A 72,089-nucleotide genomic window follows, 5' to 3' on the forward strand; every position below is an offset into this window, starting at 1 on the left:
CAGGGAAAGCTCATTCCTTCTGCACACACGGAGTGTATTTATAAAACTTGTCGAGATTTCAGCTGAGCAGAGTGAGTTATTCCATTTGAGCACAAAGTCACCAAAGATCTCAGTAATCAAGATCAATTATATTCAAACGCAATATTGTAAAAATATCCATATTAATGCAAAAAAATCTGTGATGAACTAAATGTCAAAATTTTAAATACAGACGGATTCCATGGTTCACCTTTGTTTACACACCAAGGTTTGTGGAGGTCAGAAAATGTGTGCATGCAGGCCAGGCAGTGTTTCGCAGTGAGGAGTCCTCATCCTGTCACTTGTACTGAAATACATAGTATGAACTGGTGATGGATAGAGGGGTGGACAGATGGGTTACAAAGCAAAGAAAGCAAAATGCTAGGTGGTGGCTCTATGGCTGTTAACAATTCTTTCCATTGCCCTGTTCACATTTTCTCTATTTGAAAATCATCATTATAAAATTTTGGAAGAAGCAGTCAGTAATATTTTTAAGAGTTTAAATGCCTTTCAAATATCACCCTCTCCTCAGTCCCCGCTACCACTGCCCTGGTCAGACCTTCACCACCTCCGTGGGCATCCCTGGCCCAAGCACTATCATCTTTTACCCAAATGCCTGGGAAGGCCCACACCCCACCTCCCACTTCCACTCTTGCCCCCTCCCAGTCAATCTAAAGACCCTCTAGTGGGTTCCCAAGATACTTAATAAATGTCAGACTCCTGCATTGGTCCTGAGGTTCCTGCCCACCCCCAGCCTCTTCTCCTTTCACTACCTGACCTCACTCACCACCTTCCAGCCACATGGGTCTCCTGTCATTCATCAAAGCCAAGCCCTTTCCTACCACAGGACATTTGCACTTGTTGTGCTGCCAACTGGGAGGTTCTTCTGGCTGTTCATGACACAACCACTAATTCTTCATGTCTCTGTTTAACATGCCAACTCCTCAGAGAGGCCTTCCTTTACCCTCCGGGTAACCAGATCCCCCTATTACTTTGGATCTCTGCACCACATTTGTTTCCTTCTTGGCACTTAAACTATGTGATTGCTGGATTCCTCTGCCTTCCTGTTGGATGTTTCTCTACTCACTATGATGTGAGCTTCTCCAGGGCAGGAATCCCAAACTGTCTAGGTTACCTCCATATCCATAACACAATGACAGTGCCTGGTACACAGGGGTTGAACAGTTACTGGTGGAATTAATCAAAGACTTGGAATGTTACGGGACATATGCATGATAGTCCAAGTGGCTCTAGTCTCCTTTCACAGGCTCTATTGCTTCTGAGAGTAGCTGATCCCCAGCATGGCCTGTTCTCCTGCAAGGGCATTTCCTCTCTTCTCTCTGAAGAAGTGGGCTGTTCAGCTTCCTCCAGTTCTCATGTCTTTGCAAGAAATAGATAATTGTCTGCTGATTCAGCACCTATCACTCCTACAGGAGGGCAGCCTAATAGAAGGTGAAAAATTTGGAGCATTTAGGCACAGAGCCACCAGGCCCATAGCCGATCTAACCTTCCTATGTGGAAAGCCACTCCAGTAACCCTCCCTGGGAATGCAGGAATAATTCAGCATAAACAAAGCACGTCTTGGCCAGCATGTCCTACACAGTAGGCACTATTCAGAATGTCTTCTGTATTTCATTTATTGAATCCCCAAATCATTCTGTGAGGTACATATTAATGGTGTATTTATTTTACAGATGAGGAAACTAAATCCCGGAGGGGTGAAGGAACTCCCCTTGTCCCAGAACTGATCTATTTGGAGTGTGATTGAACCCAGGTCATTGAACTCCAGAGTTGCTCCAGACCCCGTGGCTATCTTTATCAAGATGTTCTCTGGGGAATATTTGCAATTTTTTGTGTACAGAAATACACACACAAGTTTGTGTCCTCTATTCACTTTCAATTGTTGCCAAAAAACCTGTTGAAATTAAGTCCATGGCCTTTAGACTCCTTGATCATGGGCTGTCCTTTCCTGAACCTATTCTAGATTCTCATTCAGACTTCTTTTCCTTGCCCAGGTAAATCTAGACCTGGTCTGTTCAAATTGTGGCCACTAGCTATTGAGCACTTCAAATGTATCCACTCCAGATGGACATTTGCTACAAAGTGTTATATGAACTTCCTGGTACAGTTAAGTTACCAGAGAGCCATAGATGGTATGGGAGAGACTAGCTTGTCATCTTAGGAAGAGCCAGCTCATGGAAAAGAGATTAAAAAAAAAAAAAAACCGGGAGGAAGTGCAGGTTAGGAAAACAGTATGATTCACAAGTCACATAAGCAAAACAAGCGAAAAAGAGGGAAGGCAGGGGAAGGAAAATTCCCTGGAGAGCACGAGAGGGGTGGAGCATCAGAGAAAGGAATTTGCCATACATTCAACAAGCTTCTCTCAACTACCTGCTCTTCTTACTCAACTGTGCCTTGAGAACTTTCAGCTAGAATAAACATAAGAAACATAGTCTTTGCTTTAAACTCAAAATCGATTTAAAATATTAATTAACTTAAAAAATGTCATTGTCCAGATTTATTCATCAAAAGTGCTTATGCTTTAACTCAGCTGGGGCAAAGACAATATATGTAACCTAAATATTTGTACCACACCATAATATGATGAAATAAAAAAAAGTGCTTATGAACACTTTTTTTTTTTAAAGAAGTGCTTGTTCTTTGAATTCTCTGTTTTGGCATTTGAGTATAATACAGTCAACCATTTCTACTCTCAAAGAGATTACATTATGGGGGGTAGAGGCAGATGATAAACAAACTGGAAAATATACAGTGGTCAGAAGAGCAATGATGAAACTAAACCAAGGGAAAGTGATTGAAAGTGATGGAGAGCACTTCAGGTTAGTTAGTCTAGATAAAGGCCTTTCTGAGTAGGACATGTTGTACTGAATATTGAATGATAAGAAGGCGCTAGAAGAGTGTATAGCAAAGGATCAATGAAGCAGTCCTGGCCTGTACAAACTCTGCACATTCCTGAAAAAGAACTTGCCCGTGACCGCCTCCAGGAAGATAACCTTTAAGCCCTTGGAACATCCTGCCAGATAGTTTCTTGATAACAATATGATTTACAGTGGATGTCTTGGGTCACACTGTATAACTATAAGCTCTGTAGGGGCAGAAAACTGAATAAATAAGGTCAGTCACAGGTGTGCCGTATGCCTACCTGACTGACCCCTACGTGAAACATGGACGTCAAGGTTCAGCTGAGCTTTTCTGGTTGGCAACACATGTACATGTTGTCACACATTATTCCCTGGAGAATTAAGTGCTGTCATAAAACTCCAGTATGAGAGGGAAAACAGAAAGCTTATATCCTACATGCCATTTACCTTTGCTGACTTTAATGTGTATCCTTTTCCTCTAATAATCCATAACCATGGATATAACAGCTTTCCTGAGTTCTGTAAGTCCTTCTAGAGTATCCTTGAACCTGAGGGTAACACTGGGGACACTTGACACACAGAGAAACTGAGGGAGAACATTCTAGGCTAAGTGAATAGCTTGTGCAAAAATGTCAAGATGGGATGCAAATGAGATTTAGACCAAACACAAGCAAGGGGTCTGCACAAGGTCACACATGGATGAGTAGGAAGAATTGACCTGCAGGGTAAGTGTGGTGAGCCCCAAATGTGGGTTTTATTTGAAGCAACCTGAAATGATAGAAATCAGACAGGTTTAAGAGCCACACAGGCATGATCTCAAATCCTGACTCCAACCTTATTTGCTATGTGATTGTCTTGAGCCTGTGTAACCTGTTTGAACCTCAGCATCTTCATCTGACAAAGGATTTGGTGCACACTTCATGATTTGTGTGAAAAGTAACATATATGGTGAATGTAAAATCCCTGGTACATAACAGGGCTCTTAGTTTGAGTTTCCCCCAAAAGCAGACTCTGTGATTAAGATTTGGATATCTATATATTGATATTTGGGAGTGAATTCCAGGAAGCATTTTGAGAGGACGGGGCTGTGACTCAAGGAAGGTAGGAAAGTGTATGTTAATGAGCAGGTCACTGCTGCAGGCAGCTGGAGCCCTCCCACTGGGGATCTTCTCATTGACTGTGTGGAATATACCTTGGAATTGGGTTGAGGGGCAGGGAAGCTGGGCTGTTCTCCCACCAATTTTCACTCTTTATTTGTGAAGGATTGCTGTTTCGGCATTAACTATGTGGCTCTTTCTGCCTGTCCCTCAGTGAGCCAAGTGCATGCCAGCGGACAGAGAGTGTCCTCAATCACTGAGACATCAGAAACCATCTTCAGGGATGTGTGTAGGGCACCACAAGCATGTGCTGCAATACATGCATAGCTGAATGTTAAATTTCTTCTTCCATGTCTCTTTTGCCTGGAGTATATAATCTCAATTCTCTCAGGAGAATTAACTTATACATAAGGCACTGGAAATCTTGATAGAGGTAAGACTTTTTTATTTCTCCACCAGCAAGCACCATGCCTGGAAAAAGAGCTTAGGAATAGGAACTTCTCCAGTGGGATGACAGTTAAGGTCTTCCCAGGCACAGCCTTTCCCTCCTGCCCTGCAGCTGTGATGCTGCATTTATCACCTGTTCTAGAGCCTTTTCTAAGCCACTCTTAATAGCTCTCAGGTCTCTCTGTGGAGTCCAACACACTCCTGGGGGCAAAAGCCCTGCAAGGAGAAAACATGCAGGATTGTTGAGTTCAGGCACGGGGGGGATGACTGACAGAGCTGGAAGGAGCAGGTGGAAGCTAGATTGAGCTCTACAAGGTCAGCTGAGCGTATGACTTGACCTTCTGCATCAGCTCTTATAAAGCAGGGTCACCGTCAGAGGTGGAAAATGGATATCAGAAGAAAGTGATGCCAAATGGACAAGGCCCAGACCTGATTAGCCTCTCCCAGAACACCTTTGTAAATGGAGAGTAAACATTCATTGAAAGAATGCCGTCAAGAGTCACAGAGGGTCTCTGAGCCACAGTGTCACATAAGGAAGGGGATGCTGTTGAAGGCAGGCTAAGAATGAAAGATGGGAATAGGCAGATCAGACCAGACATGAGGTTAGGAAAAAACGAAAAGACAACTGGAACAGTATTGTTGTAATGAAGTAATCACAGGAGTTCAAACTCCACGGCTCCACTGCAAATCTGTCATTCACTCACTTGACCACAGGCAAGACCCTTTCACTCTCAGCTTACTCATCTGGCCCTTGGAAATACACATTCTTATGTCCAGGACCTCAGTTGAAAATTTTCCACATTTCTGACCTTGAAGAGAGATAAAATGCAAACGTGGTAGTTGTGATCAACAACCTGCTAGACTATGTTGCAATTCAAATAAAACGACGAATGATGGCACATAGCTGACATTTCCTCTACAGTATCATCTTGCTGGTATAATACTGTTAAATATTAAACAATGCCATCAACTGAGCATATGAATCTTAGGAAGTTCAGATTATGATCAGACTACATTTGGCAGGTGGAGAATGTGAATTCAGCTTAGCCCAGGAACACACTATTAGGGTCTACTCTTGTGGCTGCCAGTAAATGTCAAGATTTCTTTGACAGCTCAACTCTCTCAGAATATATACATCAAAGTAGAACCTGAAAGGCAGATACTTGCATGGCTAGAAATTACATTTGTCAAACAAAAGACCAGTAGATGCTGTCTGGAACATAATAGATTCATAACGATTAAATTATCAGGGGAAAATTTCATCAATAAATTTTATAGCTGGTGAAGTTACTTTAGCAATAGCAAAAGCTAGAATTTTTGAAATATTTTTAGACAGGAAGCAGGGGCTGTATAGCATTCGATTATTATTATGGTACTCTGATGGGGAGAAGTGGGGGATTCTTCTCTTTTGTTTCTTGCTAGACAGTGAGTGGAAATAATATGAAAATATAGAGTTCTTAGGTAAAAAAAAATACATGCAGAAGCCCAAATAACCTGTATATTGCAATTTTGGGTTTTAGCTCCAGTCTTATTCTTTCATAGCATGTAAAAGGCAAAGTACAAAAATAATGATAAGTCCATGTTAATGGGTACATAATATATAAAGATGTAATTTGTGACATCAATAATATAAAGAGTGGACTTCTGGCCAGATGGCTGACCAGAGACACCAGCTGCCAGAGCATCTCAGTTGGAAGAAGTTTTAGATGAGGGAGAAAAAATGAACACACAGACAGACATAGGTCAAACATAGTCTCAAAGAAGGATGCCAGAACCTTCAGGAGACTTCACAGAAAAAAGTTTCAGTGCAGAACAAGAAGAAGCAAGATATCAGCAAAGATGAACCCCTGAGAGGCTTGGAGTCCTCGCAAGAAGGGTGGGTGGAGAGGTTTCTTTCTCCCTCCTTTGTACCTCTGAAAGATGGTGGGCTCTTTAGCTGCGGAGAGACTTTCTGCACATGCCAACCCATTGGGTTATGCCACCAGAGAGCTGGGCACTGCTTGTGGACAGGGCACCAGGACCTCAGCCCCACCGGGGCACTTCCCGCCTCCACAGACCAAGCAGGCACAGCAGGTGCCATACTGCTTCTCCTTCCACCATGTACCTTCATCCTCCCCAGGGGGCTTCAGCTCCTGAGGTTTCCTGCTGCTTGTTCTCACAGAGACATTTCCCAACTCCAGCCCAGACTGCAAGAGCTGCAGGTGGTCAGTGCATTCCAGGTGATCTGTGTGACTCCAAAGCCTGGATATTCTGGGCAGCCTGCCTCCTGGAGAGAGGGTTGGAGATGATCAGCATGCTAGCGTTCATCCATTCAGACTCTCTTTCTCCCCTTCCCTTCCCCCACCAGCTGTTCCTGAGACAGATATTTGAGCTACCATTCCAAGGCTTCCACAGAGATTGGAGCCCAGACCTTTCCTCGTAGAGTCCTGTAGCAGATCAAGGAGTGCTCAGACTGTGATCTCCCTACTTGCCAACCCTCTCTTATGCTCTTTCCTGGCAGCTTCATCAAGCAGGTAATGACCCAAGGTGGAGGGACATTGATCCTGTTCAGGCATCCCGTGGGTGACTTGGGTTCATAACACTTCTCCCTGCTATGTTCAGGATTTGACTTTCTTGATCACAGGAGGTGAGGAAGTCCACATGGGCAGATCAAAGGGAGAGTGCAGTGTGGATCCTAGATGTGGTGTGCTCTCGGGGCACCCCTTCCCCCATGGGAGGGCCGTACTCTCAGCTCAGGCTGAGATCCTGGGTGGGGAACCTCCCAGACTACCACAGAGTTGGCGGAAAGCTCACCTGGCTTGGGCTCCTGCCTGCCAGTAGATTCCAGAGACAGACTGTGGAGCAAAGGAGGGGGAAGAGGAGTGAGGCCCACTGCAGAGTTATCAGATTGTGAATCTTAGATAGACCTCTCTCCATAAGCCGTCTTTATGGTTGGGTGTGGCCCCTTCAGCCACTCCCTGGCAGCTCTGCTCAGAAGTTGGGAGCAGACATTTCACCCCTGCCAATACAGCTACCTTGCCAACTTTTGTGGAGCCTGAGGGCAGGCTCATCCAAGCTATCCCGATACAGCTATGCACCCCACCTGCCTCTACTGTGGCAGAGAATAAAGACTCACCTGGAAGTTCCAGGGCCCCACCCACCACTTAGAGATTTTAAGTGCTTCTCCTGAGGAACTAGGGCCAATCACAGGACCCAAAAACGTCATTGCAGCTTGTTCCTTACATAAAGCTGCACCTACTGACAGAGAGGTCAATTTGCATGTCCTGTATAGCATTTCCTGACTCAATATTACAGGATGTGTGGGGGTCCATGGAGTGGCCATTTGGGTGAGCACCTACCCCTCCCAGAGAAAGACTGTGATACTGATAATAGTGTAACAAACTGAGCCCTGGCCTTAGCATACAAGCATTTAGCCCTCTACCCTGTTAACAACTCTCCTGGTTAGGAGAGCCCATCATGACCCTCCTACCAGCTCCTCCCCCTAGTGGCTGCAAAAGCAACATCTGAGCCCTGCTGAGGCTTTGCAAAGGCTTGCAGGCCCACCCAACATAGCCACAGACTGCCTTGCTTCTCCCAGCTCCTTCAAGGTCATGGAGACCAAGAAACTCCCTGGGAGCTACAGGGTCCCTCCTAATGCTTGGAGCACTTAAGTACTCGATCTGGGAGACCAGAGTCTACTACAGACACAAAAGATCATCTCAGCAACTGGCTGTATCATATCATCAACCAATGACAGGGACCACAGTGAAATTTCCAATCATAGCATCTTCCAACTCAAGCAAAGAGGATGTGGCTGAATTACTCCCACAAGTACTACCCACCATTATCAAGAGTAAGCTGGGGGGCCTAACTCACTACACACTATTGGGAAGAGGTGAAGATACCAGTTCAGTTATAACCACAGTGGTATGCCAAACCTGCTAGAACATCCCTTAGACAACTTAGGACTAACACTGCTCTCCCTGGCACACTCAGGGATCAATCCTGGGGAACCAGAGGCAGGCCCTTGAGCCAGGCCTAGCAGCTGAGGTCTTGACTGAGAAGCGCTATGAGAAGGAACCAGCAAATGACTCTGGAAACATAAAAAATCAGAGAAAAAGGACATCCTCAAAACATAATGATAACTCCTTATAAATGAATACCATATAAAATGAAGATAAAATGAAAGATGAAGAATTTTCAATATGGATTGTAAGGAAGCTCAATGACATACAAGAGAAAATAGAAAGCAAACACAAAAAAACCACAAAAACAATGCAGGAAATGAATAAAAAATTATTCAGGAAATGAAATTGTTTAAAAACATCAAGCAGAACTTCAGGAGATGAAAAATTCATTCAACGGAATACAAAACACTGTGGAAAGTCTTAAGACTAGGCTAGATCAGGCAGAATAAAGAATCTCAAAGCTTGGCCGGGCACAGTGGCTCACGCCTGTAATCCTAGCACTCTGGGAGGCTGAGGCAGGTGGATTGCTCGAGGTCAGGAGTTTGAGACCAGCCTGAGCAAGAGCGAGATCCCATCTCCACTAAAAATAGAAAGACATTATCTGACCTACTAAAAATATATATAGAAAAAATTAGCCAGGCATGGTGGCACATGCCTGTCATCCCAGCTACTCAGGAGGCTGAGGCAGGAAGATCGCTTGAGCCCAGGAGTTTGAGGTTGCTGTGAGCTAGGCTGACGCCACAGCACTCACTCTAGCCTGGGCAACAAAGTGAGACTATGTCTCAAAAAAAAAAAAAAAGAATCTCACAGCTTGAAGACAACACCTTTGAATTAAAAAGTCAGTCAATTAGAAACAACTGAGAAACAAGAGGAACAAGCCTACAAATATGGGGGTATGTAAAGAGGCCTACATGAGAATCATAGGCATCCGTGAGGGTGAAGAAGAAAATACACAAGGGTTGGAAAACCTATTTGAGGGAATAACTGAGGAAAATTTTACTGGCCTTGCCAGACATTTAGACATCCAGGTTCAACAAGATCCTGTGTGATTCATCATGAAGGAGTAATCACCCCAAACTTAGTCATTAGACTGACCAAAGTAAACACAAAAGAATATCCCTACAAGCCTTAAGGTAAAAGCAGCAGGTTACTTAGAAAGGAAAACACATCAAACTCACTGCAGACTTCTCAACTGAGACCTTCCTTACAAGGCAGAAGTGATTGGGGCCCCATTCTCATCTTCTCAAACAGAATAATCCCAGACCGAAATTTTGTGTCCTGTGAAAGTAAGCTTCTCATATGAGGGAGAAATAAAGACTTTCTCAGGGGTCGGGCACGGTGGGTCACGCCTGTAATCCTAGCACTCTGGGAGGCCGAGGCGGGAGGATCACTCGAGGTCAGGAGTTCAAGACCAGCCTGAGCAAGAGTGAGACCCCATCTCTACTAAAAATAGAAAGAAATAATCTGAACAGTTAAAAATATATATAGAAAAAAATTAGCCAGGCATGGTGGCACATGTCTGCAGTCCCAGCTACTTGGGAGGCTGAGGCAGAAGGATTGCTTAAGCCCAGGAGTTTGAGGTTGTTGTGGGCTTGACGCCACGGCACTCTAGCCCAGGAAACAGAGCGAGACTGTATCTCAAAAAAAAAAAAAAAAAAAAAAAAAGAAAAGAAAAGAAAAGAAAAGAAAAGAAAAAAGACTTTCTCAGACAAGGAAACTCTGAGGGAATTTTTCAAGACCAGACCTACCCTGCAGGAAGAACTCAGACCTGCATTATACATGGATCAGAACAATAGATACTTACCAGTGTAAAACCACTGAAAAGCAAAAGGTCAGAGCCCAGATACAGCAATAGCTCAAGAGGTAAGACAAAATAATAAATTTCTACTTAAGAGGATGAATAGAAATCCACCTCACTTATCAGTTCTCTCAATGAATGTGAATGGCTTGAACTCTCCACTGAAGAGACATAATCTGGCTATTTGTTAAGAGTTCTTATCAGAAAAGTGTGCTGGATTTTTGTCAAATGATTTTTCTGCTTCTGTTGAGGGAATCATCTGGTCTTTGTTCTTACTTTTATTTATATGGTGAATTACATTTATAGATTTGCATCCTTGCATCTCTGGGATGAAGCCCACCCGATCACGAATTATGTTTTTCATGATCAGTTGAATTTCATTTGCTAAGCTTTTTATTGAGAATATTTGTATCTATATTCATAAGGGATATTGGTCTGTTCTTTTCTTTTTTCATTGTGTCCTTTCTGGGCTTTGGTATCAAGGTGATTCTGGCTTCGTAGAATGAGTTGGGGAGGATTCCATCCTTCTCAACATTGTGGAATAATTTCTGCAGTATAGGTATGAATTCTTTATAGGTTTTGTAAAATTCTGGTGTGAATCCCAACTGGTCTGGGAGTTTTTATTTTATTGAAAAGATTTTTTTATCGCTGTTTCAATTTTCATGCTTGATATTGGCCTGTTCAGAAATTCTATTTCTTTCTGATTGAGCCTAGGGAGGTCGTGTGTTTCCAAGAATTTGTCCATTTCCTCTGTGTTTCAAGTATTGGGTATAGAGATTTTTATACTATTCAAGGATTATGTTTTGTATTTCCATGATGTAAGTTTTGACCTCTTCGTTTTCATTTTTAATTGAGCTTATTAGAATACTTTCTTTTCTATTTCTGGTCAATCTTGAAGAGGGCTGTCAATTTTGTTTATCTTTTTGTAGAACCAACTTTTTCTTTTATTCATATTGTGTATAGTTCTTTTATTCTGGGTTTCATTTAGTTCTGCTCTGATCTTGGTATTTCTTTTCTCTGCTGAGTTTAGGATTGATTTGCCCTTCCTTTTCCAGTAACTTGAGCTGGTTCATTAGTTTGTTGATTTGTGATCTTTCTGTCTTTTGGACATTAGCATTTGATGCTATTAGTTTTCCTCTCAGGAATGCTTTTTCTGTATCCCATAGATTTTGATAACTCATTATCATTTAGTTTGAAGAATCTTTTGATTTCCCTCTGGATCTCCTTCTTGACCCAATAGACATTCAGCAATAGACTGTTTAATTGCTATGCCTTTGTACAGAGGTGAGTGTTTCTGTTGGAATTGATCTCTAATTTTATTCCACTGTGGTCTGAGAAAATACATGGTATAATTTCTATCTTTTTAAATTTGTTGAGATCTGTTTTGTTGCCTAGGATGTTGTCAATTTAAGAGAAGTTTCCATGAGCTGATGAAAAAGAACGTATATTCAGTGTTATTTGGATGGAATATTCTGTAGATGTCTTTTAGACCAATTTGATCTAGAGTTCTATTTAAGTTGATTGTTTCTTTGCTTATTTTCTGCTTGGAGGATCTGTCCAGTTCTGTCAGTGGGGTGTTGAAATCCCTAGCTATTATGGCATTGCTGTTTATCATGTTGTTTAGGTCTATCATGATTTGCTGCTTTATGTATCTGGGGCCTCTTGTTTTGGGTGCATACCTATTTAGGATTGTTAAGTCTTCTTGTTAAATTTTTCCCTCCACCACTACATAGTGACCATCTTTGTCTTTCTTTTGTTGCTTTAAAGTTTTTGTTACCTGATATAAGAAAGGCTACCCCAACATTCTCTTGGTTTCCATTTTCCTGGAAATTTATTTTCCATCCCTTCATGTTGAGTCTGAATGCATCCTTGTGGTAAGGTGCATTTCCTGGAGACAGCAGATAGTTAGCCTGTGTTATCTTATCCATTCAGCAAGCCTTTGTCTCTTCTGTGGGCAATTTAAGCCATTCACATTTATTGAGAGATTTGATGCTTGGGGTAGATTTCTGATGATACTGTTCGGTAGACTCTGATTGTTTTGTATTACCTTTCAAGCCATTGTGGAGTCAGGGTTCTGAACTTTAACTTTTTTGTCATTTGACACTGGTGGGTGTCTATTGTGCTGGTCACTGTATAATGTGGGTGTGAGCGCTTTCTGCAGGGCATGTCTGGTCTTCGGAAATTCCATCAGTGATTGCTTCTCTAGGAAAGTCTTTATTTCTCCTTCATATGAGAAGCTTAGTTTTGTAGGGTAAAGAATTCTAGGTTGGCCATTTTTCTGTTTTAGAAGACTGAGGATGGGTCCCCAGTCCCTTCTGGCTTGTAAAGTTTCAGTTGAAAAAATCTGCAGGCAGTCTGATAGGTTTTCCTTTGTAAGGTGCCTGCTGTTTTTGCCTTATTGCTCAAAGGAGTGCCTTTTTCACCTTTATTTGGCCAGCCTAGTAACTCTGTGATGTGATGCTTGCCTTATCATATTGAGTCACCTGGGAATCATGTGTGGTTCATGTGTCTGGATATCCAGATTTCTGGATAGGCCTGGGAAATTTTACTCAATTATTCCTAGAAATAGGTTTTCCAGCCCTTGTGCATTTTCTTCTTCACACTCAGGGATGCCTATGATTCTAACATGCGATCTCTATACACAATCCCACATTTCTTGTATGCTTTGTTCATATCTCTTCCTACCATGTTCTTTTCCTTCATCTGATTGTTTACCACATAGGTGTTGTCTTCAAGCTCTGAGATTCTTTCCTCTGTGTGATCCATTCTATTCTTAAGGCTGTCTAATGTCTTTTTTAGTTTCTATTTTTTTTTTTTATAGAAACCTTAAGTCACTTTTTTTTTTTTAAATTTCAGCTCATCATGGGGGTACAAAAGGTCAGGTTATATACATTATCCATGTCCTGCCCACCCCCCTGAGTCAGAGCCTCAAGCATATCCATTCTCCAGACAGTGCGCCTGGAACTCACCATGTAGTCATACCTCCATCCCCTCACCTCACCCCCCCACCTCCCCGAGTCAGCACCTTCAAGCATGACCATTCCCCAGACGGTTGAATGCCTCTTTCATTTCCAGTTTTGTTTGTTTTTTTTTTTTGTAATGCTTCAATTTCTTTAGAGAGTTTTTCCTTCATTTCCTGCATTGTTCTCCTGGCTTCTTTGTGTTGGGCTTCTATTTTCTCTTGAATACCATTGAGTTTTCTTTCAACCATATTCAGAATTCTTCATCTGTCCTTTTAACCATTTCATTTAAGTTAACTGAGGAGCTAATGATTTCCCTTGGGGGTGACTTTTCTCTCTGAATTTTCATATTTCCTGAGTTCTTCCACTGATTCTTTCTCATATGGCTTCTTGGTCAAGAACTGGGTGTGTTATGGCTGGTTTATTACCGTATCTCCAAGTCCGCAGGGGTCATTCCTTTACAATCCTGGGGAGAGGAATGTGGGTCCCATATTGCTTTAGGGGTGTTTTAGCAAGATTCCAGAACCTCTTGGGTTACCTCTGAACTGTTTTCTTCACCTCTTCCCAATGGAGTGGAATGAATTTGGTCCCCCAGCTTAAGCTCCAAGCTGGTGGATTATACTTGTGGGTATGAATCCACTGCTCCCTATTAACTTGAGATGGAAGGCAATATGTTTAACTATGGGGTTGTACCCTCTGTCATTGATTGTAGTTTGTTGGAGGAGCCAGTTTACGAGATAATCTGTTGTCCCCATGGTAGGCTCTTGTTTTGTAGGTGGGATATATGAATGCCCTAAGCTTTTGGAGGGCCTTGTAGCTCCCAGGGTTTGCTTGGACCCTGCTCCCCACTGAGGTGGTGGTAGGAGCAAGATAGATCACAGCTGGAGTGTGAAAGCCTGGGTGTGTGAGCTTCTATGGTTGCTTATCTGGCTGCTGGGGGAGCTGCTAACATGGATTTCAGGGCTAACTCTCCAACTTGGAAGGCTACTCCTGATGGGAGAATCAACTGGTGCAATTACTGAGGTCTCTAGCCAAGTTTTTCTTCCCTTGCGCATACCTGGGCACTTTCCCCTCTGATAGGTCGACTTGTGTTTCCTCTCCACCCAATATTGCCTCTTGAGCTTTCCCACAGTTTCTGTGTCTGGCCTGCTAGCATGCATCTATACATGTCAGTGGTGGATAGGGGAATCTCCAATTGTGCACCCCTTTTCTGGCACTAGACATGAAGGCAAGGAGGGTAGGCCTGTCTATCCCCAGAAGTCTCCACAAGGGGGATGCTCGCACCAGAGGAGGGGGGATGGAGCTCATTCACAGATCCCACTCTGTTGAGCTCCTCCACACCCTCCCACTGAGCACAAGCTCTCACTTGCCATTTGACCCTGGAACTGGGATCTCTCTTCCACACTGTCCCACCCCTCCATCTGCACTGTAAGCAGGTGAACATGCCACATGCCTGTGGGCAGAAGGATCACAGACTGATGTTGCCCCGCCGGCTGGGGATGGAGACACAACCTCAGCAGTCAAAGCAGGTCACTCGACACAGAGAACTCTACTGGCTGCTATGAAATGGGTCTGTGGAATTCCTGCAAGGCTTTTCTGTTGGGAGTCACCCATCTGCCCTCCTCTGCAAACCCCAGTCACAGCAGAATGGCCACCCTGCTCTCCATGCCACTCCGGTGACTATACTGACTGAAGCAGGCTCAGCTGGGAGTGCACTCTTCTTTTGGTGAGCCAAGCCCCTCAGCATAAGGCACTTTCCTGGTTGCTGTGGGGTGGGTGTGGCCCTGCAGCCATGAGTTCTTGAGCCAAGACCAATTGAGCAACTGACAATTTTTTATTCAGTGTTTATTGTGCTTAGACATTTGGAAGTTGAAGATGGACTACAAGAGTTATAAGAAAACATGCTTCCTGCCTTCCAGATACATCAGGGTAGGTGGGATTAAGACATTAAATCAGCCCTTCTACGCGATCACGCTGAGCTAGCGCCCGGGCCTGGAATCGGCCGCAGACTCCTCAGCCGCGTCCTCCGCCTCCTGACCATGGACCCCCGCAAAGTGAGCGAGCTTCGGGCCTTCGTAAAAATGTGTAAGCAGGATCCGAGCATTCTGCACACTGAGGAAATGCGCTTCCTGAGGGAGTGGGTGGAGAGCATGGGGGGTAAAGTACCACCTGTTTCTCAGAAAGCTAAATCAGAAGAAAATACTAAGGAAGCAAAAACAGATAGAAGGCGGAGGAAAACATACAGACAGAGGAACCATCAAGTGAGGAAAGTGATCTAGAAATTGATAATGAAGGTGTGATTGAACCAGACACTGATGCCCCGCAAGAAATGGGAGATGAAAATGTAGAGATAACTGAGGAAATGATGGATCAGGCAAATGATAAGAAAGTTGCAGCCATTGAAGCCCTAAATGATGGTGAACTACAGAAAGCCATTGACTTGTTCACAGATGCCATCAAGCTGAATCCTCGGTTGGCCATTTTGTATGCCAAGAGAGCCAGTGTCTTCATCAAATTACAGAAGCCAAATGCTGCCATCCGAGGTTGTGATAGAGCCATTGAAATAAATCCTGATTCAGCTCAGCCTTACAAATGGAGAGGGAAAGCACACAGACTTCTGGGCCATTGGGAAGAAGCAGCCCATGATCTTGCCCTTGCCTGTAAACTGGATTATGATGAAGATGTTAGTGCAATGCTGAAAGAAGTTCAACCTAGGGCCCAGAAAATTGCAGAACATCGGAGAAAGTATGAGCGAAAACGCGAAGAGCGAGAGATCAAAGAAAGAATAGAAAGGGTTAAGAAGGCTCGAGAAGAGCATGAGAGAGCCCAGAGGGAGGAAGAAGCCAGACGACAATCAGGAGCTCAGTATGGCTCTTTTCCAGGTGGCTTTCCTGGGGGAATGCCTGGTAATTTTCCTGGAGGAATGCCTGGAATGGGAGGAGGCATGCCTGGAATGGCAGGAATGCCTGGACTCAATGAAATTCTTAGTGATCCAGAGGTTCTTGCAGCCATGCAGGATCCAGAAGTTATGGTGGCCTTTCAGGATGTGGCCCAGAACCCGGCAAATATGTCAAAATACCAGAGCAACCCAAAGGTTATGAATCTCATCAGTAAATTGTCATCCAAATTTGGAGGTCAAGCGTGATGCCCTTCCGACAAATAAAGCCCATGCTGAAGGAAAAGCAACCTATATCACCTAATGGATGTCGCAATAATACAAACCAGTGTACCTCTGACCTTCTCATCAAGAGAGCTGGGGTGCTTTGAAGATAATCCCTACCCCTCTGTCCCAAATGCAGCTGAAGCATTTTGCAGTGGTTTGCCATTAGGGTATTCATTCAGATAATGTTTTCCAGCTAGAAATTACAATCTTCTAGATACTTTTTAAACCTTAAAAATATTTGAAACTAATTAAAAGGACATGTTAATTCCTACATTTTTCTTACTGATCATTTTGGATTTTTTCCTTTGAATTAGTGGGCAAGAAAGATACTTACATCGGAGATTAATTATTGCTCTAGTTTGAGTAAAATAAAGGTTTATTGGTGGGGGCAAATATAATTCATTTAAATAGATAAAGTTTGAGTTGGATATATGGTTACTGAGGCATTTTAATTTGTCTTTTTAAATGCTTTATTTTTTAAAAAAATGATTTATTTCAATAAAACTATTGGGACCACCAGTATTTCAGTAGGACCTGGGTAGGGACTGGAAGTACTTGGCAGGGCAGCAGCAGTCTTGCTGTTTTATATAACATGCACCCTTGTGCAGGTTGCATTTAAATCTTACACTGTGGTGAAGGGATGATTTTTTTTTTTGTAATGCTGCAGTAGAGTTGGATTACTTAGCTCTGTTGTTGTCCAATATATCAAATAAATGCTTCATATTATTTCCACAAAAAAAAAAAATAAGACATTAAATCAAACCTAATACTATAATAGTAAGTTCCCTCTGTAAGTGGTACAAAAATTTGTGCGTCAAAACATAAAATTAAACTATGAATAACATTCTAAGCAATGGGCAAAGTCAGAATGGCTTAACTGTCACCTATGTTATAGGCCCAGGGATCAGTGATTATGATGACAAACAATTCTTAGTTGATGTTTCTCAATCACTCAGCTCTATAGATTCTTCCTTAATGTGCATGAAGGCATCAGATAATAACTGTGTAAAGAAATTTTTATGGTTTTGCTCAGCATAATACTTATTATAGTATATTACAAATAGAACAGGTGGCACAAATGCAACGATTATAGCCACCATAATAATTATTACTTTCATCATAGAATTCTTGATAAAATTGTTAAGAAATATTTATTTTCTTATCAGAGCTGAGATGGAGTCAATGGTACTAACTTGGGGTGGGTGGATATTGTCCTATGAAGACCAGGGAATTGGAACTCATATATGTAGCTTTGATTTAGTCACCTCCTTTATATCGCACAATACACACTCTTCCAAAGACGCTGAGAGAGTGTAATGAATATACAGAATTCCTAGTCATTCATCAAGTGCCCTAAGTTAAGTTCTTCTTCATTTCTGCATTTTATTTACAATGTAAATTGGGGTCTCTGATGTTCTTACATGTTTCTAGAAGAACAAAGCAGAAATCCTTAGGGAAAGTCAGGCTCCACTTATGATCCCATCTCTTGACTCAACCTTTAGAACAATAGGTTTTTCTGGTTGAAGAAGTCCCTTTCGGCTTAATTTCACAGGGATCTGCAACAGTTAAGCAAACATACTGAAAGCAATGAGTGAAGGAAATGAAGAAAAGATAGAAGCAAAGTAGAAAACATACATTAAGGAAAATAATACTTTGCAAATTTATAAAACCCACTTTTAGCATAATGTATCTTGGATTCTGTATACTTACTCTATAAGCTGTGTGGAAGACTGGATAGTGAAAGCAGTCTTTCACCCATCATTTAATATAATATTTATTGAGCGCCTATTTTGTGCCAAATCTGAGACAAATTCCTGTTGGCTTGAGTTTTTTCAAGTTAAATTTTATGTAAAATGAATGAGGCTTGAAAATTTATTCCAAATTCTTTGGCATTACAGCAAACGATTTTTGAACACCTACATAAAGGTCATTTTGTGTATGTTGACTTTTGCAGTGTTCTCCTGAGCAGGTATTATACACTTTAATCTCATGGGCAGTCTTTGAATTCTAATCGATCCAGTAGCCCCTCTCAGCTGAAACTATGCAGTATAATGATGGGAAGCTGCCTTTAGAAAGGTTATGTTTTTGTTTTCTAATATCTACTCCAGTTTTTTCAAATGTAATGCAAAAGCGGAACTTCTCAAGTTCTACAGTGTTTTGATTAATACTTTGGGCATAATTCTCACAGAGTCGCTCCTTCCATAATGGGGAAGCCACCAACAGAGTAACCTTCTGATCTTAGTTAACTGCAGGGCTAACAAATTGTCATGGGGATTGAGAAATACCAGCTTGAGGATGGCTGGGAGCCTGCCTGACAGCATTTTCCCCAACCCAGGCATGCCAGCAGCCAGCTTTCTCTCAGACCTGAGCTGCCTATCTGTACACATTTATTGACAGCTACACAGCTGCCTTAAAGCAACAAAGAAGATGGAACTATTTCCATCTTCCTCCTCTCCCATGCTAAAAGCCTACATTAAGGGAGGAGTTCCATACGGAACGCATAAGTCTGGAAGTAAGACTTATACTGCCTTGGTTCTAATGAATTAATGACAATGGTTCTTGAAGGTCTTCAGATGAAATACCCAAATATTTCCATAACTGCAACACCTTATTATTTTTAATTTCAAATCGAATAAACATATTTTCTTTGCAAAAGACAGATGTCCACACAGAGACACAAATGTCATTTGTTAAATTTTAAAATTAAAAAGCTTAAAGTTTCTATCCATGAGATCCAAGTAAACTGCAGATCACTTCTTAAACATTTACTGAATACTTCCAATGGATGATGTCTTCATCAAGATACCATTCTTACTTTATGAAAGCAATATAATGAGGTGATACAGTTAAGGGAGGGCACTAGTATTCTTAGACACAGAGAAAATATAGAGAACAAAACTGGATGGTTAATGACAAGGTACAAAATTAGGTGGTGATAATATCCTGCAGTAACCCAAAATAGAGCAGTGAGTGGACCATGAACTAGGTAGGGAAGATTTTTTGCAGGGACTTGGAGTTTCAACTAATAATTGAAAGATGAGTAGAGAAAGAGGAAGAGAGTGAGAAGAATGTTAACTGGCTGAAAAGGAGCCAACCTGGAATGGAGCAGGGCACATAAAGGGTGAATTCAAACATTCAGGATGGCCCTAGTCTGTGGGACTCTTCATATCTGGCAGAAGTGCCTTAAATCAGTGATTTTCCAACTTGGCTTCAAATCAGAATCAATGGGGGAACTTTTAAAGCCACATTCTGGGTCAATTATTTTAGAATTCTTGAGGTGACGCAAGGAAGATTGATTTTTGAAGGCTCCCTGGTGATTCCAGCGTGGTGCCAGTGGTTTAGACGCACTGTCACGAGAGAGCTTGTATAAGTTCAGGTGGAGGAAAGCACCCCTTGAAAGTCATGCTGAGATAATCACTGCAATGTGTGATTGTGCAAAACTCTTCTTTATATTTCCAATTGATTTGAAACTGAATTTAACTTTTGCTCAAGTTCAAAGAGACTGAACACAATTATTTACTTTTTATTTTTTTAAACTTTATTTTTCTTGCCACTGCTAACTGGCTATGTTATAGAGACTGGACATACTTATGTCATGTTAATCTGCATTGACTTTACATGATCTTTATAGTTTAGTCATTATAAAGCCATGTTTTGAACTGCAGAACTGAAGCACCCTTAAAGATCACTGATGGCTCCAAATACATTATTTGCCCCATAAAATAAATTAACAAAAGATGAACAGCATATTCTTTTTTTAAAATATACACTTCACAGTGAACAAAACTCCCAATAGAACATTATTTTTACAGAAAGTTCACTGACCTGTGTTTCTTTGCAAGGTTTGAAGGAGAAGTTCTGCAGTATTTTGACGAGAGCAAGTTTCATGTTCAGGAGAGCAAACCTCATGCCAATGCAGTTTCGGGGCCCGTTTCCAAAGGGCATGTATAAGTAAGGATCTATGTTGTCCTTGTTCTTCTTGCTGAACCTGGCTCCACGACAGTAGATAAAAAAGTTAATGAGAGAGAAACCACAAAGGCTATATGTTAAGAGATCTGACTTAGACCTCCTGTCCCCGCAAATAGCGGTAAACAAAATACTCTGATGGGTTAGTCATGGCAATCCTGCTATAGTTATTTTGCTATGACAATTGTAAGCTATAGATCCTTTCCATTTTCCTTATCCTATAGGAGCTGTTCACTTTGTTGAGATTAGATGAGTACTCTTTTAAAAACTTACCTCTAATTAATAAATTATGTTCCTGATTGTGATGTGCTCACACTCTAAAAGGCATATAAGTAATGAGAACGATTAATTAAAAAGTAGTTTCCTGCCTCAAGTCATACTTTTGTTGGTCATGTGTACATTGAGGAAAGAGCAGGCAAAAATATCTAGCACTATTTGAATTGGGCTTCTTCTTTTTCCTTCTCCTACCTCTCTTCTGCTTTCTTTTCTTTCTAAGTCTCCTGCTAACTCTTCCTTTTCCCTGTCTTCTCCTTCTTCTTTGTCTTTGCCTTTATCTTCATAGTCCTCCTCCTCCTTCTCTTCCTCCTCCTGATCCTTCTCCTCTTCCTCCTTCTCCTCCACCTTATCCTCCCCTTCTCCTCCCCCATCTTCCATCTTCTTACCTCTCCCTTTCACCCTCTCTCTCTTTCCCCCACATAGAATAATTTAAGTCAGGTCATTTACATGGGCATTTGATGCTACTCTCCTGTAATATAATCAAAGCTTTCCTTGTCTATCTGTTCCTCTAGGCTATAAATTCTTTGAAAGTTAGACCTTCATTTTGTTCAACTTGATTCCTCACTATATGATTATATGAAGAAAAGATGTTATTGTGGATAAAGTGATAATGACATTGTGGTGTTCTGTTTTAAAAGATGTCCTTATATTTAAGAGAGCATTCTAAAATATTTAAAGGTGATTGCTTCAAAATAACAGGAGTTTGGGAGATGGTTGTGGTGCTGTGTGGATGGAGCAGCTGACACACATTGATGATTCTTATGGCAGGTGATGGGTACATGTACATGCATTAAAAGTAGTCTATGGACTTGTTTCTATAAAATATGCATGCATATATGTGAAACATCCTCCATAATAGATTTTTTTTTTAATATTTGGATGTCTCACATCATGGCATAGTTCCTGACACTCAGTAAGCACTTACTCTCTGTTTGGCAACACAATGAATCCAGGGGGAGTACAGTGAGTGGTCTCTGACTTTCTGTTTTTGCAGCTAGAGGGTGAATTGTTGAGGTTCAAAGAAACATAGAATTCTGCTGCTCCAGACAACAGAGGACTTGGTCAATTCTGATTACTCTGCCAGCACATATGTGCAGACTCCATGGTAGCTCAAGGGACACCACGGCCAACAAGACAAGCTCCCTGCCATCATCTGGTTTGTAGTGATGGGTCCATAAAGTCTGGTTCCCAGGCCTCCTGACTCACAGCCAGTGCCCTAAAAACTGTATTCTTAACTTTGCTTACCAATAGAATAATGAAAAAACATCAACTACTTCCAGAGTTCCCAAGTGCAATCTTGGCACTGTATTCCCAGAGCAGCCTGCTGGAATGTCTGATATGTCTAGAGAGCTATGACTATGCTTTGGAAGAGTCACTGACCCCTGAGAGTACAAGAGACCTGGCCCAGAACTGCAGCCACAGACAGGACCAGGAAGACCTGTGCTCTTCTCTGTCCACAATGAAGTAGCATACCCCAACATCGGTGAGGACTTCTTAGGTTCTCACCCTGCTCCTTTATAATTACCCTTCAGGAAACAGGCAACCAATGTTGAACAGAAAGGAATGTGGAAACATTTTTTAAAGTTGGTGGTAAATTCAGAAAGACATAGAGAACAGCACAGAAAAAATGTAAGGAGTAAAAAGCCTATACTAACATAAAATAGGAGTAAAAGAAATTATGGCAAATTCATACCAAAAATATATAGTTAAAAATGATAGTGGACTTTATTTTTGCTTCTATTTATGTGGTGAATTACATTTATAGATTTGCGTATGTTAAACCATCCCTGCATCTCTGGGATGAAGCCCACTTGGTTGTGATGGATTATTTTTTTTGATAAGCACTTGGATTTGATTTGCTAGGATTTTATTGAGAATTTTTGCATCTATATTCATAAGGGATATTGGTCTGTAGTTTTCTTTTTTTGTTACATCCTTTCCTGGTTTTAGTATCAAAATTATGTTGGCTTGATAAAATGTGTTGGAGAGAATTCCATCCTTCTCAATGTTGGAGAATAGTTTATGTAGGATAGGCATCAGTTCTTTGTAGGTATGGTAAAATTCGGGTGTGAACCCATCTGGACCAGGGCTTTTCTTTTAGGGAAGGTTTTTTATTGCTGTGTCGATTTTAGATCTAGATATTGGCCCATTCAGGAATTCTATTTCTTCCTGGTTAAAACATTTGACAAAATTCAACACCCTTTTATGATAAGAACGCTTAACAAAATAGGCATAGATGGGGCCTATCTAAAAATGATACAAGCCATATATGACAAACCCACAGCCAACATCATACTGAATGGGGAAAAATTGAAAGCATTCCCACTTAGAACTGGAACCAGGCAAGGCTGCCCACTGTCCCCATTACTTTTCAACATAGTATTGGAAGTCCTTGGGAGAGCTATCAGGAAAGAGAGCAGAATCAAGGGAGTCCAAATAGGGACAGAAGAGATCAAACTCTCACTCTTCACTGATGATATGATGTTGTATCTAGAAAACCCCAAGGACTCAACCAAGAGACTCCTGGAATTAATTAATGAATTCAGTAAAGTCTCAGGTTACAAAATCAATACACACAAATCAGAGGCATTCATATATGCCAATAACATTCAATCGGAGAACCAAATTAAGGACTCAATACCCTTCAAAATAGCAACAAAGAAAATAAAATATCTAGGAATATAATTAACTAAACAGGTAAAGGACCTCTATAGAGAGAGCTATGAAACACTGAGGAGGGAAATTGCAGAACACGTAAATAGGTGGAAAACCATACCATGCTCATGGATTGGAAGAATCAACATTGTTAAAATGTCTATACTACCCAAAGTAATCTATAGATTCAATGCAATCCCTATTAAATTACCAACATCATTTTTCACAGATTTAGAAAAAATAATTATACACTTTGTATGGAATCAGAGAAGACCCCATATAGCAAAAGCAATTTTAAGCAATAAAAACAAAATGGGAGGTATTAATTTGCCAGACTTCAAACTATACTACAAGGCTGTGGTTCTTAAAACTGCCTGGTATTGGCACAAGTGCAGGGACACAGACCAGTGGAACAGAACAGAAAATCCAAATATAAAACCATCCTCATATAGCCATCTAATCTTTGACAAACCAGACAAAAACATACACTGTGGAAAAGATTCCTTATTCAATAAATGGTGCTGGGAAAACTGGATAGCCACGTGTAGAATACTGAAACAGGACCCACAGCTTTCACCTCTCACAAAAATCAAATCACAGTGGATAACAGACTTAAACCTTAGGTGTGAAACTATTAGAATTCTAGAAGAAAATGTAGGAAAGACTCTTACAGACATTGGCCTAGGCAAAGAATTTATGAAGAAGACCCCTAAGGCAATCACAGCAACAACAAAAATAAATAAATGGGACCTGATTAAATTAAAAAGCTTCTGCAGAGCCAAAGAAACAATCACAAGAGTAAACAGACAACCTACAGAATGGGAAAAAAATTTTTCAATACTACACATCAGATAAAGCACTGATAACAAGAATGTATTTAGAACTCAGGAAAATCAGTAAGAAAAAATCGAACAACCCTATCAAAAAGTGGGCAAAGGACATGAATAGAAATTTTTCTTTTTTTTTTGAGACAGAGTCTCGCTCTGTTGCCCGGGCTAGAGTGAGTGCCGTGGCATCAGCCTGGCTCACAGCAACCTCAGACTCCTGGGCTTAAGCGATCCTACTGCCTCAGCCTCCCGAGTAGCTGGGACTACAGGCATAAGCCACCATGCCCGGCTAATTTTTTGTATATATATTTTTAGTTGGCCAGATAATTTCTTTCTGTTTTTAGTAGAGACGGGGTCTCACTCTTGCTCAGGCTGGTCTCGAACTCCTGACCTCGAGCAATCCACCCGCCTCGGCCTCCCAGAGCTAGGATTACAGGCGTGAGCCACCGCGCCCGGCCTAGAAATTTTTCAAAAGAAGATATAAGAATGGCTAACAAACATATGAAAAAATGTTCAACATCTCTAATCATCAGGGAAATGCAAATCAAAACCACAGTGAAATATCACTTAACTCCAGTGAGAATGGCCTTTATCAAAAAGTCCCAAAACAATACATGTTGGCGTGGATGCGGAGAGACAGGAACACTCATACACTGCTGGTGGGACTGTAAACTAGTGCAACCCCTATGGAAAGCAATATGGAGATACCTTAAACAGATTCAAGTAGACCTACCAGCAATCCCATTATTGGGCATCTACCCAGAAGAACAAAAGTCATTCTATAAAAAAGACACCTGCACCTGAATGTTTAAAGCAGCACAACTCACAATTGCAAAGATGTGGAAACAACCCAAATGCCTATCAATTCATGAATGGATTAGTAAAATGTGGTATATGTATACTATGGAGTATTACTCAGCTATAAGAAATAATGGTGATGTGGCGTCTCTTTTGTTCTCCTGGAGAGAGTTGGAACCCATTCTATTAAGTGAAGTATCCCAAGAATGGAAAAATAAGCACCACATGTACTCACCAGCAAATTGGTTTCCCTGATCATCACCTAAGTGCACATTTGGGAATAACACCAATTGGGTATCAGACAGAGGTGGGAGGTGGGGGAAGCGGATGGGTGTATATCTACATGACGAGTGCGATGCGCACTGTCTGGGGAATGGACACGCTTGAAGCTTAGACTCAGGGGGTTGGGGGGGCATGGGCAATATATATAACCTGAACTTTTGTACCCCCATACTAAGCTGAAAAAAAAAAAGGATAGTGGATAGTATATAGATTACTCTTAAATAAAGTAAGAAGGAGTTGAAACCTAAAGAAAACATGATAACACTCTAGTTTTGAAAAAGTTATATATGCATAAAAAATGTCCATCAGGGCATACATCACATAATTACTGAGGCTTATCTTATGCTGTTTTGACTGTGTGTGGCTATTGTTCTCCTTTTACCAATCTATGGTTTATAAACTTTCATAATTAATACATTTTTAATAGGAAATTTGTACAAATACAAAGACATAGAAGAAAATGACTGAGTAACACGTGATTATAATGTACCCTAAGAGATGTCAGAATATGCTTGAACCAGTCTGGTTCAGAACGGGCTCCCTTTCCCAGGGGCCTTGTACCTTTCAGGGCGGAACTCCTCAGGCTCTGGCCAGTACTTTGGATCCCGCTGAAGGGCATTAGTTGGTATGAACACCACTACCCCTTTGGGAATGAACACTCCCTTGATTTCAACGTCTTTCTTACAGACCCTCTCAATTCTTCCAGCAATGGGGAATAATCTGAGAGTTTCATTCACCACCATGTCAAGATATTCCATCTGTAGCAGGGCATCATAGGTGGCAGGTGTCTGGGAACAAGAAAAGCCCACATTTTAATAAATTGAGACTTAGAATTAACTGTCAACACAGTATAGTATTATTAAGTGTTGGTGGATCAAAATAAACATATTGGCAAAGGGCCTTCATATCTATAAGGCATTTTAATAACTATCAAGAGCGTGATCTGCTCAATGTCCCATTAGACATGTGGAGATGTTACGGATATGGGAGACCTCCGGGGACATCACCTACCCAGGGACTGAAATCCAGAGCAACACCACATAGTGCCTTTTGTTCTCTCATGAACATATGTGAAGAAAGGATGATGAACATTACATTTCACTACATGTCAAAGTCAATGTCACCTTGCAAATATGAGGCCACATGTGTACCCAGGAAACAGAAAGAGCATGTAAAGAGCAAATCCCCCTATTCAACATAAGGCTCTTTAGTTGGAAATCGTGCTTGGTAACCCTTTTGATTATATATATAAAATATGTGTAGAAACACTATAACAAGCTCTATAAATACTTTGAGAATAAACTAGTCTATCTTTAACCCAAACAGCACAAAAGAAGGTTAAGATTGGAAGCTCCCAGGGCACACAATTTCAATTCTAGTAAAAGTTATATAGGGGATAGAAATCCCACATTCAGCCCCATCTCCTCTTGCTTGGACAGTCTACTACTTGCTGCTTAAGAGCTTGACTATCAGCTCTAAAAAAGATCCCTTTGTGTTCATCTCACTGCCAGACCAGCCTTGCCAGCCAGAGAGGGCCAGGTCTCTTCACATCACAAAGGATCCCAGGTGGGCAGAGATCTGAAGAGAGTGTGGGTGATATGTCCCTAGCACTTCCTATTGTATTTGGAGTCAATAGTGTAGAAGTTAAGACATTCCACAGGAGCCAGATAGTCTGGTTCCTACTTGGCTTCTTCATCAGTTCCTTCATGACTGCAGCATGAGAGAGGTCTTAGGCAAAGCTAGGTCCACCTAGCCAGTGCACCTGAGGCCAGGCAAGATCAGACAACAGCCAGACAAGAGCCTGCAGAGCTATCTATCCAGACATGTGAGCAACAAATTCTTATTGTTAGATGCCACTATGGTTTTCTGGATTTTTTTTTTTTTTTTGCATTATTGTGGTAACTGATAATAGATGCAGGAGGACCAGCACTGTTTTACAAATATCTTTTATTTCTGGGAGCAGCGTCCATAACGTATATATCTCCCTTTCTCTTCCTCTTTAGAGCCTTCCTAAGCAGTGCCTGTGAAAAACTCAAGGCTTACACATTTGGAAAACCCCCTCCTAGGAAGGGGTGAGCAGTCATTCTTGCTAGGGCTTCACCTCCTCCCTCGGTCTCCATGTATCATCCACACACCTTATTTGGCAAAGCCGCATCAATCTCCTCCTGCAGTTTCTGTTGGACGTCAGGGTGAGTGGCCAGTTCATACATAATGAAGGAAAGAACACTGCTAGTGGTCTCGTAGCCACCAAACATGAAGATAATTGACTGGGCTATAATCTCCTCATCAGACAGAACTGAATGGAAAGAAAGGATATGTTAGGAAAAGCAGGTCAATGTAGAAGTTTACAGTTTACAGGAAGAGAAATCCAGGCAAGCTCCCAAATCAGTAGTGAAAACAGTGGAAAAGCGGAAAAGTACCTCAGAGTTACATGGGGAGTGGTTTTCATTCTAATGTCTATGTTATAGAGCCAGAACAAGGCAACATTATTAACTCAGTTTATCTCAAGGTGTATATGACTGTGGCCCATCCACTCCTTCTTATGCAGTCCTCACCACCAACACATCTGGGCTATTTCCAGAGAGCATTTCTGGCTAACATACTCAGTGTTATGGGTGTGTCCCTCGGATGATCATAAAAGTACTTCAGCTGTAAGTGAAATATACAGTAGCCTTCTGCACCAGGAAAAATTTAAAGTATGTTAGTTACAATACAGCTTGAAAATTTTTGAGAATTTGCAATACTGAGGCTTCAGGGAAAATTGAAGGATCTTTTCTCTACACATGGTTGAGGGAACTTAAGGGAACAACATTGGGCTACAGATAAACTCTTGCTACTCCAGGTGTGGTCCACGGACCAGCAGCATCAAAAGGATCTGGCAGCTTATTAGAAATGCAGAATCTAAAGCCCCACCTAGACCTACAGAATCCATACCTGAACTTTCAGGAGACGTCGGGATTTGTGTGCCTGAGAAGCATGGATTTTACCTTTGAGAGGAATTGGGCACTAGAAGATCTAGGGCACAGTTTTTCAAAATAGACTATCTCAGGATGTATAGAAACTACAGAAATAGACAAAAGCTCAAAGGGTAGTGATTGACCCTAGTCTGATGAATGGCACTAAAATAGTAGAACCCTGTATGATTACAAGTTGGCCTCCTCCGTGATTGTTTCTCTCAAGAGAACCAGAGAACAGTGAGGGTATTGACTGTTTCACTGGGACTAGATTAGGGCCTTTATATACTCAAATTACTGAAATATATATGGTTCCCACCCCACCCATGTAATTCATTACTAAAAACAATATAAAATGAGTGTGAGAAGTGTCTGCACAGTTGTGATTTTCTAGTGATAGTTCTGTGATGCTTCAGTTGGTAAATTCAACTATCAAATTTTTATGCAGTTAACATCAACTCCCTGAAACTGGATTGAACTTGTGTTATAATCTCAAAGTTTAGAGCTCTGCTGTTCAGTGAGATAACCACTACACACATGTACCTGTTTAAACTTAAATTTTAAGTAATTAAAATTAAATACAAGTTAAAATTCTTCTTCAATGGCTGTAGCCCCATGTGTCCAGTGGTTACTATATTGAACAGGGAAATGATAGACTATTTCCTTCATCACAGAATGTTGGATTGGGATAGATAGATTGATGATAGGTAGGTAGATAATGGATAGACAGATGATAGAATAGATGTACACATAGACACATGTACAATAAGGTGCTGGAAGAAGTCCATCCTTGCTCTAGAGAACCAATTGTTAAATATTCAGGACTTTTATGAGATAGTTGTTAAACTTTTGAAGCTTGAAACTGACCATGATCATTATTTTGCAGCCATCATAGTGATTATAATTTGAGTCAGAATGATCCATCGATGGTGAAACTTCTTGGTCAAAGGTCAAGAGGAGCAGGATATTTACATAGTCTGAAATGTTTCCCCATAGGTTACTTACTCATTATGGAAGTAAAAATAAAAGTTTATAGTACATTGGGCTTGTGAGCACACTTTCACCAACTATTCCTAGTTAAAAATCACCCTTACTTTTCCATTCTTGGGATACCTCACTTAGTAAAATGGGTTCCAACTCTTTCCAGGAAAATACAAGAGGCTCTATATCACCATTGTTTCTTATAGCTGAGTAGTACTCCATGGTATACATATAGCACATTTTATTAATCCAGTCTTGTATTGATGGGCACTTGGGTTGTTTCTACATCTTTGCAATTGTGAATTGTGCTGCTATAAACATTTGGGTGCAGGTATCTTTGTTATAGAATGTCTTTTGTTCTTTTGGGTAGATGCCCAATAACGGGATTGCTGGATCAAATGTGAGGTCTACTTGTATCTGTTTAAGGTATCTTCATATTGATTTCCAGAGGTTGCACTAGTTTGCAGTCAATCCAGCAGTGTATGAGTGTTCCTGTCTCTCCACATCCATGACAAAATTTATTCTTTTGGGACTTTTTGATAAAGGCCATTCTCACTGGAGTTAAGTGATATCTCATTGTGGTTTGATTTGCATTTCCCTGATGATTAGAGATGTTGAGCAACCCAAGTGCCCATCAATACATGAGAGGATTAATAAAATGTGGTACTACTCAGCTATAAGAAATAATGATGATATACCACCTCTTGTATTTTCCTGGATACAGCTGGAACCCATTTTACTAAGTGAAGTATCCCAAGAATGGAAAAATAAGCACCAAATGCACTCACCATGAAATTGGTTTCAGTGATCATCACCTAAGAGCACATTTAGGAATAACATTGATTGGGTGTCAGGCAGATGTGGGTGGGGGAGCGGATGGCTGTATACATACATAATGAATGCGATGTGCACTGTCTATGAAGTTCTGACTCGGGGGAGTGGGGGGACAAGGGCAATATATGTAGCCTAAACTCTTATACCCCCACAATATGCTGAAATAAGAATAAAAAAATAAAAATAAATAAATCACATTGATGAAGTTATTTTGTAAAGTTGATTTTTTTGCATTTACAGTTGGCCCTCCATATCCTTGGGTTCTGCATCTGTGGAGTCAACCAACCACAGTTCGAAAATATTCAAGGGAAAAAAAACAATAAAAAATAACCATACAGCAACAAAAAAATACAAATAAAAAAGCCAATACAGCCTAAAAACTATTTGTGTAGCACTTACATTGTACTGGGTATTTTAAGTAATCCTGGGGTGATTTAAAATACACAGGGGAAAGTGAGTAGGTTATATGCAAACACTATGCCATTTAGTGAAAGTGACATGAGCATTCAAGAATTTTTGTATCCACAGGGGTGCCTAGAACCAATCTGCTGCAGATGCGAAGGAACAACTGTATCTGACTCGGGGGGTGGGGAGGTATGGGCAATATACATAACCTAAACTTTTGTACCCCCATACTAAGCTGAAATAAAATAAAATAAATCACCCTTACTCAGCCAGTGTGCCTCCTGATTTGATGTTAGGTACAAATTTCTTGACAGAGGTTCTGACTCAGTGGATCTGGTTGATGCTGAGAACCTTCACTTGTTCTCATGTAGGTGATCCACAGACCCCTGGCTGACCTCTAGGTATGACAGGCTTGTTCAGGGCTACCCTTCTTGCTTTGAAAATGGCTATTCCTGTGTGCTTCTAGATGGTACATCAAGCTATCATTTCTATAATTTTAATGTGTATCATTCTGCAGTGTGGCAGAAATTCTCCTCTTCCTGGAAAGCTTCCTGCACATTTTGAGAATGAGACCCTCCCTCTGGGCTTCCCCACCAGGAGTCCCCTTGGTTACCTTTATGGGACTCAGTTTCTTTCGAATTCTGGGAGTCAATCATCAGCTGAAGGAAATCTACTCGGTGCTGGAAGCAGAAAGAGAAATTTCAGTGACACAAAGTGACTCATGAGGTCAGAAGTACATTAGTAGTGCAGTCCTCAACCTCCCTCCTGACAATATGGGCCCCTGAACTCCAGAGTCTGACACGTTTGCCTGAGTCATCAGTGAACAAAAACGTCCATCTAAGACCCTGGAGGGCATGATATTTCCCTGGGAGAATTCCAGCTGTCATGTGCAACTGTTTTTGGTCTTCGCCCTCCCTGATCCTTTGCTTCTCTGGCTTTTGGACAGTCTTTCCTGGCCAAAGAGTTGCCTGTTCCTTTTCCCATCACACCTGTTTGCTAGGACTTAAGATCTTTTTGTTCTGAGGCCTTCATTCTCAACCAATGACCACATAGATTAATCTTCTGACATTTTCAGAGCTCCTTTGCAGTTTTTTTGTGGTAGCATTTCAACTGCTCCACCCTCCCAGAACTCTATACAATCTTTAGTGACATCTGGGCACCCACTTCTGCCTCTGTGACCTGCAGACATCCTTGGTCTGCTGTGGAGCCCTCATGAGGGCACAGCTGCATCAGCCAGCTTGCAGCCCCTAGGCCCAGAGAAGACCTCAGCCCACCTCAGGCACTGAGCATGCTCATATTTATTTAACATACGCTATAATAGAGCAGGTAGCCAGAGAGGGCTTTCCATCGGAGAATGCCTAAAATAACTTGAAATGATTCCTTACCAGTCTACAATTTTGGGCAATTAAAATAGCAGTATAATCATTGTTAAAAGAGTCATCATTTTCCTCTGATAATTTATTGAAGTGAAGGGAAGTGGCCAATTTTTTTTCTCACCGACATTTATGACATACTAATTGTTGTGCTTGAAGCTCTGTCTCAGGGCGGGGGAAGGGGGAGCAAGGGCAATATACTATACATAAACTTTTGTACCCCCATAATATGCTGAAATAAAAAAAATATATATTGGATCCTGATGCTAAATAAGGAAACTAAAATGAGTGTTTTCATGGGTAATTAAGACAAGTTACCCAACCAGGAAGTAAATCAATTCCCTTGTTCTTATCTTTGAAATGAATAAAGATATGATTCTGAAAAAAAAATTTAAATGCAGACTGCCTCACTCATTCTTATATCTGCCTCCCATCCTCCACCTTCTTCATTCCTACAAAATGAATTCTTTTGTTCTTTACTTAAGTTTTCTGTCTTCCTTTAAAAAACATACTTAAATGCCCAAATTATAAGAATACAATTTTCCAGACTATCAAATAGTGAACATCTTGATGTAACCACCACCAGATTTTACCTTTTGTTTATCTTGGAGGCGACTTTCTTTCATCCTTTTTACAGAGTGTTTTAAAAAGTTTGTAACATCTTTTGGAAACACAGAGATATTTAATGCTTCAAAAATTGGGATAAGGAATGGAAAGAGTCCTATGGGGATAAAAAAGAAAACCATCATGAAAAGACAAAATTTACTTGGAGCAATTATAATTTTCTCTACTATGAGTGTGAAAAGTAATAGACTTCAGGGTTCTCAAGCAGGAACCATTCCCTCTATGACCTTGGCTCATCTTCCAGGCCAACGGCTAAGCAATGGCACATCCGCACTTAGGGGCCACCACTGTAGCTGTGAGATCAGTGACCTCTTCTGTATTTTGGATGACAGGATTAAGTTAATAGGATTAAATTCTCTGACCTCTTAGCCCTTATATAAACTATGGTCTGCTGCTTTAATTAATTGTGTTTTCATGAAATAGTATTTACTATAGAAATAATGTATCTATGTCTTTCATCTGCTGTGGGATCATACTAGAAATCAATAACTAAAAGAAATTTGTGAAACTCAGAAGTATGTGGAAATTAAATAATGCACTTCTAAATAAACAATGGGTCAAAGTAGAAATCAAAAGATCAATTAGAAATTGGTTTATGATGAATCAAAATGATCACATGGTATGCCCAAACTGATGGGATATAAGAAAAGCAGTGCTCAGAGGAAAATTTGTAGCTTTAAATGTCTAAATTTATTTTAAAAAAGATCTAAAATCAATAATCTAACCTAACACCATAATGTGGTGAAAAAAGAAGAACAAAATAAACATAATTCAAGCAGAAGGGAAAACTATAAGAATAACTAAAGTATATACTAATGACATAGACACTTAAAACAATAGGGAAAAATTAATAAAACCAAAAGATGGTACTTTGAATTATATCATCAAAATTAACAAACCTTTAGCCAGATTGATGAAGAAAAAAAGAGAGATAACTCATCTTAATAGTCTCAAAAATGAAAGAAAGTAAATTGGTACCTCCCATTTTTTTCTTATTGCCTAGAATTGCTTTTGCTAAACAGGGTCTTCTCTGGTTCCATACGAAGTGTAAGATTATTTTTTCTATATCTGTGAAAAATGATGTTGGTAATTTAACAGGGACTGCATTGAATCTGTAGATCACTTTGGGTAGTATAGACAGTTTAACAATGTTGATTCTGCTGACTCATGAGCATGGTATGGTTTTCCACCTGTTTAAATCCTCTGCTATTTCCTTCCTCAGTGTTTCATAGTTCTCTCTGTAGAGGTCTTTTACCTCCTTAGTTAAATATATTCCTAGGTACTTTATTTTCTTTGTTGCCATTGTGAAGGGTATTAAGTCTGATTTTGCTCTCAGTTTGACTGTTATTGGTGTTTATGAATGCCTCTGTTTTGTGTGTATTGATTTTGTATCCTGAGACTTTACTGAATTCATTTATCAATTCCAGGAGTCTCTTGAATGAATCCTTGGGGGTTTTCTAGATATAATATCATATCATCAGTGAACAGTGAGAATTTGATCTTCTGCCCCCATTTGGATGCCCTTAATTCCACTCTCTTACCTAATTGCTCCCTCAAGGACTTCCAGCACTATGTTGAATAGAAGTGGAGATCGTGGGCAACATTGTCTGGTTCCAGTTATATGTGGGAATGCTTTCAATTTTTCCCCATTTAGTATGATGCTGGCTGTGGTTTGTCATATATGGCTTGTATGATTTTCAGGTAGGCCCCGTCTATGCCTAGTTTGTTAAGCATTCTGATCATAAAAGGGTGTTGAATTTTGTCAAATACTTTTTCTGTGTCTATTCAGACTATCATATGATCTTTATTTTTGCATCTATTTAAGTTGTGAATTACATTTATAAATTTGCATATGTTGAATCATCCCTGCTTCAAACTATACTACAAGGCTATAGTAATTAAATCAGCTTGTTACTGGCACAAGAACAGAGACATTACCCAACGGAACACAACTCAGGACCCAGATATAAAACCATCCTCATAGCCATCTAATCTTTGACAAAGCAGACAAAAACATACACTGGGGAAAAGATTCCTTATTCAAGAAATGGTGATGGGAAAGCTGGATAGCCACATGTAGAAGACTGAAACAGGACCAACACCTTTTACCTCTCACAACAATCAAATCATGGTGGGAAACAGACTTAAACGTAAGGTGTGAAACTATTAGAATTCTAGAAGAAAATGTTGGAAAAACTCTTATAGACATTGGCCTAGGCAAAGAATATATGAGGAAGACCCCAAAGGCAATCACAACAACAACAAAAATAAATAAATGGGATCTGATTAAATTAAAAAGCTTCTGCACAGCCAAAGAAATGGTCACGAAAGCAAACAGACAACCTACAGAATGGGGGGAAATTTTTGCATGCTACACATCCAATAAAGGGCTGATAACTAGAATTCAGGAAAATCAGTAAGAAAAAATTAAAGAATCCTATCAAAAAGCGGGCAAAGGACATGAATAGAAAATTTTCAAAAGAAGATGGAAGAATGGCCAACAAACATATGAAAAAATGCTCAACATCTCTAATTATCTGGGAAATGCAAATCAAAACCACAATGAGATATCACTTATCTCCAGTGAGAATGGCCTTTATCAAAAAGTCCCAAAAGAATAAATTTTGTCATGGATGCAGAGAGATAAGAACACTCAGACACTACTGGTGTGGCTGCAAACTAGTGCAACCTCTGTGGAAAGCAATATGGAGATACCTTAAACAGATACCAGTAGACCTACCATTTGATCCAGCAATCCCATTACTGGGCATCTCCCAAAAGAACAAAAGACATTCTATAAAAAAGACACCTGCACTCAAATGTTCGTGGCAGCACAATTCACAATTGCAAAGATGTGGAAACAACCCAAGAGCCCATCAATACATGGGTGGATTAATCAAATGTGGTATATGTATACCATGGAGTGCTACTTAGTTATAAGAAACAATGGTGATATAGCACATTTTGTATTATCCCTGGATAGAGCTGGAATGCATTCTACTAAGTGAAGCATCCCAAGAATGGAAAAATAAGTACCACATATACTCACCATCAAATTGGTTTCACTGATCAACACCTAAGTGCACATATAGGAATAACATTTATTGGGTTCCATGACAAACCCACAGCCAACATCATATTGAATGGGGAAAAACTGAAAGCATTACTGCTTAAAACTGGAACCAGACAAGGTTTCATTCTTTCACCATTTCTATTCAACATAGTGCTGGAAGTCTTAGCCAGACAAGAGAAGGAAATCAACGACATCCAAATGGGAGCAGAAGAGGTCAAACTACTGATCTTTGCTGATGATATAATATTATATCTAGAAATCCCCAAAGATTCTGCCAAGAGACTACTGGAATTGATAAAAAAGTTCAACAAAGTTTCAGGTTCGAAAATGAATGTAAGCAAATCAGTAGCATTCATATACAGTAACAACAGTCAAACTGAGACCAAATCAAAGACTCAATACCTTTCACAATACTAACAAAGAAAATAAAATACATAGGAATATATTTAAATAAGGAGGTGAAAGATGTGTACAGGGAGAGCTACAAAACACTGAGGAAAGAAATAGCATAGGACGTACAGAGATGGAAAACCATACCAGGCTTATTGATCAGCAGAATCAAGCTTGCTAAAATGTCTATACTACCCCAAGTGATCTACAGATTAGATGCAATCCCTATTAAACTACTAACATCATTTTTCAGAGATCTAGAAGAAATAATTCTATGCTTTCTATGCAACCAGAGAACCCCACATAACTAAAGCAACCTTAAGCAAAAAAACAAATTGGGAGGCATAATTTACCAGACTATAGTAATCAAAACAGCATGGTACTGCCACAAGAACAGAGACAAAGACCAATTGGAACAAGACTGAGAATTGAGACATGAAACCATCCTCATTATAGCCATCTGGTCTTTGACAAAGAACACAAAAACATACATTGGGGAAAAGAATGCCTATTCAATAAATGGTACTGAGAAAATTGGATAGTCACATGTAGAAGACTCAAACAGGATCCACACCTCTCACCACTTACAAAAATCAACTCATGATGGATAAAAGACTTAAACCTAAGCCATGAAACTGTATGAATTCTAGAAGAAAACATTAGGAATGTCCATAGACATTTGCCTATGGAAAGAATTTATGAAGAAAACCCCAAAGCAATCATAGAATCCACAAAAACAAATAAATGGGACCTGATGAATTAAAAATTTCTGCACAGGCACAGAAGCTATCAGTAGAGTGAACAGACAACTTACAGAATGAGAGAAAATATTTGCATGCAGTACATCTGATAAAGGGCTGATAACGAGAATCTATATAGAACTCAGGAAAATCAGCAAGTAAAAATCAAACAAGCCCATTAAAATGTGGGCAAAAGTCATGAACAGAACCTTTTCAAAAGAAGATGGACTAATGGCCAAGAAACATACGAAGACACTCAATATCTCAAATCATCAGGGAAATGTAAATCAAAACCACAATGAGGTATCACTTAACCCAAGTGAGAATGGCTTTTCTCAAAAAGTCCGAAAACAACAAATGTTGGTATGGATGTGGACAGATAGGGCACTCATACACTGCTGGTGAGACCGCAAACTAGTACAACCTATATTGAAAGTAATATAGAGATAACTCAAAGAAGTAAAAGTAGAACTAGTGTTTGATCCAAAAGTCCCACTAATGGGCATCTATCCTAAGGAAACAAAGGCATTATATAAAAATTACATATGCACTGAAATGTTTACAGCAGAATAATTGACAATTGCAAATATGTGTAAATAACCCATGTGCCAATCAATCTATGAGTGAATTAATAAAATGTGATATCTGTATATCATGGACTACTACTCAGCCCCCAGAAGCAGTGGTGAACTAATACTTGTTGTATTATCCTGGATGGAGCTGGAGCCCATTCTCTAAAGTGAAGTGTCACAAGAATGGAAAAACAAGCACAACATATACTCACCACCAAATTGGTACTAATTGATCAACACTTATATGCACATATTGAAGTAATATTCATTGCGTGTCAGGCAGGTGGAAATGGGAGGAGAAGATGGGTATATTCATACCTAATGGGTAAAATACAGACTGTATGGGTGATGGGCACACATGTAGCTCTTACTTGGGTGGTGCCAAGGTAATATATGTAACCTAAACTTTTATACCCCCATAATAAAAAGAAGATAAAAAAAACAAAAATAAATTAAAAAATAAAGGAATGTTAAGAAAATAAAAAAAAATTACAGGTCCCAAGTTGATGAAAATATTCTAAAGTTGACTATGGTGATGGTTACACATATGTTTGAATGTATTATTGATCACTGAAATGTTCATTTTAACGTGTAAATTATATGGTATTTGAGTTATATCTCAATAAACTAGTTATTTTAAAAAAGAGAGAGAAAAAGAAATAATAGTCCACATACTTATTGAGAGAAAGAATGGACTTAAGAAATCAAATCTTAAGAGCTTCTTGGTCTTTTCCACAAAGGGATCCTTTGGGTTGTTGAGGGAATCAATGTTCACTCCAAATGATGTGGCTGTGATCACATCCATGCTGTAGGCCCCAAAGATGCTGAGTAGAGAAAGACATGGAAAATGGAAATTAGCACTGCTTCACAATTCTTCTAGTACACATGAAGCAAGATGTGTGTGTAAATCCACGTGAACTGTGAGGAGGTATCAAGAACCATAGCCTTTCAGAACTACCTGCTGGATAATTTCCCATGCCACTGACTCATGATGTGATTATCAAATGTCAGTGATGTAGCTCGCCCTGTGCTGGGGGTGGTGGGGACACTCAGTCAACTTAGACCAACCTCAGAGCTCAAGGAGCTCAGGCACAGGAGGACAGAGACCCCAAAGTCAGACAAACTACAGGAGAGTGTGCTGAGTGTGGATGACAACAGGGGTGTAAGTATCATGCTTCACCAGGACAAGAATGGAATAACTAACTCTTCCTAGGGACTCAAGAAAGGAGACATTGCCTCAGCAAACAGTCTGTGCCAAGAGCTGATTGATATTTAGCACATTACAGAACAGCAAGAGCCTGTTCTGAGTCACCATGCACATCTTTCCTTTTATACACTCTCTGTTAAGGCTCCTGAAAGGCCCACTTCCTCCAGCTCCTATGATCAGTGGTTGGCCTGTGGACAGGGGCATTTCTGTGAAAGGTAAAAACTGAGAATGTTCCTAGGTAAAAACATATTAGATAACAAAATAATAGATCCCACCAAAATTGATTGAGGGGGTCCCATTTTTGAGTGACCACATATCCCTAGTCTGCCCAGGACAGGCTCAGTGTACACCTATCTTTCCTGCATAACTCAGAAATATGTCAATGTCAGTTTAGACATTAAGTGATAGGATTGCTCTAACCACAACCTTTAAACAGCCTTCTCTCTTTTGAGATTGAAGGAAGGAGAAGTGGTGGAAAGTTTTAATTTTTACTATTTCATGGTATCTTCAGTAAAAATATGAAGGGATTGAAGTTCTCCCAAGTTTCCCATTGTTAATCTTCTGCCCTGTCCCTGCCAGCCCTCAGGTACCAAGCCACTTGACCTCCCACCATTCTGTATTCTCTGTGCCCAAAATTTTGATACAATCATGTTTCTTCTCTCTAAGCTATGTATTTTGTCTTCTAGAACATCCAAAAACACATCATCAGATTAATTACTCATATCTCTTGTGCACAGGGGAGAAGATCCTTCCCTATTTCCACTGCCTTGTCTTCACATGCAATCTGCCCCATCCCTGGGTGGCCCATTGGAGTTGTTACACCACACCCCTGCTTCTTTCTGGTCACTGGAATAACTTAACAGTGTGAATATCAGCCACGGACAGGCAGCTAGAGGGTTTTATGACAGCTCAGAACCCTGAGACTGTGCTCCTACTTACTCTTTGAAGCTGACAGTCTTGCCTTTCTCTGCTCCCTGCCTCAGGTTTCTCACCAACACATCTGCATACTGGCTCATGATGGGGAACATCTAAACACAAAACACAACACCACACATAGTTAAATGTGTAGACTCAAGTCCCAGAAGGAAATGGCTTTCCCTAGCATGGAGTAGTAAGTGATATTTTATAATGAATTTTGTGATGTCTTTTCTGGATATACACATAAAAGGCCATTTTTAGGAAGCTCAACCTTAGTGGACTGCCTCCTGTTAAGAGACCATAATGTTATTTTCTCCCTGTTCCCAGATTCATACTTTCAGTTTCTAAGTAGAATTCCTTTTATTTTCCTACCTCCTTCAGTTTTCCACTGGTGAAGGTTGGAGATAGCAATGCTCGTATTCTCTTCCATTCTTCATCTTCAGAAAAAGAGACGGCACTTTTCATAAATCCCACTGGACCAAGAGGCTGCAGTTCAAATAAAAAACATTTTGTCCTTTATAAGTTTTATAGATCTCCACAGATGTAAAAATGTGTTAAACAGACATCACTTATTTAACAAATATTAAGTGACCATCTCCCAGGTGACAGGCCCCATGCTAGGTGCTCAATGTATTATAGATTTATCCCAAATGCCTACCCTCCTCGGAGCCTCTGTGTGTGTGTGTGTGTATGAGGTCACCCATCCACCTGGTGTGGTTTCCAGCCTATATATCTGAGTCTCCGTTTAAATGCAAATGACCCCATGGTGGGGAACCTTATCTTCCAGGATAATAGAGGGGAACAAGACCTGTACCTCCTCCAATGCTTTGCAGAGAAAAAAGGGACTGATGACAATTCACCAGGTGGCCTTGGCAGACTGTGGGTTGCTTGAGACTACTTCTGTCTTTACTTATAGCATAGCATGAACAACTTGAAAAAGGAATACCTTGAGGTAGTAACTTTTTTTAATTGTGGATAATACATAAAGAATATGAATGTATTATGAAGTAATAATACAATTACTTGTAAGTTCTTTTCTCTTAATTTTTTTCACAGGGATATAGGAAAAAGAAGGAGATAATTCTATTTCCTAATTTGGGAATTGCTACAAGTCCTCTGGAAAAAGAAATAAAGTGGTAGGTGTGAATCTATATGCTGTTCAGACATACTGTACAGCTACTGTAGTCAAGACAGTGTGGTAGTATATGAGAGATAGAGACAATGACTAATGGAACAGAATAGAGAATGAGAAATAGACACACACAATGAAGTCCAAATTATTCGTGACACAGGTGCTAAAAGCAATTCAGTTCAGGGAGGACAGCCTTTCCAAAATGGTGTTGGAACAATTGGACAGCCATAGACCACAAGAAATGAGCCTTGACCTAAACCTCATGTTTTATACAAAAATTTACAGAAAATGGATCATAGACATAACTGTAAAGCATACAACTATATAACCTTTAGGAAAAACAACAATATAGGAGGGCTGAGGAAGAATTTTCAGACTGGACACCAAAAGCACCATCCATAAAAGGAAAAATTGATGAACTGACATACTCAAAGTAAAATGAGTTTTCTCTGATAAAGGCCTTGTTAAGAGAAAAAGACAAGCTACACATGATGACTGTGGAAGAACAGCAGCAGTGAGCCTCATGGTGATGGAACAGTTCTGTGTCTTCATCATGCTGGTAGTTACATAAATCTATGAATGTGATAAATTTGTATGGAGCTACACACACATCCATAAAAATGAGGACACATAACACTAAGGAAATCTGAAAAACTCTGTGGGTAATATCAATGTTAATTTCCTGTAGCTATAGTGATAGGAATATACTAACTAGATAACTCTAGTATACTGATGCAAAATGTTACCATTGGGGGAAACAGGATGAAGTGTACATGGAAACTCTGTGTAACTTTTTTGACAATTTCCTGTGAATCTATCCCACTTCAAAAACAAAATTTAATAAATAAAAAAATAAAGGCACAAAGTTAAGACATGTATGCCTACCCGCCGGTTTGTGAAGACAGAATAACATTCTTTCACTAGCACTGTTTTGATCATGTCGGGATCCGTGATAGCCAACAGAGGCAATCGACCATCATACACCCTGTGTCAGGAAAACAGAACTGATTAAACTCTACAAGCCTAATTGTGCAGCTGGAGCCACACTCAGGAATCCAGACTTTGACCCTGACATTACATAATCCATGCCCCAGTTGTACAATATGCAGCAAGGTCCTAGTTCAAGTTAGGGTAGGACACACAGCAAGGGTCTGACCACAGAAGGCATTGGAGTCTTCATAGAATGAAGGGAAATGTGGCTCAATTGGGGCAGACACACTGATATGCAAAATAGCTCTTTTAAAAGATCATGGTTAGAAATAACATGAAATCTTGTGTTATGAGGTACCAAGGAAGAGGTGAACCTTCTCCCACTTGCTTGTAGTGTACACAGGATTGCATCTCTTCTGTGGCTCTCACCAAGCTCCAGCAGCTTTGAAAAGAGAACAGTTGCTGCAATTGGATGAGGCCACCATCAAAATCACAAAATCCATTAGCCCACTGGGAACACACTGGTTTAATATATTCTGTATCTCTTTTTCAAAGTCAGTAGAATTGAGTAGACAAAGAAAAACTTGTACATACTTTTCTTGAAAACTCTTCACTTAAATTTAAAAAACACCACAAAATAAAGCTCCACATTTTCAGAGATAGGAAGAAAAAAACATATTATAAATTATTTCTCAATCTGTTCATCTCTTTCTTTCAGCTCTTCTTTCAAAAGCACATATTAAACCCAAAACTTTAATTCAAGAATTTGGCTTTATTTAAAAATGAATGACTTTGGGGGGGAGTTAATGCCATGCATTTATGAGCACATATTAGAACGGTCTGAAATGATGCATTTTATGCAGTTGAAGGTAACCTAAGGTACAGAAGAAAGAAGAAGTGAAAAGTGAGACACTAGACAGAAAGTGATGCTGGGAGTCCCTGGTCCAACAAATCTGGAGAAAAGTGGTCACCTGCAACATTCTCAGCCTCATTGAGACTGCACACCTCAACACCTGGCGATCTATGGAATGCTTAGAAGGATAGGCCTCCAAAAACTTTTCAATAGAGAGTGTGAAAGTTGTCAGAACCAAAATGGAGTCACAATGATGATAAAAATATAAATAAAACCTGACAGATCCTGGGAAGGCTATGGAGAGAGCATGCTCATGCTTGCATGCCTAAAAATAAAACTTTCACAAAACACTCTACAAAACCACACCTTGCACAAAGAGCACAGTATTGTCAGAGTAAAAGTACTTCAGAGAGGACATCTGCCCAGTAACTGCCTGTCCAACCTCAGACTGGTTTCCCCTTATTATTGATCTTTGTAGCTATGGATAATGATTTCAAAATAGTTTTGTTATCCTGCTCACTTTTCCCTTTAACAACCATTTTCTTCCTTTACTTCCCTGAATAGACACATAGTTTCCTACAGGATGCACATTTCCATTGGAATGCTTTACTCTCAAATAAATATCTTTTTCTTTCAGAGAGCCTCTCTCTGTTATCTTGGTTGACAACGCCTACATCCCAAGAGGCTCTGGGCTGAGATTGTCTTTCATATGTGAAGTACATCCTCATAGCAGCAAGTCTATCCAATGGAAGTTTCCACAATACTCACCCCCACATTTCTCCATACTTTTTATAACATTCTTCATCAAATTTGCACAATCCCTGGGAGAAGAAACAAAATAAAATTCCATTGTTATTTTTAAATATACTCAACCCTGCCTCTAATTAGGGCAAGAAAGAGTCTAATCTGAAGAAATCAGGCTTACTGTGTTTCACTGGAAGTTTGAGGAAACCGTTTCTTCAGAGATGTTCAGGGGAATGGGGGGAAATAGAAGACATAATTGAAAGGGATGATTTACTGTCACTCTTAAATTTTCTCCAAATATGTAGATACAGAATGACTTACCCTTGCTTATGAATACTAAATAACTCCCTGCATTTATAAAGTGTTTTTGCACATGCATGTATTCTTTCTAACATTTCATAACTCTCTGAATTATCACCTCCGTGGGCATGTGAGGAAACTGAGGCTGAGGGAGAGTGAGCAAGTGTCTAGGGAGATGCACATTCTTTCATCTCATTCAACATCCTTTTCATTTATCTCAGAAGAATTCTAGTGGAACCGGAAAGTTAAAGACATCAGGGACCTCTTTTGGTCTACAGCTTTACATCAGCCTAAGGCATGTTGTTGAGTGAGTAAATGAGTAACGAGTGACTGAGAAAATGAAAAAATGGGCTCGCCTCCTGTTGTCCAATTCAAAATGGAAAAGATCAGGAAACACAGCTTCTTCACCTAGAACAAATTACTGTACTTGCTCCAAGTCTTCACTTGTGAAGCTTAAAAACAAATCTTCCTGGTGCTATGTTTCAGTTGTGATATTTTAACTATGCAAAAGAAGGTCCCACAAATACATATCTTGGGATACGCTTAGTAAAGCGCTGATGTTAGCAAGGTGAAAAGGGTATTATTGCTCTTGCAGCGGGAATAGGATGGAATCTTAGGCAGTAATTTGGCAAGAAATGCCAGACTTGGGAAATTAGAATCTGAGAAAGAAGCCTGAGGTATCTGGGAAAGGAAATCAGGGCCAGAGATCAGCCTGCACACAGGCTTTGCTGCTCATTTCATGGATGTGAGTTGATGACTTTATGTTCAGGGGCCAGGCCCTGAGTGAAGAATTAGCCACAATGGCTTGGCCAAAATTCACAGTCCTCATGACACATGACACTTACAGTACAATTAATTTAAATTCTTCATAATTTTTGTTTTGTTTTTGCTTTGTTTTTGTTTTTATTTCAGCATATTATGGGGGTACAAAAGTTTAGGTTATGTATATTGCCCATGCCCCTCTCTCCCCGTGAATCAGAGCTTCAAGCATGTCCATCCCGTAGAGGGTGACATCGCACTGATTATGTATGTATACACCCATCTCCTCCCCACCCCACAACTGTCCAACACCCGATTAATGTTATTCCTAAATGTGCTCTTAGGTGATGATCAGTGAAACCAATTTGATGGTGAGTACATGTGGTGCTTGTTTTTCCATTCTTGGGATACTTCACTTAGTAGAATGGGTTCCAGCTGTATCCAGGAAAATACAAGAGGTGGTATATCACCATTATTTCTTATAGCTGACTAGTACTCCATGGTATACATATACCACATTTGATTAATCCACTCATGTATTGATGGACACTTGGGTTGTTTCCACATCTTTGCAATTTGAATTGTGCTGCTATAAACATTCGACTGCAGATGTCTTTATTATAGAATATCATTTATTCTTTTGGGTAGATGCCCAATAATGGGATTGCTGGATCAAATGGTAGGTCTACTTGTTTTTTTTTTTGTTGTTGTTGTTTGTTTGTTTGTTTTTGAGACAGAGTCTTGCTTGGATGCCCTGGGTAAAGTGCAGTGGCGTCAGCCTAGCTCACAGCAACCTCAAATTCCTGGACTCAAGAAATCCTATTATTTCAGCCTCCTGAGTAGCTGGGAATACAGGGTCACACCACCATGCCTGGCTAATTATTTTCTGTTTTTCATAGAGACGGGAGTCTCACTTTTGCTCAGGCTGGTCTCAAACTCCTGACCTCAAGCGATCCTACTGCCTCGGCCTCCCAGGGTACTGTGATTACGACTGTGAGCCACCACACCTGGCCAATCCTTGGTAATTTTGTCAAATCATCCCCTTTCTAGACACTTTGCAAAAGCAAATATGCTTTTCTTAAACAAAACAAAATTCATGGGCCGGGCGCAGTGGCTCACGCCTGTAATCCTAGTACTCTGGGAGGCAGAGGCGGGTGGATCACTTGAGGTCAGGAGTTCGAGACCAGCTTGAGCAAGAGTGAGACCTCATGTCTACTAAAAATAGAAAGAAATGATCTGGCCAACTAAAAATATATATAGAAAAAATTAGCCGGGCATGGTGGCGCATGCCTGTAGTCCCAGGTACTCGGGAGGCTGAGGCAGGAGGATCGCTTAAGCCCAGGAGTTTGAGGTTGCTGTGAGCTAGGCTGACGCCACGGCACTCACTCTAGCCCGGGCAACAGAGCAAGACTCTGTCTCAAAATAATAATAATAATAATAAAAATAATAAAAACCAAAATTCATTTCATGGCTAAGTATCTGAAGTCAATGGACAACCACCACTTTCTCTCAGTTATATCCACTTCCTGCTCAGCCTCACCCAGAGGGTGCCACCTTTTAAGGAAAAGAAAAAAAGCAGAACTCTCTTGTTCTTCCTTGTAAAGTTCCAAAATATACCATGGAGAGCAAAAGTTGTGTACAATTATGAAGTACCCAGAGGGAATTTAGCAGTTCTTGAGAGAATTCAAGTAGGTGCAAATTATCCGATGAATACAAGGGCTGCCTCATGAACTGAGGTTTCCAAGCTGTGCAGGAGAAAGGAAAACAAGCCTACTCAATTGCTCTTGCTAAACAAGAAAGTTTGAATTTGGTGCACACAACTTAATGAGGCACTACTGGGGATCCCCCTTCCTGCATTTCTCCTAATAGCATGTATGACTGTACCTTCCTGTGAATATGCACTAGGCAAAGAGACTTTGCTCACAAAGACTGAACATCAAGCCCTGAACGTTAAGTCCTGATCTGCCAGAGATCTGGGCTGTTCAGCTGAGCCAAACCTGAGGCTCCCGAGAATAGACAACAGAGCCCTGGGTGAACCTGGCTATGCTCTCAGTGGGGCCTCCACATCATTTCTGAGGTGTAAAACCTCAGAACCTCCTCCTGAAGAGAGGCATTATTACCAATGGAATAAGCTGGTGTTCGCAAGCATAAGAAGCAAAAGAGAGAGTTCAAAAAAACTCACCTTGCGGTAAGACAGAATATTTCCCACAATAGGCAGAGGTGTGGGCCCAGGAATTCCCAGCTTCTCAAAAAGTCCATGTGAATGAGTCTCATATCTATAAAGTAAAAGAGAAAGCCAAATAACAGGGATTGTGGTTTTATAGATAAGGGAGCTGTCCTGTCACTTACTAAGGAACTGCTGTAGCCAAGAGAGAGAAGTCGTGCCTAGGCAATACCGAATAACTGCAACACCAACGGCAATAGGTACATTCACCCATCAACTTCTTTCCTGTCTCCTGTGTAACACCCACCCAAAGTCAGAATGTTCAGCTAAAAGGAGCTGAAATCTTCAGGGTTCAAATCCTGGAATGAATACTTTATAAATATCTCCCAAATTCAATGCTCCTTGAGTGGCTCAGACTGGAATTTTTCCAGGGCATTTCATTCTCTTATGTCCATTTAGTAAATTAACTCTTTCATCATTTGGAAATTCTTGTTCTCAGTAGAAAAAGTGTAAATTGTTTTTCTTCTGCTCCCATGATGTGATTTTGTGTAAGTGCATGCACTCAATCACGGAGGGTCAGCACCAGCCTATGGTAACACTGTTCCTACGGTGTGCTCTGAGGCTTATGCTTTTCCTTCCCTCTGAAGTATGATCCTGTTTTAAGATGTGGCCCTGAAGTATGATCCTGTTTTAAGATATGGCCCTTCATAAAACTACATTCACAAGGAGGTCTTAGAGGAGTTACAGTGTTCTTATTTTTATAGAATGACAACAGTATTCAAGGATTCCACTGGGCTTGTAGAAAAGTGAGCACTTTTTATGTATACCCTAGTGTCTCTAGTCAGATGATGTGGTTAAATTGAGCTACAGGGAAGGATGGTTAACCTGTATGTTCCTAGAATGACATTCTGCAGAGGAACCAATGACTACAGAATCCACGTCCAGGCCTGCCCTCCCCTTGTGGAATGTGGTTCTCCAATGTGTGATCTCTCAGAAGCACAGTGCCAGGCACACTCATGTTTCCCAAGGTGGCCAATTACAAAGCAGTCATTTTACTGCCTCTGCACATCAACTCCCTTTGTTGGAAAATCCCTTAATGCTGCTATAGACATCACTGGCAAGTCATGTATGGCCTCCTCCCACTGGGGGTTCTGGATCCCTGCAGACCTTCCCACTCTAGTGCTACTGATTGATTCCAGATGGGAGGAAGTAGAGAGGCTGAGGAAAGTGGCTCCCAGGCACTGAGCTAAACTTGAAGCTTCTAGGCCCACAAGGTTGGCCCTGTAGAGGCAAAAGAGGAAAGTGTGGCTGAAAAGTATGGTGTGTATAAATGGTTCCACATTTCCCACAAGTGCTTTTAGCTGAAAGAGAAAGACCTTCCAAAGTTCAGCTTCCTTCTTATTGATAGCATACCATGCATTATGTTACATTACATAAATAACTCTAAACTGTTCTAGGTAATTGAATTACGCCCTTATTTCCTCTTCTTTACAGGTTAGCTTTTAGGCAAGTATAGTTTCCAAATATTCTGTACAAATCCAGTAAATCTTATAATACGTGATAAAATAAAGCTGAAAACTGGTGTGAAACTACATGTATTTAAAGGACCACCAGAGGCAGCTCAGCTAGGCTCACTTGTATCCTTTCCCCAGAAGAATTAGTGGAACTGTATGCACCAACGGCGAAAACCAGGGTGGCCTTGCTCATTCCCACTCCGGTTCTTTCCTTTTATTGTAACCATGGCAAACCCATTAAATTAATCTCTGTTCCTGAACTTCGACATGATACATGAACTCTCAAGTGAGGTCATGCAATGAAGCTAGCTTGTAAATAGTATTGGACCCCAAGGAAAGATCTAGTCTAGTTTCTAAACACACATGCAACCATGTAAAGCAGAGGACAGGCTAGATGAATTTCTTAGTTTCTTTCCATCTCTCCTCTTTTTGGTAATGTTCCTTTTGGTACAATGGAGGCTAACAGAAAAAGCCAATCATTTCTCTTGTGTTTAATTATGTTTCCATAAATAGGGCATTGTCTATATGCTACAGTTACTGACTCCTGGGTTGCACCAGTGTCTTTCAGAGCTAAGATATTGTTTGCCAGGCTGCCTGAATGTCTACTATAGGTTCACTACCAGAGACACCACAGACACAGTGACACAGATGATGTCCGTGTGCTTAGGCTTTAAGCAGGCGAGATGCCAGTCCATCTGCCATGAAGTATCTCTAATGGGGGCAAGGACCCACAAGTATCTCTGGAGGTTGGGCCCTGAGGGATGAGGAATATTCTCTCAATTCTTCCTGCCTGCTCCCTGGGTGCCTTTTATAACCTCTCTGGCTTATAGTCTCACATACTACCTTAGACTGACAGATTAAGATAATCTAAATTGGATTTTGTGGCTCCTGCTTTTCAGTCCTCTTGCAGATTAATATCTGGAGAGAAATAAAACTCTATACTAATGCTAACCTCCCAGATACTAGAAGAAAAAGGCGAAGGAAAAGAATAAAACTTCAAGATTTCCTCCAGATCTCCTTTGCTCTAAATATCTAGCATTTAAAGGTAAATAACTGTGCATATTACTGGGTGGTGGAGTTGAATTATTGGAGCAAGAGGAGTTCTGGGTTTGGCACAGAAAATAGGTACAAGGAAAGAGAGAGCCTCCCATGAATTCTGGGGTACCCCATGGTGCCTATATAAATCATGATTGGAGTACAAGGCAGGGGAGCAGGAGCCACCCAGGTTTAAGGAAACAATCACTGTATACATATCTTGCAGTAGACACAGAACCCATAGGGGAAGTTAAAGAGACAAATACATCACCACACCTGCCTGTGCCTACAATCCCCAGAGCTTGGGAAGGGGGTGAGGATCAAAGCACACAATGCCCAGTTGTTTGTAATCTGTCTCTGCTGAATTCTTCTTGATTAGTCTAGGTCCAAACTCAACTTCAATCAGAAATCAGCCCCAGGACAAAATGCTGTCACTGAACACTCCTAGTTAGAGAACTTAGGAGATGTATGGTGTGGGGGAGTTTTATTTATTCCTTCCATAGATCTACATAAGATCAACAACTGTATGTTTTTGTAGCTTCCAACACATAAGCAACTTCCCTTCAATTATCTCCTTTCATCTTCAAAACACATAAGAGAAAGGGGGACCAGATTGTACCCCACATCTAAAGTTACAGAACAGTGGAGCATGGACAGATACTCACAGATAGAGGAGCACCAGGCTGATAGCCAGGAGAACCCAGGTTTCCAGGGCAAAGTCTGGGATGAGGTCCATCTCTGCTTTCCTTCTTTAGTTCTCTTCTCTGAAGTTGTTCTCTCAGCTGTGTGCTGCTGTTTGGTGGGCTATGCATGTGGAGCTTCCCTTCCCAGATCAGATGTCATTCAGTGAGCTCGGCTGAATGTTTATGTGCTGGGAAAGGAGGCAGGGTCAGAGTGCAGCCAATAGCAGGGCCACCTGTGCTCCACCTGAGTCAGAGGAGCCCTCTCCACCTTGGTAGTTGGCAACTCATCACATACACACACACACACTGACCTTCCTAGAGTTCATATTCTGTAGGTAATCACAGAAACTCAATCAGTGTTATCACTAAGTCCAAAGGGTATGAGTTCATATTATAAACTCAAGTAAAGAGATTGGCATTCAATCTCCTCTAATCTGCCCTTGTTTTCAAAGCTGCCCTCATTTTGAAATATGAGAAATCCACCCAAAGAAGCTACACCTACAGATCTTTACCCATGCAATTTCCTCCACCTACACTGCCACTGAGGTCCCTAGAATACTCCTACTTAACCTCCAAACCCAGGAAGACACACCCTTCTCTTAGAGTCTCCCTCTCCAACCTCCCCACACAGCTATAACCACTTCCTCCCCTGGGCAACTCCTATCCCCCTCATGTAGTTCTACTATAGTCCACTCTGCTCTCTACCACCATTGTGGGTTTCCACATCTGTGACCCTTAGCAGATGGTGAGCTTCTCCAGGGCACAGTTAGGGCACAGTCTGGTATTTTTCACGGCCATGACCCCAGACCGTAATAGAGTGCTTCATACATTGTGGTGATGCTTGAAGGTGCTGACTCAGGGAGGTGGGGGGGGGAGGGGATGGAGGTATGACTACATGGTGAGTCCCAGGCGCACTGTCTGGGGAATGGACACGCTTGAGGCTCTGACTCAGGGGGATGGGCGGGACATGGGCAATATATATAACCTGAGCTGAAATTAAAAAAAATAAAATAAAAAAGAAAAGCTATTGGAGTTGAGCTTGTGAAATGGCTGGGCCCCTGTGTGTCCTTTCTCTGTGACTATTATAAACCCACCATCTTCTTCAATCATTAATCCAGTAAAAGTGCTTGGCTGTGCCTTAGCCACCATCTCTGCATGTTTAGGCTAATCAACTCTGCTTCTGTGGGCAAGAGGGCTCCTAAGGGAAGGACAGGGTGTGGACAAGATGGAGCTGATGGCTGCACCCAACAGTATTATTCCTGCTGCTGCTCATGCACCTCTAGGGGATCCAGCAGTAGACAGCAAGGTAGACATATTCTTTTTTTTTTTTATGTTTTCTCTTCTCTTTCATATATATATATATATAATTCTTATATCAGCATATTGTGGGGGTACAAAAGTTTAGCTTACGTACGTTGCCTTTGCCCCCCCAATCCCCCAAGTCAGAGCTTCAAACGTGTCCATCCCCTAGACACCGTGCATCACACTCATTATGTATGTATACACCCATCTCCTCCCCACCCACATCTGCCTGACACCCGATCAATATTATTCCTAAATGTGCTCTTAGGTGATGATCAGTGAAACCAATTTGATGGTGAGTACATGTGATGCTTATTTTTCCATTCTTGGGAAATGGTTTCCAACTCTTTCCAGGAAAATACAAGAGGTGCTATATCACCATTGTTTCTTACAGCTGACTAGTACTCCATGGTAAACATATACCACATTTTAGTAAGCCACTCATGTATTGATAGGCACTTGGGTTGTTTCCACATCTTCGCAATTGTGAATTGTGCTGCTGTAAACATTCGGGTACAGATATCTTTGTTATAGAATGTCTTTTGTTCTTTTGGGTAGATGCCCAATAATGGAATTGCTAGATCAAATGGTAGGTCTACTTGTATCTGTTTAAGATATCTCCATATTGCTTTCCACAGGGGTTGCACTAGTTTGCAGTCCCACCAGCAGTGTATGAGTGTCCTGTCTCTCCGCATCCACACCAACATTTGTTGTTATGGGACTTTTTGATAAAGGCCATTCTCACTGGAGTTAAGTGATATCTCATTGTGGTTTTTATTTGCATTTCCCTGATGATTAGAGATGTTGAGCATTTTTTCATATGTTTGTTGGCCATTCTTCTGTCTTCTTTTGAAAAATTTCTGTTCATGTCCTTTGCCCAATTTTGATAGGGTTGTTTGACTTTTTCTTGCTGATTTTCCTGAGTTCTAAATAGATTCTAGTTATCAGTCCTTTATAGGATGTGTAGTACGCAAAAATTTTTTCCCAGCACTTGTGCAAATACCAAGCAGTTTTAATAACCGCAGCCTTGTAGTATAGTTTGAAGTCTGGCAATTTAATACCTCCCATTTTGTTTTTATTGCTTAAAATTGCTTTTGCTAAATGGGGTCTTCTCTGGTTCCATACAAAGCTTAAAATTATTTTTTATGTATGTGTGAAAAATGATGTTGGTAATTTAATAGGGATTGCATTGAATCTGTAGATCACTTTGGGCAGTATAGACATTTTAACAATGTTGATTCTTCTGATCCACGAGCATGGTATGTTTTTCCACCTATTTACATGCTCTACGACTTCCTTCCTCAGTGTTTTGTACTTCTCCCTATAGAGGTCCTTTACCTCCTTAGTTAAATATATCCCTAGGTATTTTATTTTCTTTGTTGCTATTTTGAAGGGTATTGAGTCCTTAATTTTGTTCTCCATTTGACTGTTATTGGCATATATGAATGCCTCTGATTTGTGTGTATTGATTTTGTATCCTGAGACTTTATTGAATTCATTGATCAATTCCAGGAGTCTCTTGGTTTAATCCTTGGGGTTTTCTAGATATAACATCATATCATCAGCAAAGACTGAGAGTTTGATCTCTTCTTCCCCAATTTGGACTCCCTTGATTCTGCTCTCTTGCCTGATTGCTTTCGCAAGGACTTCCAATACTATGTTGAAAAGTAATAGGGACAGTGGGCAGCCTTGTCTGGTTCCAGTTCTAAGTGGGAATGCTTTCAATTTTTCCCTATTCAGTATGATGTTGGCTGTGGGTTTGTCATATATATATGGCTTGTATCATTTTTAGATAAGCCCTGTCTATGCCTATTTTGTTAAGCGTTCTTATCATAAAAGGGTGTTGAATTTTGTCATATGCTTTTTCTGCATCTATTGAGAGGATCATATGGTCTTTATTTTTGCTTCTATTTATATGGTGAATTACATTTATAGATTTGCATATGTTAAACCATCCTTGCATCTCTGGGATGAAGCCCACTTGGTCGTGATGGATTATTTTTTTGATAAGCACTTGAATTTGATTTGCTAGGATTTTATTGAGAATTTTTGCATCTATATTCATAAGGGATATTGGTCTGTAATTTTCTTTTTTGTTGTATCCTTTCCTGGTTTTGGTATCAAAATTATGTTGGCTTGGTAAAATGTGTTGGGGAGAATTCCATCCTTCTCAATGTTGGAGAATAGTTTATGTAGAATGGGCACCAGTTCTTCTTTGTAGGTGTGGTAAAATTCGTGTGTGAACCCATCTGGTCCAGGGCTTTTCTTTTGGGGAAGGTTTTTTATTGCTGTTTCGATTTCAGTTCTTGATATTGGTCTATTCAGGCATTCTATTTCTTCCTGTTTGAGCCTGGGAAGGCTGTGTGTTTCTAAAAATTTGTCCATTTCCTCCACATTTTCCAGTTAGTGTGCATAAAGATTTTTGTAGAATTCATAGATGATAATATAAAATAATCTATCACAGCCAAGTGGTTTTCATCCCAGAGATGCAGGGATGGTTCAACATACACAATTACATAAATGTAATTAACCAGATAATTAGAAGCAAAAACAAAGACGATATGATCCTCTCAATAGACGCAGAAAAAGCATCTGACAAAATTCAACATCTTTTATGATAAGAACGCTTAACAAAATAGGCATTTATGGGGCTTATCTAAAAATGATACAAGCCATATATGACAAACCCACAGCCAACATCCTACTGAATGGGGAAAAATTGAAAGCCTTCCCATTTAGAACTGGAAACAGACAAGGTTGCCCACTGTCCCCATTGCTTTTGAACATAGTGCTGGAAGTCCTTGTGAGAGCAATCAGGCAAGAGAGTAGAATCAAGGATGTCCAAATGGGAACAGAAGAGATCAAATTCTCACTCTTTGCTGATGATATGATGTTACATCTAGAAAGCCCTGAGGATTCGACCAAGAGACTCCTGGAATTGATCAATGAATTCAGTAAAGTCTCAGGATACAAAATCAATACACACAAATCAGAGGCATTCACATATGCCAATAACAGTCAAACTGAGAACCAAATCAAAGACTCAATACCCTTCACAATAGCAACAAAGAAAATAAAGTACCTAGGAATACATTTAACTAAGGAGATAAAAGACCTCTACAGGGAGAACAATGAAACACTGAGGAAAGAGACAGCACAGCATGTAAACAGGTGGAAAACTATACCATGCTCATGGCTCAGAAGAATCAACATTGTTAAAATGTCTACAGATTCAGTGCAATCCCTATTAAATTACCAACATCATTTTTCACACATATAGAGAAAATAATTTTACGTTTTGTATGGAACCAGAGAAGACCCCGTTTAGCAAAAGCAATTTTAGGCAATAAGAACAAAATGAATGGTATTAATTTACCAGACTTCAAACTATTATACAAGGTTGTGGTTTTTAAAACAGCTTGGTATTGGCACAAGAACAGAGACATAGACCAATGGAACACAACTGAGAATCCAGATATAAAACCATTGTCATATAGCCATCTAATCTTTGAAAAAGCAGGCAAAAACATAAGCTAGGGAAAAGATTACTTATTCAGTAAATGGTGCTGGAAAAACTGGATAGCCACATGTAGAAGACTGAATCAAGACCCACACCTTTCACCTCTCAAAAAATCAAATCACGGTGGGTAACAGACTTAAACCTAAGGTGTGAAACTATTAGAATTCTGGAAGAAAGTGTCGGAAAAACTCTTGTACACATTGACCTAGGTGAAGAATTTATGAAGAAGACCCTTAAGGCAACCACAGCAACAACAAAAATAAATAAATGGGACCTGATCAAATTAAAAAGCTTCTGCACAGCCAAAGAAACAGTCACGAGAGTAAACAGACAACCTACAGAATGGGAAAATTTTTTCACATGCTACACAACTAATAAAGGGCTGATAACTAGAATGTAATTAGAACTCAGGAAAATCAGTAAGAAAAAATCAAACAACCCTAGCAAATAGTGGGCAAAGTACATGAATAGAAATTTTTCAAAAGAAGACAGAAGAATGGCCAACAAACATATGAAAAAATGCTCAGCATCTCTACTCATTAGGGAAATGCAAATCAAAACCACAATGAGATATCACTTAACTCCAGTTTGAATGGCCTTCATCAAAAAGTCCCAAAACAATAAATGTTGGTGTGGATGCAGAGAGAAAGGAACACTCATACACTGCTGGTGGGACTGCAAACTAGTGCAACCTCTGTGGAAAGCATTATGGAGATACCTTAAACACATACAAATAGACCTACCATTTGATCCAGCAATTCCATTATTGGGCATCTACCCAAAAGAACAAAAGACATTCTATAAAAAAGACCTCTGCACTTGAATTTTTGTAGCAGCACAATTCCAATTGCAAAGATGTAGGTACAACCCAAGTGCCCATCAATACATGAGTGGATTAATAAAATGTGGTATGTGTACACCATGGATTACTACTCAGCTATAAGAAACAATAGTGATATAGCACCTCTTGTGTTTTCCTGGATGGAGCTGGAACCCATTCTACTAAGTGAAGTATCCCAAGAATGGAAAAATAAGCACCACATGTACTCACCATTAAATTGGTTTCACTGATCATCACCTAAGAGCACATTTAGGAATATCATTAATCGGGTGTCAGGCAGATGTGTGTGGGGAGGGGATGGGTGTATACATACATAATGAGTGTGATGCACACTGTCTAGGGGATGGACATGTTTGAAGCTCTGACTTGGGGTGGGGGGACAAGGGCAATATACGTAACCTAAACTTTTGTATTCCCATAATATGCTGAAATTTAAAAAAAAAAAAAAGAATGATACCCTTGGGGGGAATAAAAGGACACAATAAATGTGCTTTGGGGGAAAAAAGACAAAAAAGCATGGAAAAATTTTAGAAATGATTTTCCCTTTAGAAATTATGGATATTATTTATCACAAAGACTCTGAGAAGTCCTGGAGAAGTCCTTCAATTTTATTTAAGTTGGGCACTCATTAGGCCATCTTCAGGGCAGGAGCTGCGGTCTCACGATCACTTTGTCTCAGCTGGGTTCGTCCCCAGTGAGGGGGCTTCAGTTTTCCCAGAGTAAACAAAATCACGTCCATTCTCACCTCCTATTGGCTTCTGTTTTGTGCCGAGACAACCAGGAAGACGCCAGAACACGTGCAAAGAACATGAAGGGGTGAGGAGATGTCAGCAGGGCATGACAGGAGTGAGCCTTGAGGCTCAGGCCAGTGCCAGGGATTCATCTTTGAGGGCCTAGAGCAATGGGGTGGGAAAAAGAACACAAATCTGGCCCCACAACACCTGAATATCTATCCAACTTTGCCCCTTCTTGGCTATGTGACCTGGGACAAGTCACCTGCCCTGATTGAGCCTCAGTTTCCTCACCTTAAAATAGATTGTGTATTAGCTAATCTTTGAAAACGGTTGGCATTATCCCCTAAAGCTGAGCAAAAGCATATGCTATCACTTCAAAATCCCAAAAGACATGTACAAGAATGTTTACAGTGCCCTTTTGTAGTAGCCACAGACTGAAAATTACTTGACTGTCCATTCACAGTAAAATGGATAATTATGTTGTATTACATTCATCCAATGAAATACCAAGTGACAATGAAAAAGCCACGAGCTACAATTACATGCAGGAACATGGAAGAATCTCACAAACATGGTAATGAGCAAAAAAAAAAATAGGTACAAATGTTAATACTACACGATTCAATGTATATAAAGACCTAAACACATAAAAAAAACCCATTCTAAGATATTAAAAATAAGGATAGTAGTTATCCTTAGGGTCTAGTCTGTGCAAGTGAGTATAGGGGCACTTCAAGGGTGATGTTCAATTTCTTGTATTTCTTGATCTGGGTGCTGCTTATTGGAACTTTATTAAAAATTTACCAAACAAAAAAAACAAAGGAGATGTGGTGCAAACCTTGAATATCAACAAGTGACATACGTGGGAGGCTGGGAGAAAACCCCCAGGACAAGTAAGATAAAAGTCCAAAGAATTCTGATAAATTTCTGTCTCTTTTCAGTGGCTCCTGTGGGCTCTGTTAAATAGGATTATGCTTCTATCCCTGGTTTACAGATGTAAAAACTGAGGCTCAGTGATTGCAAGTGACTTCCTGTCAGGTATTGATCACAAGAAAATATTATATATAAAGCTAACATGAAGGGAGGTGAAAAGTCCTCTGCTGGTCTTGTACATTGATGTGCAACACCTACCTCTCCCTGATAAGGCCCACTGTGGGCCATCGTGAGACTCGAATGAAACAGCAAATTGTTTGAGATTCTTGTTCATATCTCCATGGTTATTCCCAATGCAGCTCCCCCGTGGGTCTACCAGAGCAAAGGATTCTACCTCATTCCAGCAGGGAGCATGAAAGCTGCAAAATCCAACCATAGCAATGATATTGTTGAGAGTATCTCCCTCTTCATGCTTCCAAACAGAGAGGTCCATGCAATACATGCACACTAGGAAAGGATATAGTGTCATATGATAACTATCAACAACTTAATTAGCTCTCCTAAACTTAAATCCTTTTTTGTTCTCTTTGAAACAAAACTGCTAGAAAAAGGAATTTGTTCATCTTCCTCCAAAACACATACTCGCCTATGAGTATTTTGTAAGCAGGGCTTACATGACTGTTCACTTGTCCTGTGAACCTCAAGAACTGAATTGATTGGTTGGAATCTATGCCAACACTATAGACTAGTCATTGGTTGGAGCTAACATGTAGCTGGCACTGTGTCCCAACCAATGTCAGTGGACGTGCCCAGCAAGGGTAAGTAATAAGAGGCATGTTCTTTGTGCTGCTTAATTCTAGAGAAGATAACACCTTCTGACATGAAGGGATTTGCATAGTAAGAGGCATGTTGAATGAGTGAAGGAAGCACTGCATGTCAGAAGAACACACCAACCAACATGTGTCTGTCATGTACTCATTCCTGTATCAAAGCATTCGTTATGTACTTTTAAATCTCTGCTTGAAGTGATTAGGGTACAAAGGTGGCTAAGACTCAGACATTATTCTGTTTGAAAATAAAGACAAATGAATAAATAATTACTACACAGCCAAAGAAAGTAATTATAAATGTAAGGGAAACACAGTGTCCTCATCAACATTGAATGGCTTATCTTCTGTCTTGGTGTCATTATCATTGAATCAAAGTTCAGTCTCAAACAACATACAGAGAAGCATTAGGCTCAGATTATCAGTATCAGTGCACAGGTTGTCCAGGGACTTAGTGATGTCAGGAACATCATCACTCTGATATTTCTGTCCTTTTATATTGTTAGCCCAGGTGCTTACTCTTCTGGGAAGCCTGTCCAGACTTCTCCCTGACCAAGGAAATGCTTGTGGTATAGGGAGTCAATATTGTTCAGCAACAACTTGGTAATAGATTCAAATTGAAAGGTCACAATCTTGAGTACGTAAATAAATGAAAGTAAGATTATTTTCCTGTAACTCACCACCCAACTCCCCATATTTCTCAACAGAGAAAAACCTGGTTTGGCCAATGTGTGGCATCTAAATTTTCGTGGCTGATGGACAGAAGTAGCCGACATGTATTGCCCTCATGTTTGGGGGAGGCAGGTGGTGAGGACAGTGGCAGGTCCATGGACATTCTCTCTTGGCACTGCAGGAGGTGAGCATCTCACCTGAATGTCATTGTGTGTTGGTTGGGTTCTGTGTCTGCTGTGTTCAGGAATGTGTGAAGCACTAAATATGAAACAGTGAGAATCTTTGCCCTTATTAACCTTACATTGTAACAGGAGGAAGACAAACTGAACAAATAAACACAAATAAATATCAGGTTAAAAATTTGGATAAAATCTATGAAGTAAGAGCATCTTTTACTTAAGCTTCCAGCAGCATTAAGCAGTTGATCTTTCTTTCTTTCCTTAAACTCTATCCTCCTTTGAAAGATATAAAGGCAACAGAATCAACATGACTTGAAGGAGGGGAAGTATGAGACCTTGGGCTTGCCTGGGCCTGTTTCCTCATCTGTCCAGGAGGAAAATTAACCAGACTTTACCCAAGAGGACCAAGGACTTCCTTATCCCAATGAGAAGACCGCTGCAAGACTGCACGTCTCTCTTGACTCTGTGTCCCCATATGATTTTCTGAGACATCCATCCTCTTTATTCTCCTTCACTTCTTTATATCATTTAGGGTCGCCCAGGTCTTTCAGCCCAGTTTAAAACCAAGAGCTCCTCTGGTCAAGAAGGAAAACAAAGATGGAATAGGATGGACCTGGGAGAAGACAGCTGCCCATTTAAGCCAGTAATTCTAAATTCTGGAGTGGTTTTTCAACTGGGATTGCCAAAAAACTCTCACACACAAACTCCCACTAACACTCTCACACTTGCTCACACATAGCCCTTAGCTCAGTCAGTGTGCTTTCCTGGGTTAACTTACTCAGTCTGTCCAGCAACCCTATGACATTGATATTGTTACAAACCCTATTTTACAGATGAGCAAACTAAACCACACAAAGGATAACTGACATATCCAAGGATACATCTCTAATTACTAGCAGAGCCAGGATGCAAGTTTAGATTCTCTAACTTTAGATCCCAAGGTCTGACTCTTCAGCACAGGCTCTGCTTGACCAAGGCCACACAGAATTCCTGGGGGAGCAGCATTACAGCCCAGGCCTTCTCAATGGGGAATGTCGAGATATCTGCCCCCTGCACAGGGACATGGTCAGGCCCCGTAGAAAACCCACTGATGAGTGCTTGGGTGATGGAGTACAAGCACTTCACTGAACTTTATGGCAAAGAAAAGAGGAGGACTTCATCACAACTGCTCACTTTCTACTTTATTCCAGAGCATATATTTCATGAATAAAAGAACCAATAACATCTCCATGGCACTTCACAGTTCCTAAAATTCTTCCCATGTCTCTTCATAGATCCTAATGACATTTCTCTGAGACAAGTAATGCTGGGATGATTTTAATTCCCAATTTATAGATGTGGCAACAGATATATGGGGATCAGACAAGCTCACATGATTAAACCACCAAGCCAGGGCAGGGAGGCAGATCTTGTTTTCAGATTGTTCCAGTGGAAGGCTTTCTAGGGTTTCAAGGAGCCTCCTGGAACAACTTGGCAGGTTGTGTCAGCCTCACCTAATGTAAATATTTCTTCCACCCCTACCAGCACATTGCCAATGTATTTAGAAATGCTACAGAACTGGTTGTGACTACAAAAATGACATGCACATTCTTGTACACATTACTTAATTTGTATTTTCTGAACTCATGGTTTCGGCAGAAAGTGGGATGTTGAAAATAGTTCTGATATGTTGCAATCAAAATCATTCTGGTTTCTCAGAAAGGAGAAAGTAAAAGGTCATGAAACCACTCAGTGAAAGAGAAGTCAGAAAATGTCAGTCAAACTTTAGAAGACCATATGGAAGGAAATTCATGAAACAGGAAATTAATGCAGGAAAAGATGAGGAAGAGTGTGTTGAGATGAGTGTGTTACAAAAGGACAACAAATCCTGCACCATCTCATTCTCATTATTGCAGTAACATCCTACCTCGTTTTGCCTGAATGTGGGCAGAGCTTTTCCAGGGAATGCAGTCCTCAGCCACCAAAGCCTCAGACAACATGGATATTATAAGATTCCTGCTTTGCGGAAATTCCTCCAACTGCTCCTATCATTCGTGGAATTAAATGCAAACACCTCTGGGTAGCAGAACAAGACTCTCTTCATCTGATCTCACCTAGCTACTTCAGTCTTGACTCAGTCTAGTTCTTCACATGTGCATAATGTTTTAAGCAAATTGTATGATTGACTACTCCCTAAGATCCCCAAATGTGACATGTCTGTGTCTCCTTGTATCTGCCCAGGCTGTTCTTTAGATCCTAAACAAAATAGTAGCAAACCAAATACAGCCATGATCAAAAGATGATATGCCACGACCAAATAGAATATTACCCTGGGACTCTAGGGTAGTTAACAGAGAAAAAGTGTAAATACCAATGATCTCATTAGCAGATTAAAGGGGAAAGGTAATCTGAGCCTCTCAACACTATTAGAGAAAACATTTGTTAATATTCTTCTCCCATTATTGATATCAAAAAATCTTAAATTACTAGTAAAAGGACATTTTCTTAATCTGGCAAATGTGTCAAAAGAATTAAAAATTCATCCTTAATAGTTTTAAATCATTGTCCTCTATAACTTTTTCTTTTGAGACAAGATCTCACTCTGTTGCCTGGGCTGGAGTGCAGTGGCATCATTATAGCTCACTGCAACCTCAGACTCCTGGGCTCAAGCCATCGTCCTGCCTCAGCCTCCCTAATAGCTAGGATTAGAGGTGGGCACCATCATAGCTGGGTAGTTTTTGTATTTTTTGTAAAGATAGGGTCTTGCTACGTTGCTCAGGCTGGTCTCAAACTCCTGGCCTCAAGCAACCTTTCTGCCTCGGCCTCCCAAAGTGCTGGGATTACAAACATGAGCGACTGTGCCTAGCATTCTATACCTTTTTAATGTCCACCATGTGTCAATATAACGTTTTCAAAAATAGTAACTTTTTTAAATGGATAAAATTCCATCAATTAACTTACTTTTTGCTATCAATTACGAAAATGTCATTAATTGCTTTTGTCACGAATCTAGGTTGTAATTCACCCCAGGTGAACAGAGGACAAGATTAAATAATCACTGAAAAAATTAGAGATTTCCTCTAATTTCCTTAGTAGAGTTCCCTGAATAAAAGTGGATATTACTACCTAAGTGGGATAGGAAAAGCAGATGGACTCAATATTTTATCTTATTTTGGTGACCTTGGTCCTCTCAACCTTGAGGTAGAAGTACCTGATAATCTGTCAGGAGCTTCAGTGCTAATAAGAGGTTTGTAGTATTGGTTTTGACAACCCTGAAATTGGTGCTCCTTGGCCTGTCTGAGCTGTACCGGCTTTAGCATTTGCCTGTTTCTTCAGTTCTTTCTTAAGCCTTGGAAATTAAATACATGTTTTATTTAGGAAACCAACATGATGACATGGAAAGAGAACAGTCTGAAGTCAGAAAGCTCTGAAATCCCTTGCTCTGGCATTTACTAGCCTCGTGACCTTCAGCAAGTTACTTAAGCTCTATCCATGCACCTTAGTTTCCACATCTGTAAAATGGTGCCCAAGGTTGCTGTGAAAAAGAGAAAATACATACAAAGCATAGTGGCTGCTCATAGATGAGCAGTAAGTAGCAGCATTTCTGAATGCAATTTCAAGAGGACGCCAAGAAGAGTTGTCATTATGGTGCCTGCCAAGCCCCATGACTTTCTCAAGGGTTCCAGCCCAGCCAAGTTCAGCCCACATCTGTCCTTCAGGACCAGATGCTCTAATCTGATCATGTTTATCCCCAGAACCATGGGGCCCTCCCTGAAGTCTGCATTCATTGTTTCCTGTGCCCAGTGCTATGATGCATCTCATGGGGAAAGAACGATACAGCAAAGTGTGAAGAAGACTCTCACAGAGGGAGTCATAACCTGAGACCCTAGGTGGGGTTCTCTAGTGCAAAGAGATGACTGGAAAGACCCGGGGAGTTAGGGAAGGCATAGATAAGGGGATGTGGAACCTCCTGGGGTGGGGTGGGGCTTTCCAAATGAATGACATTCAGCTTACAGAGCCATGGACAGAGGAATGCTTGGACAGAAGGGAAGGAGAGAAGCATTTCAGGCTGTGAGAATGGCCCAGCTTAACCATCAGTATCATTGTTCAATATGTCGTTTCTTGGTTGCAACGTACAGTGTCTGAACTGAGCCAGTTTTAATTACTCTTTATTAGGAAGTAATCCGGTTATAGGCCTTGCTATGGACCTTGCACTTCTAGGGTTAACAGGAGGCTTGAGGCTGGGCAGAGCCCTTGATAAAGTGACTGAGCTTAGCAGGACCCATGGTGATATGTCTCTTGCTTTGAGCAAATATTTCTGAGATTCTAAAAAATGCATACAGGTAAGATTTATATAACATAAATTAAGCACGTTAAAGAGGACAAATCTGTGGGATTTAGTACATTCACTGTGCTGTGTACTCATTGCCTCTCTCCAAATCCAAAACATTCCATTGCTCCAAAATTAAATATTGTACCCATTGAGAAGTTTCTTCCCACTCTCCCCTATCCCTACCCCCTGACAACCACCACTGTGTGTTCTGTCTCAGTGGCTTTACCGATTCTGGATATTTCATATAATACATACAATGGACTTTTGAGTTTGGCTTCTTTCACTTAGCATAATGTTTTCAGGGTTCGTCTATTTTGTATCATGTGTCAGTACTTCATCCCTTTTATGGCCAAATAATATTTCATTGTATCGATAGACCACAGTGTGTTTACCCACCCATCTGTTAATGGGCATTTTGGTTGCTGCTTATGCCTTTTGTGTACTGTGAATTGTGCTGTTATGAACATCTGAGCCCGTGTATTTGTTTAAGTAACGGTTTTCAGTTATTTTAGCTATATAGTTAGGAGTGGAATTGCTGGGTAAAATGATAATTTAATATTTACCGTTTTCACAACCCCCAAACTGTTTTTGATGGTGGCTGCACCATATTATATCCTCACTAGCAGTATGTGATGATTTCAATTTCTGCATATGTTTTTCAACACTTGTTATTTTCCTTTTTTTTTTTTTCAATATAGAATCCTGGTGGATGTAAAGTGGGAAAATTTTCTGTGATTTTGACTTGGTAAACATCTGTGAGAACAGGTCAGAGACAGACGGTGGCAAAAAAAGGGTGTGGTGTGGATCTGAACCAGGGGGCCCATGGGCTTTCTCTGGACTCCAGGGACAGCTCTTCTCTCTGCTCTGTGGAGGGCTGGCAGGTAGGGATCCTGAGAACATAACTGATTGGCAAGGCCCTGTGTGAGCTATTTAAGGTCCCTCAGGCTCAGTTGCCTAATGTATAAAATGAGTGTTAATGATCATGTGTTTCCCTTCCACAGGAGCCCAGACTGGACCAGACCCTGCCCTGTGGCCTGCAGCGGGCTTCAGATCCAGATCTGTGAGTCTGGCTGGTTTTGGCCCTGGCTGGAGGGAACAGGGCACATAGGCAAGCCTGGTACCTGACCCTTGGCTGTCCTACCATACATGTTGTCTCAATATGAATAAAGTTCAACTCATGGCTGAGAGAGGACAACAGTTATAGAGTTATAGAGTAACTCCAAAGTACATTGTATGTTTTGTTTTATCAACAAGCAGAGATGTGAGTTCATGTTTTACTGAAAAAATGATTAACAGGTTGAGACTTTGCTAAGGGTGGACTGTTGAACTCCTTCCTTCTCATCACACATATTTGTTTTTTTGTTTTTTTTGTTTTTTTATTTCAGCTCATCATGGGGGTACATAAGTTCAGGTCATATACATTGTCCATGTCCCGCCCATTCCCCCGAGTCAGAGTCCCAAGCGCATCCATTCTCATTCTCCAGATAGTGTGCCTGGCACTCATTATGTAGTCATACCTCCATCCCCTCCCCCCCCACCTCCCCGGGTCTGCACCTTCAAGCATGACCATTCCCCAGAGGGTGTGCAATGCACTCATCATGTAGACATACACCCATCCCCTTCCCCCTCCCCCCATCCCAGTCTGATATCCAATTGGTATCCTTCCCCGATGTACATTTAGGTGATGATCAGTTTTCTGGTGAGTACATGTGATGCTTGTTTTTCCATTCTTTGGATACTTCACTTAATATAATGGGTTCCAGCTCTCTCCAGGAGAACCAAAGAGATGTCGTATCATCGTTATTTCTTATAGCTGAGTAGTACTCCATGGTATACATATACCACAGTTTACTAATCCATTCGTGGATTGATGGGCACTTGGGTTGTTTCCACATCTTTGCAATTGTGAATTGTGCTGCTATAAACATTCGGGTACAGGTGTCTTTGTTAAAGAAAGACTTTTGTTCTTCTGGGTATATGCCCAATAATGGGATTGCTGGATCAAATGGTAGGTCTACTTGAATCTGTTTAAGGTATCTCCATATTGCTTTCCATAGGGGTTCATCACACATATTTGAAGAGCTCTCATACTGACCGCTATGTGAAGAACCACAGATGTCATAAATGTTTTGGGACTTAATTTTCTGGATCTAATTGGGGCTGGCTGTGTCTGCCCAGCTGTGTGGGTGCAGGTTTTGAGGGAGACCACCCACCCCACCTTTTTCCACTCCTTCAGGGTCTGAAAGTCCCCACCTGTTAAAAGTCCTTCCACTCTCCTGCCCCTCATCTGGGGAAGAAATTGTCTCTACACATTTCCCTAAATTGAACACTCTGTAGGCAGGAAAGACACAAATCCCAAAGGAGTCGTAGAAAGGAGCAGTGAAAGCTCATTCCTTCTGCACACACACAGTGTATTTATAAAAGGCATTGAGATTTCAGCTGAGCAGAGTGAGTTATTCCACTTGAGCTCAAAGTCACCAAAAATTTCAGTAATCAAGATCAATTATATTCAAATGCAATATTGTAAAAATATCCCTATTAATGCAAAAAATCTATGATGAACTAAATGTCAAAATTTAAAATAAGGACGGATTCCATAGTTTACCTTTGTTTACACACCAGGGTTTGAACGTGTGTGCACTCAGGACATGCGGTGTTTCACAGTGAGGAGTCCTCATCCTATCTCTTGTACTGAAATACATAGTATGGACTGGTGATGGATAGAGGGGTGGAGAGATGGGTGACAAAGCAAAGAAAGCAAAACACTAGGTGGAAGCTCTACGGCTGTTAATAATTCTTTCCACTGCCCTGTTCACATTTTCTCTATTTGAAAATTGTCATTATAAAATTTTGGAAGAAGCAGTCAGCAATATTTTTAACAGTTTAAATGCCTTTCAAATCTAACCCTCTCCTCAGTCCCCACTACCCCTGCCCTGGTCAGAACCTCACCACCTCCATGGCTATCACCCTGGCCCAAGCACTATCATCTTTTACCCAAATGCCTGGGAAGGCCCACACCCCACCTCCCACTTCCACTCTTGCCCCCTCCCAGTCAATCTAAAGACCCTCCAGTGGGTTCCGAAGGTACTTAATAAATGTCAGACTCCTGCATTGGCCCTGAGTTTCCTACCCACCCCCAGCCTCTTCTCCTTTCACTACCTGACCTCACTCACCACCTTCCAGCCACATGGGCATCCTGTAAGTCATCAAAGCCAAGCCTTTTCCTACCACAGGGCCTTTGCACTTGTTCTTGCTGCCAACTGGGAGGCTCTTCTGACTGTTCATGACACAACCACTAATTCTTCATGTCTCTGTTTAAAATACCAGCTCCTCAGAGAGGCCTTCCTTTACCCTCCAGGTAAGCAGATCCCCCTAGTACTTTGGCTCTCTGCACCACATTCGTTTCCTTCTTGGCACTTAAACAATATGTGATTGCTGGATTCCTCTGCCTTCCTGTGGAATGTTTCTCTACTCACTATGATGTGAGCCCCTCCAGGGCAGGAATCCCAAACTGTCTAGGTTACCTCCATATCCATAACACAATGACAGTGCCTGGTACACAGGGGTTGAACAGTTACTGGTGGAATTAATCAAAGACTTGGAATGTTACGGGACATATGCATGATAGTCCAGGTGGCTCCAGTCTCCTTTCACAGGCTCTATTGCTTCTGAGAGTAGCTGATCCTGAGCATGGCCTGTTCTCCTGTAAGGGCATTTCCTCTCTTCTCTCTGAAGGAGTGGGCTGTTTAGCTTACCCCAGGTCTCATGTCTCTGCTAGAAATCGATTACTTTTCTGCTGATTCAGCAGCTATCACTCCTATAGAAGGGTGGCCTAACAGAAGGTGAAAAGTTTACAGCATTTCGGCACAGAGCCACCAGGCCCATAGCAGATCTAACCTTCCTATGTGGAAAGCCACTCCAGTAACCCTCCCTGGGAATGAAGGAATAATTCAGCAGGAACCAAGCACGTCTTGGCCAGCATGCCCTACACAGTAGGCATTATTCTTCTGTATTTCATTTAGTAAATCCCCAAATGATTCTATGAGATACATATTGTTGTTATCTTTATTTTACAGATGGGGAAACTAAATCCCAGAGCGGTGTAGGAACTCCCCTTGTCCCAGAGATTATCCATTTCCTGTGTCATTCAGACCCAGGTCATTCAACTTCAGAGTTGCTCCAGACCGCATGGATATCTTTATCAAGATGTTCTTTGGGGAAATGTTTGCAATTTTTTTGTGTACAAAAATCCACACACAAGTCTGTGTCCTCTACTCACTTTCAATTATTGCCAAAAAACCTGTTGAAATGAAGTCCATAGCCTTTTGACTCCTTGATCATGGGCTGTCCTTTCCTGAGTCTATTCTAGACTCTCATTCAGACTTCTTTTCCTTGCCCAGGTAAATATAGACCTGCAGTGTTCAAACAGTGGCCACTAGCTATTGAGCACTTCAAATGTAGCCACTCCAGATGGACATTTGCTACAAAATATTATATGAACTTCCTGTTAGAGTTAAGTCACCAGAGAGCCATAGATGTTATGGGAGAGACTTAATTGTCATCTCAGGAAGAGCAAGCTTATGGAAAAGAGATAAAAAAAAAAAAAAAAAAAAAAAACCCGAGAGCAAGTGCAAGTTAGGAAAACAGTATGATTCACAAGTCACATAAACAAAACAAGTGAAAAAGAGGGAAGGCAGGGGAAGGAAAATTCCCTGGAGAGCATGAGAGGGGTGGAGCATTAGAGAAAGGAAGATGCCATGCATTCAACAAGCTTCTCTTAACTACCTGCTCTTACTCAACCCTGCCTTGAGAACTTTCAGCTAGAATAATCGTAAGAAATATAGTCTTTGCTTTTAAACTCAAAATCTATTTAAAATATTGATTAACTTAAAAAATTTCATTGTCCAGATCCCTTCATCAAAAAGTGCTTATGCTTTGATTCAGCTGGGGCAAAGACAACGTATGTAACCTAAACATTTGTACCACCATAATATGCTGAAATAAAGAAAAGTGCTTATGAACGCTTTTTTTTTTAAAAAAAGAAATGCTTGTTCTTTGAATTCTCTGTTTTGGCATTTGAGTAAAATACAGTCAACCATTTCTACTCTCAAAGAGATTACATTCTGGGGGTAAAGGTAGATGATAAACAAACTGGAAAATATACAGTGATCAGAAGAGCAATGATGAAACTAAACCAAAGGAAAGTGACTGAAAGTGATGGAGAGCACTTCAGGTTAGTCAGTCGATAAAGGCCTTTCTGAGTAGGTCATGTTGTACTGAATATTGAATGATAAGAAGGTGCTAGGAGAGTGTACAGCAAAGGATCAATGAAGCAGTCCTGGCCTGTACAAACTCTGCACATTCCTGAAAAAGAACTTGCCCGTGACTGCCTCCAGGAAGACAACCTTTAAGCCCTTGGAACATCCTGCCAGATAGTTTCTTGATAACAATATCATTTACGGTGGAAGTCTTGGGTCACACTGTATAACCATAACCTCTGTAGGGGCAGAAAACTGAATAAATAAGGTCAGTCACAGGTGTGCCATATGCCTACCTCACTGACCCCTATGTGAATCACGGAAGTCAAGGTTCAGCTGAGCTGTTCTGGTTGGCAACACATGTACATGTTGTCACACATTATTCCCTGGACAATTAAGTGCTGTCATAAAACTCCAGTATGAGAGGGAAAACAGAAAGCTTACATCCTACATGCCATTTACCTTTGCGGATTTTAATGTGTATCCTTTTGCTTTAATAATCCATAACCATGAATATAACAGCTTTCTTGAATTCTATAAGTCCTTCTAAAGTATCCTTGAACCTGAGGGTAACGCTGGGGACACTTGACACACAGAGAAACTGAGGGAGAACATTCTAGGCTCAGTAAATAGCTTGTGCAAAAATGCCAAGATGGGATGCAAATGAGATTTAGACCAAACACAAGCAAGGGGTCTGCCCAAGGTCCCACATCGATGAGTAGGAAGACTTGACCCACAGGGTAAGTGTGGTGAGCCCCAAATGTGGGTTTTATCTGAAGTAACCTGAAATGGTAGAAATCAGACAGGTTTAAAAGCCACACAGGCATAATCTCAAATCCTGACTCTAACCTTATTTACTATGTGATTCTAATGAGCCTGTGTAACCTGTTTGAACCTCAACATCTTCATCTGACAAAGGATTTGATGCATACTTCATTATTTGTGTGAAAAGTAACACATATGGTGAATGTAAAATCCCTGGTACATAACAGGGCTCTTAGTTTGAGTTTCCCCAAAAGCAGATCATGTGATTAAGATTTGGATATCTATATATTGATATTTGGGAGTGAATTCCAGGAAGCATTTTGAGAGGATGGGGCTGTGATTCAAGGAAGGTAGGAATGTGTGTGTTAATGAGCAGGGAACCCTTCCACTGGGGATCTTTGCATTGACTATGTGGAATATACCTTGGAATTGAGTTGAGGGGCAGGGAAGCTGGGCTGTTCTCCCACCAATTTTCACTCTTTATTTGTGAAGGATTGCCCTTTCGGCATTAACTGTGTGGCTCTTTCTGCCTGTCCCTCAGTAAGCCAAGTGCATGCCAGTGGGCAGAGAGTGTACTCAGTCACTGAGATATCAGAAGGCCTGAGCATGGAAACCATCTGCAGGGATGTGTGTAGGGCACCACAAGCATGTGCTGCAGCAGATGCATAACTGAATATTAATTTTCTTCTAACTTGTCCCTTTTTGCCTGGAGTATATAACCTCAATTCTCTCAGGAGAATGAACTTATACATAAGGCACTGGAAATCTTGATAGAAGTAAGACTGTTTTATTTCTCCACCAGCAAGCACCTGCCTGGCAAACGAGCTTAGGAATAGGAACTTCTCCAATGGGATGACAGTTCGGGTCTTTCTAGGCACAGCCTTGCCCTCCTGACCTGCTAGCTGTGATGCTGCATTTATCACCTGTTCCAGAGCCTTCTATAAGCCACTCTTAACAGCTTGAAGGTCTCTCTATGGAGTCCAGCACACTCCTAGGGGAAAATTCCCTGCAGGGAGAATCACAGGCGTGATTTTTGGGTTCAAGCACAGGGACATGTCTGGAGGGATGACTGACAGAGCTGGAAGGAGCAGGTAGAAGTTAGATTGAGCTCTACAAGGTCAGCTGAGTGCATGACTTGACCTTCTGCATCAGCTCTTTTAAAGCAGGGTCACCGTCAGAGGTGGAAAATGGATGTCAGAAGAAAGTGATGCCAAATGGACAAGGCCCAGACCTGATTAGCTTCTCCCAGAACAGCTTTGTAAATGGAGGGTAAACATTCATTGAAAGAATGCAGTCAAGCGTCACAGAGGGTCTCTGAGCCACAGTATGACTTAAGGAAGGGGATGTTGTAGAAGGCAGGCTAAGAATGAAAGATGGGAATAGGCAGATCAGACCAGACATGAGGTTAGGAAAAAATGAAAAGACAACTGGAACAGTATTGTTGGAATGAAGTAATGACAGCAGTTCAAACTCCAGGGCTCCACTCTAAATCTGTCATTCACTCACTTGACCATAGGCAAGACCCTTTCACTCTCAGCTTATTCATCTGGCCCTTGGAAATACATGCTCTTATGTCCAGGACCTCAGTTGAAAATTTTCCAGGTTGCAGACCTTGAAGAGAGATAAAATGAAAACATGGTAGCTGTGATCAACAACCTGCTAGACTATGTTACAATTCAAATAAAACAACGAATGATGGCACATAGCTGACATTTCTCTACAGTATCATCTTGCTGGTATAATACTGTTAAATATTAAACAATGGCTGCAACTGAGCATATGAACTTTAGGAAGTTTAGATTATGATCAGACTACTTTCAGCAGGTGGAGAATATGAATTCAGCTTAGCCCAGGAACACACTGTTAGGGTCTATTCTTGTGCAAGTAAATGTCAATATTTCCTTGACAGCTCAACTCTCTCAGAATATGTACATCAAAGTAGAACCTTAAAGGCAGATTCTTGCATGCCTAGAAATTATATTTCTCAAAGAAAAGACCTGTAGATGTTGTCTGGAGCATAATAGATTCATAACCATTAAATTATCAGGGGGAAATTTCATCAATAAATTTTATAGCTGGTAAAGTCACTTTAGCAATAGCAAAAGCTAGAATTTTTTAAATATTTTTATGCAGGAAGCAGGGGCTGTGTAGTATTTGGTTATTATTATGATACTCTGATGGGGCAGAATTGTGGGATTCTTGTCTTTCGTGTCTTGCTAGACAGTGAGTGGAAATAATATGAAAATATAGAGTTCTCAGGTAAAAAAAATACATGCAGAATCCTAAATAACCTGTATTATTGCAATTTTGGGTTTTAGCTCCAGTTTTTATTCTTTCATAGCATGTAAAAGGCAAAGCACAAAAATAATGATAAGTCTATGTTAATGGATACATATATATAAAGAAGTAATTTGTGACATCGATAATATAAAGAGTGGACTTCTGGCCAGATGGCCGACCAGAGACACCAGCTGCCAGAGCATCTCAGTAGGAAGAAGTTTTAGATGAGGGAGAAAAAACGAACACACAGACAGACATAGATCAAACATGGTCTCAAGCAAGGATGCCAGAATCTTCAGGAGACTTCACAGAAAAAAGTTGCAGTGCAGAACAAGAAGAAGCAAGATATCAGCAAAGACGAACTCCTGAGAGGCTTGGAGTCCTGCGAGAAGGGTGGATGGAGAGGTTTCTTTCTCCCTCCCTTGCACCTCTGAAAGTTGGTGGGCTCCTTAGCTGCTGGAGAGACTTTCTGCACACAGGAACCCAGAGGCTTCTGCCACCAGAGAGCTGGGCACTGCTTGTGAATAGGGCACCAGGACCTCAGCCCCACCAGGGCACTTCCCCCTCCACAGACAAAGCAGGCACAGCAGGTGCCATACTGCTTCTCCTTCCACTGTGTACCTTCGTCCTCCCCAGGGGGCTTCAGCTCCTCAGTTTCATCCTGCTTGTTCCCACAGAGACATTTTCCAACTCCAGCCCAGACTACAGGAGCTGCAGGTGGTCAGTGCATTCCTGGTGATCTGTGTGACTCCAAAGCCTGGATATTCTGGGCAGCCTGCCTCCTGGAGAGAGGGTTGGAGATGACCAGCATGGTAGCGTTCATCCATTCAGACTGTCTTTCTCCCCTTCCCCTCCCCCACCAGATGTTGCTGAGAGAGATATTTGAGCTACCATTCCAAGGCTTCCACGGAGAGTGGGGCCCAGGCCTTTCCTCGTGGGGTCCTGCAGCAGATCAAGGGAGCTCAGACTGTGATCTCCATGCTTGCCAACACTCCCTCATGTTGCTTGCCTGGCAGCTTCATCAAGCAGGTTATATCCCAAGGTGGAGGGACATTGATCCTGCTCAGGCATCCCGTGTGTGACTTGGGTTCATAGCACTTCTCCCTGGTATGGTCAGGGATTGACCTTCTTGATCACAGGAGGTGAGGAAGTCCACATGGGCAGATCAGGGGGAGAATGCAGTGTGGATCCTAGATGTGGTGTGCTTTCGGGGCACCCCTTCCCC

The 72,089-nt window shown here is 40.8% G+C and overlaps 2 protein-coding genes across 2 annotated transcripts; one reads left to right on the top strand and one right to left on the bottom strand.

Moving 5' to 3' along the window:
- The first annotated feature begins 15,110 nt into the window (after window positions 1-15,110).
- Window positions 15,111-16,583, top strand: LOC123631592 (hsc70-interacting protein-like). The gene is given in 2 exon segments (XM_045541382.1): window positions 15,111-15,369; window positions 15,372-16,583. Coding segments are annotated over 2 exon segments (1,104 nt in total). The 5' UTR covers window positions 15,111-15,188; the 3' UTR covers window positions 16,295-16,583.
- Window positions 16,584-17,670: 1,087 nt separating this feature from the next.
- On the bottom strand, window positions 17,671-49,454 carry LOC123631591 (cytochrome P450 3A4-like). The gene is made up of 13 exons (XM_045541381.1): window positions 49,284-49,454; window positions 46,088-46,181; window positions 42,871-42,923; window positions 41,205-41,304; window positions 39,560-39,673; window positions 39,209-39,297; window positions 37,738-37,886; window positions 32,257-32,384; window positions 30,904-30,970; window positions 27,252-27,412; window positions 25,678-25,904; window positions 20,138-20,300; window positions 17,671-17,868 (listed from the first exon to the last, which is right to left on the bottom strand). Exons 1-13 carry the CDS (start codon window positions 49,352-49,354, stop codon window positions 17,773-17,775), a joined length of 1,512 nt encoding a protein of 503 aa, XP_045397337.1. The 5' UTR covers window positions 49,355-49,454; the 3' UTR covers window positions 17,671-17,772.
- Window positions 49,455-72,089: the final 22,635 nt, after the last annotated feature.

Source organism: Lemur catta, chromosome 2 (genome assembly GCF_020740605.2).
Source record: "Lemur catta isolate mLemCat1 chromosome 2, mLemCat1.pri, whole genome shotgun sequence".
NCBI lineage: Eukaryota > Metazoa > Chordata > Mammalia > Primates > Lemuridae > Lemur > Lemur catta.

Bases quoted from the DNA above. Each gene is read 5' to 3' on its own strand.
- LOC123631591 (XM_045541381.1), bottom strand. From the start codon at position 49,354: ATGGACCTCATCCCAGACTTTGCCCTGGAAACCTGGGTTCTCCTGGCT. The intron at 32,385-37,737 runs GTATGTGGACTA...TTATCCCCATAG, and splicing joins TCCATTCTTTCTCTCAATAA to GACTCTTTCCATTCCTTATC. The intron at 30,971-32,256 runs GTAAAATCTGGT...TTCTGCTTCCAG, and splicing joins GCCTCCAAGATAAACAAAAG to CACCGAGTAGATTTCCTTCA.